Consider the following 62771-nt stretch of genomic DNA (forward strand, 5'->3'; position numbering starts at 1 on the left):
CCAGAATAGATCACATCTTGGGTCACAAATAAAACCTTGCAAAATTAAAAAAATTGAAATCATCTCAAGCATCTTTTCCAACCAAAATGCTATGAGATTAGAAATCAATTACAGGAAAAAGACCGTGAAAAACACAAATACATGGAGGCTAAACAGTGCACTGCTAAATAACCAAGAGATCAGTGAAGAAATCAAAGATGAAATCAAAAACTACCTAGAAACAAATGACAATGAAAACAGAACATTCCAAAACCTATGGGATGCAGCAAAAGCAGTTCTAACAGGAAAGTGAATAGCAATTCAAGCTCACCTCAAGAAACAAGAAAAATCTCAAATAAACAATCTAACCTTACACCTAAAGCAACTAGAAGAAGAACAGAGAAAACCCAAAATTAGTAGAAGGAAAAAAATCATAAAGACCAGAGAAGAAATAAATGAAATAGAAACAAATAAAACAATAGCAAAGATCAATAAAACTAAAAGATGGTTCTTTGAGAAGACAAACAAAATTGATAAACATTTAACCAGACTCATCAAGAAAAAAAGGGAGAGGACTCAATTCAATAAAATTAGAAACGAAAGTGGAGAGATTACAACTGACCACAGAAATACAAAAGATCATAAGATACTACTACAAGCAACTATATGCCAATAAAATGGACAACCTGGAAGAAATGGATAAATTATTAGAAAAGCACAACCTTCTGAGACTGAACCAGGAAGAAACAGAAAATATAAACAGACCAATCACAGGTAATGAAATTAAAACTGTAATTAAAAATCTTCCAACAAACAAAAGTCCAGGACCAGACGGCTTCACAGGTGAATTCTGTCAAACATTTAGAGAAGAGTTAAGACCTATCCTTCTCAAACTCTTCCAAAAAATTGCAGGGGAAGGAACACTCCCAAACTCGTTCTACAAGGCCACCATCACCCTGATACCAAAACCAGACAAAGATATCATAAAAAAGAAAATTATAGACCAATATCACTGATGAACATAGATGCAAAAGTCCTCAACAAAATACTAGCAAACAGAATCCAACAACACATTGAAAGGATCATACACCATGATCAAGTGGGATTTATCCCAGGGATGCAAGGATTCTACAATATACACAAAACAATCAATATGATAAACCATATTAACAAATTGAAGAAGAAAAACCATCTGATTAGCTCAATAGATGCAGAAAAAGCTTTTGACAAAATTCAACACCATTTATGATAAAACTCTCCAGAAAGTGGGCATAGAGGAAACATATCTCAACATAATAAAAGTCATATATGACAAACCCACAGCAAACATCATTCTTAATGGTGAAAAATTGAAAGCATTTCCTCTAAGATCAGGAACAAGACAAGGATGTCCAATTTTGCCACTATTATTCAACATAGTATTGGAAGTCCTAGCCATGGCAATCAGAGAAAAAAAGAAATAAAAGGAATACAGAATGGAAAAGAAGAAGTAAAACTGTCACTGTTTGCGGAAGACATGATACTATACACAGAAAATCCTAAAGGTGCCACCAGAAAACTACTAGAACTAATCAATGAATTTGGCAAGGTTGCAGGTTAAAAAATTAATGCACAGAAATCTCTTGCATTCCTATACACTAACAACAAAAGATCAGAAAGAGAAATTAAGGAAACAATCCCATTCACCACTGCAACAAAAAGAATACAATACCTAGGAATAAACCTACCTGAGGAGACAAAAGACTTGTATTCAGAAAACTATAAAACACTGATGAAAGAAATTAAAGGTAACATAAACAGATGGAGAGATATACCATGCTCCTGGCTTGGAAGAATCAATATTGTGAAAATGACTCTACTACCCAAAGCAATCTACATGTTCAATGCATCCCTATCAAACTACCAATGGCATTTTTCACAGAACTAGAGCAAAAAATTTCACAATTTGTATGGAAACACAAAAGACCCCGAATAGCCAAATCAATCTTGAGAAAGAAATACAGAGCTGGAGGAATCAGATTCCCTGACTTCAGACTATACTAAAAAGCTACAGTAACCAAGACAGTATGGTACTGGCACAAAAACAGAAATATAGATCAATAGAACATGAAAGAAAGCCCAGAGATAAACCCACGCACATATGGTCACCTTATCTTTGACAAAGGAAGCAAGAGAATACAATGGAGAAAAGACAGTCACTCAATAAATGGTGCTGGGAAAACTGGACAGCTACATGTAAAAGCATGAAATTATGGGCTTCCCTGGTGGCGTAGTGGTTGAGAGTCCGCCTGCCGATGCAGGGGACATGGGTTCGTGCCCCGGTCCGGGAAAATCCCACATGTCGCAGAGCGGCTGGGCCCGTGAGCCATGGCTGCTGAGCCTGCATGTCCGGAGCCTGTGCTCCACAACAGGAGAGGCCACAACAGTGAGAGGCCTGCATACCGCAAAAACAAACAAACAAACAAACAAAGAATGAAATTAGAACACTCCCTAACACCATACACAAAAATAAACTCAAAATGGATTAAAGTCCTAAATGTAAGGCCAGACATTATAAAACTCTTAGAGGAAAACACAGGCAGAACACTCTATGACATAAATCACAGCAAGATCCTTTTTGACCCACCTCCTAGAGTAAGGGAAATAAAAACAATAATAAACAAATGGGACCTAATGAAACTTAAAAGCTTTTGCACAGCAAGGAAAACATCAAAAAGACAACCCTCACAATGGGAGAAAATACTTGCTAATGAAGCAACTGACAAAGGATTAATCTCCAAAATATACAAGTAGCTCATGCAGCTCAATATCAAAGAAACAAACAACCCAATCCAAAAATGGGCAAAGACCTAAATAGACATTTCTCCAAAGAAGACATACAGATGGCCAACAAATGCATGAAAAGATGCTCAACATCACTAATCATTAGAGAAATGCAAATCAAAACCACAATGAGGTATCACCTCACACCAGTCAGAATGGCCATCATCAAAAAATCTACAAACAATAAATGCTGGAGAGGGCGTGGTGAAAAGGGAACCCTCTTGCACTGTTGGTGGGAATGTAAATTGATACAGCCACCATGGAGAACAGTATGGAGCTTCCTTAAAGAACTAAAAATAGAACTACCATATGACCCAGCAATCCCACTACTGGTCATATACCCTGCGAAAACCATAATTCAAAAAGAGACATGTACCACAATATTCACTGCAGCCCTATTTACGATAGCCAGGACATGGAAGCAACCTAAATGTCCATCAATAGATGAATGGATAAAGAAGATGTGGCACACATATACAATGGAATATTACTCAGCCATAAAAAGTGCCGAAACTGAGTTATTTGTAGTGAGGTGGATGGACCTAGAATCTGTCATACAGAGTGAAGTAAGTCAGAAAGAGAAAAGCAAACACCGTATGCTAACGCATATATATGGAATTTTAAAAAGTGGTACTGATGAACCTAGTGGCAGGGCAGGAAGAAAGACACAGATGTAGAGAACGGACTTGAGGGCCTGGAGGGGGAAGGGGAAGCTGGGATGAAGTGAGAGAGTAGCATTGACATATATACACTACCAAATGTAAGATGGATAGCTAGTGGGAAGCTGCTGCATAGCACAGGGAGATCAGCTCAGTGCTTTGTGATGACCTAGAGGGATGTTATAGGGAGTGTGGGAGGGAGGCTCAAGAGGGAGGGGATATGGAGATATATGTATACATATAGCTGATTCACTTTGTTGTATAGCAGAAACTAACACAACATTGTAAAGCAATTATACTCCAATAAAGGTGTGAAAATAAAATAAAATACATACGCAAAGGAAAGCTACATTTACACTTGCATACATAGCCACGGACACGTATGAAACATATTAGAATAAGTGTCTGTGAGAAGGAGCGAGAGAGTGAATGGGGAAAAAATGAGAGAGGGGCATCTCATAGACCAACCATAATAGAAAATAATGAATTGAAGACATCTCAAATATCAACACCTGAATTTAGGAAACAAAACATCCTCTGCCCAAACGTGGTAAGGACAATCAAGTAAAACATGTCAGTAATTTTCAAATATTTCCAGTATTTTCAAAATAGTATCTTGCTACAGAAACTTTTATTTCCAAATATTTTTTGTTGGGGTTTAAGAGAATACTGTAAAATGCTCCGTTTTCCCCATTTCCTGGACTTTCCAATGTATTTCAGATCGATCTTATAGATACTTGTCATTCCTCTTTATGTTTGAAGATATGAATGCTGAGTTTAAAAGGGCTGTTTCAAGATTTCATTTTTCTTCAACTGTTAGAACTCAAACACATTTTCCTAGTATAATAATATTATAAATACTGGTGAAAGGAAGTGGCAAGGTATTACGTGTGAAAATAAATGCATGAACATGATGACTGAATGCATGAAGATAGAAGATACTTTATATTATATACTTTATTCCCCATATGTGATATTTAATAATTTACCTCTCTGTTCTCCTCCATAAAATGTTAAGGTTTTCTACAGTTGGAGCCCTGTGGGTTTTTTAAAGTTATATAACCCACCGCGATGCTTAGGAAATTGATTCTGCTCAGAATACGCCCTCAGCAAATGTTTGCTGGGTGCAGAGATGGATGGCTCATGAATGTTGTGCTGCCCACAACATATAAAGTGAATAACTGAGTTAAGTCCTTGTATAGTCTGTCCTCCCATCAAAAGGAAAAAGAAACTAAATCTTAAAAAAAAAAAAACGAATTTCAGTGCCATTCCCCTTTTCTTGTCCACATCTCAAGTCTACTGGGTAACACAGAGGTATTTGACTTCATAGGTAAGAAGGCCATGTTCATTGGTGCAGGTGACAACATTTGTAAGTAAAAAAGGAGAGTGAAGAAAGAAGCTTCTGTATTAATACAACTCTGTAAACCAAAAAAAAAAAAAAAAAGTACCCAAGTTACTGAACAGGCAAATCATTTTAATGTGTTTCAAGCCCTTGGGGTCAGAGGTCACTAAACAAATTCTCCAGTCCATGGAAATGGGGCCACCTAGTGGTCAGCGACCTTTAATTTTGTGGTCTCTGAAAGCATTTCACCGCTTGAAGCACAAGCCTTACTTTCATCCCTGGGAGCAGTATAGATAAATCCTGGAAAGCAACTGGACTACATGTATTAGGATTCCTAAAACTGCTGTTGTCCAAGTTTCTCCAGGCTGTATAGCTGAAGTAACAGAAATGATAGTAATTCAAACTGTCTGGCTTTCCCTGCTGACGTAACAGCTCATCCTTCCATCAGTGTTCCCTCAAGTCTTTTGAGGAGTCTTCAGGGGTATCTAATATTTCTCCAAACAAGTCCTAACCCATCAGTGAGACTGCTGGTTCTCCTGGCACTGTCTCACCCAGCCCCTACGCCGCCTCCCATCATGGACTCTGAAGCTTCTCTCTTCTCTGCCCAGAATAGCCCCTAACAAATCCACTAGAAGCCCCTCTGCCTAAGAACAGTGCTAGGCCACACCTTCCCTGCTGTGTCATACCGTCTCCCCCAGAGCCCTAAGCATTGCTGCTTCCGCCCTCATCCCTCAAACTCTCCACGAGGACAGCTCCTTCATTTTGTACCTATAACTCTTCCTTCCAACCCAGAGGGCCTGGCAGAGGACAGACCACTACGCTGTCCTCTACTTTTCCACTCTTGCCCAAATAGTCAACTCTCCTCCTCTGTATTAGTTTCCTTTGGGTACTGCAATAAACGACTTCAAATTTAGTGCCTGAAAACAATTGACTTATTATCTTACAGTTCTAGAGGTCAGGAGTCCAAAATCAGTTTCACTGGGATAAAGTCAAGGCATCTGGAGGTCTTCAGTCCTTCTGGAAGCTCTAGGGGAGAACCCTTGTCTTGTCTTTTCCAGGTTCAAGAGGCTGTCTGTTTTCCTTGGCTCACGGACCCTTGGTCTTCAAAGACGGCAATGAAGCATCTTTTCTCCTCTCTGACTTCGGCTTCTATCCTTACAACTTCTCACTCTGACTCTGACATGCCTGTCTTCCTCTTGTAAGGACTCTCCTGGTTGCATTGGCACCACCTGAATAATCCAAGATAATCTCCTCACTTCAAAATTCTTAACTTAATTGCACCTGCAAGTCCCCTTTTACCGTGTAGCATGTTCACAGGATCTGGGGAGTAGGATTTGCACATCTTTGCAGAGCAGCCACCTTTACCCTCCTTCAAAAAACATAAAAGATAATTGAGCCCTTTAAGACCCATCTCCATTTTTGCCAACCATTCACCTAGATGATTAAGTTCGGAATCAAACTAGTAATAATTGTAACACGACTATCACTTGCTGCTTCTTGGCCTTTTGGCTGAGATCAAGTGAAGTATCGCTTGTTCACAAGTCTCAAATTCCTTGTACTTCAAGAGTTCAATAAACTTGGCTCATACTCCCATACTGCATAGAGCTGGATAGCAATTATCCCTCTGTGCTTCTCTGCAGGCTCCTGGGAGTCTTCCATTTTTCCTTCTCATCTCTACTTCTTCTTCTTCTTTTTTTTTTTTTTTTGAAGTATAGTTGATTTGCAATGTTATGTTAGTTTCAGGCGTACAGCACAGTGATTCAGATTATATATATATTCCTTTTCAGATTCTCTTCTCTTATAGGTTATTACAAAATATTGAGTATAGTTCCCTGTGCTATACAGTAGGCCCTTGTTTGTTTTCTATTTTATATATAGTAGTGTGTATATGCTAATCCCAACTTCCTAATTTATCCCTCCCCCAGCCCTTTCCCCTTTGGTAACCATAAGTTTGTTGTCTATGTCTGTGGGTCCATTTCTGTTTTGTAAATAATTTCATTTGTATCTGATCATCCCTTCTTCTGATTTCTTGCTTTTGCTGCATTCTCAATCCCACTCTACATCTCATCTCTTGGGCATTCTCTCCTGCTTTAAGGACTGCACTCCCCTAACCTTTACCCTGAGCCTTGACAGAGGCTGTGCGGGAAGCCAACTCAGCTGAAGACAGGAAGGCACAGAATGTGTTTACAGCACAGCATAGCACAGACAACATCTTTAGAATGCTCTAAATCCATCATATCCAGGCCATGCTCTCCACTCTTCCACCCCAAATTTTACCTTTTCTACCCAAAGAGCCTCTCAAGGCATTAAAAAATAAAAGGCTCAGTTATTTTCTGATAAAATATGAAACATTGTGCCCATTCATAAACTAACATTTCTTCCTCTAATACATAAATATTTCAATAACTCCATTTATTGGACCCTTATATGGTATGTATTCACTGTGCTAAACCTGAATGTGTGGTCATTATGAGACAGATGAGAAAATTCAGACTCATAGAGGCTAAGTTATTTTTCAAGGTAAATCAACTAAAATGTGATAAAAGGAAAATCTGAACACATAGACAGTTGAGTACAAGGCATGCGTAGGAGACAAACTTTGTCCTCTTTCAACCCCATGCAAAGATCTTCTTTGCATAACATTGTGGCAGTTGGATAAATGGGCAGCATGTTAACTGGGGTACTCTGGTACTTCTGGCTTCCTGCCCGGGTCACAGACTCCCAAATGCTTAAAAGGAGCAGTGCATGTGATCAGGACACGGGGCAACTTTGTGACATCCTCTGTAGATTACTCACCTCTATCCACAGCCTCCTTTTCCCCACCACAGACTCCTTCAAGAATGGGGCTGGAGCTTCACGCTGGGCCCTGTTTATTTGGCACTGTGTGACCTGGGTCTAGGAACTGTCTTCTGCTCAAGACAATATCTGGGGACAAAGATCTGATCAGATGATCCACCCTTCTTATCCTCTGATCAAGGTGACACCCTTGTGTCTCTACTTGCTAGGTGGCTCTTTTTTGGGATGCCTCCTTCCTACCCTTTAACAGCCTTAAGGCCTCTATACAAGTGAACAGTGGAATTCTCTATTTGCCCCCTTTTGGAGAAGTAGTTTATGAGGCACCTGATGTTATCAGCACTGCTCGCTCCTAAGGTCTCACTGTTTCCATAGCTCTTCCACCATCTTGGCCAAGAACTCCATTTGTACCAGAGGACTGAGCACACTACAGAAACATGTTACCAGATCCTATTTATTCTGAATCTGGGTGTTCTCTCTGTTCTTTCCTCTCCTCATCAAATCAAAACATAACTACTAAATCATTCAAGACGGGTTCTCATAGCCTAAGGGTTCAGAACCCAGATTCTAGAGTTCGAGACTTTGCGTTTGAATCTCACCTTGGTCACTTGCCAGCCATGGGATTTTGAACAGGAGTTAAAGTTCCTTAAAGAGCCAGGTGGGGCTCTTATCTACCATTGGGGATGGTGTTAAGGGTTAGGGTTGTCATGAAAATGAAATGAGATAATACGCGTGAAGACTCAGCAATCTGCACGGCACCAAGTTCTCAGGAAAGGTTAGCTACAATTATGAATACATCCTTCTAGAAAGTGATTATTCTCCATTAACATCAACACAGTGGTGGGCATTTTTCATTCACCACGTTGCAGAGTATTGTTCCAGAAACATTCTCCTTTGAGGGCTAGGCAGAATCTTCTCTGATTTTGTTGACCTTACATCTTGTCTTTGAGGGGTTGCTTCCACAGTTTTATGGAACACAAATTCTTGGTGTCTTCCTGACTCTTCCTTGGCATCCTCAGTAACAGAGGCTGGCTCCCCTGGCAGTTACAGTTTGCCTGCTTCCCTCCACCTTTCAGTCTCCCAAACCTGTCACAGAACAATGGTTGTGTTTGTCTGTAAAGAACTGATATTTCGTCCAGAAGTTCTCTAATTGCAGACAGTCCTTATCAGATGTTTTTAATACCACGAGCAACTCCCCCACCTTCAGGCCTGGCTCTTATCAACACCTCCCATGGAGTTCAAAGTCTGAAATAGCTGGAGGCCAGACTGGCTCTGAGCTCAGTGGTTCTAAGGCACGTCCCTTTCCTTCTCCTTCTAAATAAGGATCCAGGGAGTCCTTCAAGTCTTCCAAATTATCTGAGCTTACACAGTACCATTTCTCTGCAGGTTAACCCTTCCTTCACTTGTTCCATGCAAGTTTTCAAGTTTATTTTCTACAGATTCTTTCCAATCTGCTTTTTGGAATAATTTCCCTATTATTAATATATCCATGTTTTAAAAAACTCATTTATCTTGATATAGATTGAAAAATTCATCTGTTCATCTCAGGTATATTAAATGCCAATTCAAATCTTAATAAATATAAGGTCACAAACACCAAACCATTAGCAACTTTGTGGCAGTGGAAGTCCTCTTAATCAGGAATCTTTCACTCCATTTATCATTTCTGCTTGAGGGATGTGCATCTTGGGTTATGCCCCAGTAATAGGGTATGGCCACATTTGAAATTTCTCCCGCACAGGTGCTGTCATCACACCTTCTGGGAATACCTATGATTTGGCAGCCATGTGGGCTCTGTCATGGGCTGCAAAAAAAAAAAAAAAAATTCTACCTATCTAATGCCCATTTGGGATTATTAATCTAGTCTCCTGGGGATACTTCCCAGGAATCTGGGGTCAGGATAGACCGCCTCCTTCCTTCTAAAGCTGATAAAAAAAGAATGGAAGGGAAGGGAGGAAAGAGGCCCAACTCCTAGGTTATGGTGATTTTTAAAATATGTCCATAAATTCTTTGACACTCTCCCCTTCAAAAGTAAAGCCAATTTCCCTTCCCTTGAGAGTGGGCTGGACTTAGTGACTCACTTGAAACAAATAGAACGAAACAAAAGTGACAGTGTGTGACTTTGGAGACTGGGTCTTTATATTTTGTGTGTTTTGGGGATTTGGGGGTTTTCTAACTTATTTTTCATTTTTAAAAAATTTTAAATTAAAAACAATTTTGGGGAGACTGGGTCTTTAAAAGATACTGTGGCTTCCATCTTGGTTGCTCTTCCATTCTCTCTTGAATCATTGCTCGGGGGATGCAGCTTGCTATATACTGTGAGCTGCCTCGTGGAAAGGCCCATGGGGCAAGGAGCTGAGGGAAGCTTCTGGACACACAAACAGCCAGCAAGGAACTGAGACCTGCCAACAGCCAGGTGGATGAGCCACCTTAGAAGTGGATTCTCTAGCTCGGTCAGGCCCTGAGGTGATCATGGCCCCCACTTGAGAGCTTGACTGAAACCACATGAGAAACCCTGAGCCAGAATCGCTCCTCTAAATGCCTCTCTGCCCCTCAGAAACTGTGAGATGGAAATGTCTGTTGGTTTAAGCTGCTAAGTTTTAGGGTAATTTATTATGTGGCAAGAGATAACTTATACGTGACTAGTAACCGTTGCCAACATAGCCAGATAGCACTGAATCTTAATTTGGATTCAAAGGAAGATAATCACTAAATTTTATTCGGGTAATTTCATTTATAGAAATCTGTTTCAGGAACCATCGCCTTCATCATTACAAATTTATACACAAACTTATTAGGGATTATTACCTTACGTAAAAATGTTCAGTAATAAGGAATTGCTGAATAAAGTATGGTCTACCCATTGAAAGTAATTTTAAACAACTTTTACCAGTAAGTTTAAAGACTTTATAATGATACAAACAACAAAAAAAGAATACAGAATTGTGTGTGTGTGTATATATGTATATATATATATATAAATACACATATACATATACATATATCTAGTACTTATAACTCAGTAAATATGTATATACATATATATATAGTACTTACAAATCAGTAAAAAATGTATGTAGTACTTACAACTCAGTAAAAATCTATGTGTTAAAAAACCAATAAGAAAATCTTAGCTTAGCTCCAGAGAGAGAAATAGGTCTGTGGTGCTCTAGCAACTGCAGCCACTATAAGTTGCAGCCAGGACTTTCATTTTCATGGGCACATGTAAGACACCCTTGAGAACTCCCAGAAATACTCAAGGAAAGGGGGTTTTCTCCAGAGCTGGGATTCTTGCATCACCAGAGACTGACTGATCCTTAGATTCAGATGTTGGTATAGCTTCAATCCTACCCTCTTGTTGGTGAGAGTCACCATCATTAAAAAATTATAATGGTCAGGCCAAAGATTCTGCCACCACTCTATCTCCCTCTTTCTCTCACACCCCTCATCTGGCTTGTCAGCAAATCCTATTAGCTATACTTCTAAGATACATCCAGAAATTGAGCACTTTCTAGCACCTTCGATGTATTTCCAGGGGCCAGCAAAGTACCTAACACACAGTAGTCATGCGATAATGATTTGCTGAAAGAATGAAGTGAATTGTGTCCTATCCCTGCTCTTTATAACTTCCTTGACAAGGCTTGGCTCCTAATACCTTTATGTGCTGTAATCTGGCCCACATGTTCCCCTCTATTCTCATCTTTTGCCAAGAACCCACAAGTATCATATGCTCCAATTATAGTGACCGACTTCGAGTTTCCCAGTTTCTCTTTGGAAAGCTATTTCATTCTTCTGTGCCTTCCCCAAGGTTGTTCCCTCAGCAGAGAAGATTCTTGTACTTGAACAGTATTGCAAGAGTCATCTCAGCCAACAAAAATCTCACTCTAACCTAAATACTTCTCCCCCATTCTTGCCCACCCCAGAACACACATTTCTATCAAAGCACAAACGACACTCTACTGAGGTTTGCCTGTCTCCCCATCAGAATGCTAAGCTCTGGGTCTAGGCCATCTTGCTTCGGCTTTCCTGAAGTGTCACACAAGGCCTGGCTTGTGGAATGCAATAAATGCGAGCAAATCAATGAATGAAAGGACTCCTCTGTGTATTGAGTGTGTTCATATACATAATCATAAAATAAGATGTCATACAAAGATTTATTCTCTCACTATGAATACAAATGAATTATTCTTTGGCAGCAATACTTCACACGCATTTTTAAAGGAAGGATGAGTCCGAATATTTGTGTTGAGAGCAGTTTATTTTTAACTCCTTCAGAGTAACCCAAAGACAAGCTAACATTTCCTCTTCCTGGCACAGTTATTGTCTCTCTCTTTTCTTCAAAATTTTATTTACTGTGATATGAACATGTAACATGAGATCTGCCATCTTAAATTTTAAGTGTGCAATACATTATTGTTGACGATAGGTACAATGTTGTACAGCAAACCTCTAGAGTTTATCCATCTTGTTTACTGGAAACTTTATGCCCATTGACCACACAGAAGAAAAATATATTAAATGAGTATATTCTAATTTCATTGAAAAAAAATTATCAAACTTCCATGTGTCATATATTGAATTAGATGAATCACCTTCCACTTTTTCTAACCTTTCCCCTGCCTCTCTCTCTTTCTTTCTCAGGACTGGGACCAGCCAGTTGTCAGGTCTAACCAAAACTGTACTGTAAAAATACAAAGAATACAAGATGCTTTATTATTGTAAGACTGCAACCATATAAAAAAGTATGCGTGGCAGTATACCACTTCGTGGTTCGTTTGGCGGAGAGAGTTTTCATCAGCTAAAAGTATGATTTTTGGTTTGTTTGTTCTGTTTTTGTGTTCTTATAGTTGCTTTGTATGGAGTTGGTTTAATTTTTTGCTATTCCTGGGCATTTAACACATAATATGAATGCCCAATTCAGCCAGGATATGAACGTACAGTTTCTTTTAAATAAATGAGTTTATGGTAATGTTGGAGAGTAAAAAAAAAAAAAAAAGAAAAAAGTATGTGTGGGCAGAGACTGGAAAAGTAACATCAGACGTAGTTCACTGCCGTTTACTAAGCAGATACTGTGACCCACATATTGTTCTGGGTGTGATTACAAAGAAGGAACAGTTCCTCTCCTGGAGGAGTCCATAGTCTCACAGCTTTTACGCAAATTGCTATAATCTCCTTTGATAAGCAACAGTGGTGCCACTTGCTGTGTCCCCAGCTTGGAGGACACCAGTGCCAGAGAAGTTAAACTATTCAGATGTCAGTGGCCCACTAGGGTTTGTGGGCCCCTAGGGAATTACTGTGGCGAATGGTAACTATCTTATTAGTGGGAACTAAGATTGTTATTGGTGTGGAAAGGAGAAAAGAGGTTTTGGTGTGTAAGAAGCAGTAGATGTCCTCCTTACATGGTTACCAAAAAATCAGTGTTGCTCTCTCTCAAGCAAAATAACTGTGAAGGTCCCAGTCAATGAGCCAGTACATTGGGGGCAAAGTGGTCACTTGGCCTGGAGTGCTGGGATGGTTCTTGGGGTCTGCCCACCTTCCTCAGGCACAGCACTGATGTCTGTTTACAGCCACACTACCCCACATTCAGCACCTTCTCCCAGAACCAGTCCCAGTAAGGGCTGAGCTGCTTCACAGGCAAACAGATGAGACGTGAAGTTTCCAGTGCCTGTCCAGGACCCAAAACACGAAAGGCTTACTCTGTCTCCTTCAGAAAGAGCCAAGACCTGAGAAGCACAATGGCTTTCTGTCACGTCTTGAGAAGAAGAGGCAGTACTACTACCTTTCATTCGTTCTGGATGTACTAGCCTTTACCCAGGACAGACAAGGAGACTCTCTACTTCCAGATACAGGCTTGCAAAAGTGGTAAAAAACAAAATGCATGCTAGGTAGGAGATTCCTTCCTAAAAAACCACCCCAAAACAGAGATATATGTATGCATGTATGTGCGTGTGTGTGTGCGCACGCGCGCACCTTTGAACCTCTTGGCTGGATTAAGAGGTTTCAATGATGCCATCGGGGCTCTTTCTCTCTTCTCCCTGCATGTCTTGGCCCTGTTTTCTTCTGTGTGAACATCAGCCTCCCAGCCAATTTCAGAACAGAAACTCCCACCATCCCCCTTCCCTCATCCTGCCCTCAGGATTCAGGTTTACAGGGTCCTTAGCACCCAAATATTCAGCAAGAAAAAGATCCTTTCTTTCCCAGAGTCTCTGGAAAGGACGCCAAGAGGCTCTGCTTGGTCATATGCCTGCTCCTAGACCACAACTGCGTTCAGGAAGCTGAGGTACTTAGATTGATCAGCTTGGGTCACACACCCACTGCTACACTGCTGAGGATTTGCGTGAAACGCAAACCAGGTAAGAGAGGTGACAATTGCTGAAAGGAAAAGGTTTTCAGAAGTCCCAAAACAAGGAAACTAACAGGTGTCTACTACACTTAGAAGGGAATAGACAAGGTTGACTTCCAAGTTTTTCCACCAGACGGATGGTGATATTTGATAGAAAAGGCAGACAGATATGTTGAAAGGTTAACTAAACCTATTGTGGTGATCATTTCCCAATACATACAAATATTGAATCATTACATTGTACACCTGAAACTAACATGTTATATGTCAGTTACACCTCAATTTAAAAAAAAAAAAAGAAAGAAAGAAAAAGAAAATGCAGAGGTAGAAGCAGTTTGAGCTTCTCCTCACATGGTTACCAAAAATACAGGGTTGCTCTGGGAGGGTTGTTTTTAAAATGTTGAATTTAAGGTGCTTGGAGGACATTCGAATGAGGTCATCTCTTGGAAACAATGAGTCAGAAACATAGCAGAAAGACGGACGTTTAAAATATACATTTTAAAATATAAAATTGATTAGTGTTCGGGTGCACCAGGGTGTGCCGTGGAAAACCCACCACAATTCCTAAATGGAGAAGTTCTTCAGCAGAAGATCGGTAACCTGTGTTGCCTATTTTACTAATCTCCATACAATATCGAGCCCCCTAGAAGCTACACTTCCTTCCAGGCATTTCTGGCCTTTCCGTGCCGGGCTTGGACTTGGGGGTCGTCCGGGCAGAGCCTACCGGCCCTCCGGGACCCTGCGAGCGACCCGCGGACTACAATTCCCGGCGTGCCCCGCGAGGGCGCGGGGACGTGGCGGTGGGCGGGGCCGGGAACAGCCACCCCCGCTAGCGGTCGGGCGGGGAGGTCGGGCGGCGCCGAGCTGAGGTGGCGAGAGAAGAGCTCCCGGATGTGGAGAAGCTGGGGAGAAGGCGTGGGAGGAAGATGGACTCGGTGGAGAAGGGGGCCGCCACCTCCGTCTCCAACCCGCGGGGCCGGCCCTCCCGGGGTCGGCCGCCAAAGCTGCAGCGCAACTCGCGCGGGGGCCAGGGCCGAGGTGTGGAGAAGCCCCCTCACCTGGCGGCCCTAATCCTGGCCCGCGGCGGCAGCAAGGGCATCCCCCTGAAGAACATTAAGCACCTGGCGGGGGTCCCGCTCATTGGCTGGGTCCTGCGTGCGGCCCTGGACTCGGGGGTCTTCCAGAGGTGCGCATGTGCGAGAGTGGGCGGTGCGGCCTGGGCGGGGGTCGTGAGGGGGAGCCGGGCCGCCGGAGGGGCAGGGGCTCCGGGGGGCAATCGCCCCCGGAAGGGGTGTGCAAGATCCGGGGTGTCTGGGCCCCGGCTGGCAGCCGGGGGAGGAGGGGCTCCAGCTTCTTCCTTGTTCCGTAGCTGCTAATAGCCATGAACTTGGGACCGTTCCTGTCTCCGCCCTTGAGAATAACATCCGTAAAGGGGGAGATTTCCTCTTCTCTACTGTCTGCGCTGCCCGGGTTGACCTCGCAGGGTAAAGGAAAGGAGTCCACCCTTGTGAAACGTCTGCGATAATCTGTGAACTCCTTTAGGCAGTGGCCGTTGGCTTTCCCCTGTTGCCCGGCGTCTGATACCCACCTGGTGCTGTTCGATTAAGGAGGCATCGGGTTCATGAATGGAGTGGGCTGTCAAGGCTTTTCTCATTTCAAGCTCAGCTTGGAGATCCTTTCCTGACCTTTGGAAAATACTCTAAGCTATCTGCCTGTGAGTCAGCACAATCTAGACAGCTCCCCACATTTGTATGTAGGTGCGAGAGTGGAAAACCGCACCGCTGGACTGTTTGAGGAAATGCTTATAAATGGTTTGATCATACCTTTGGAACCTCGTTTGTCCTAAGGACAGTTTTAATTGTGCATCTTTTAGAGACATGGCCGTATGCCGTATTGGCCAGGAGTTACAAGCTTATGTCATTCATAAAAGAAGGGAGATAGAATTCTGTGCCAAGAATGAACTTACACATGGTAATTTCAACCTAATTATGCTTGAATTTGTTACCGTGGAAAGTAAATTATTTTCACCTTTTTGATGTTTGGGTTTTGGTTTTTAAAGAGATGGCTGTTTTTGGAGCATATTAATTACCTACATTAATATATGGATAAATGATTTTCACTTAACTGTTCTTGTTTACAAAGGAGGTACCAAAAAAGTATAAATTTACTAATTTTCTTAATGTTTTTATCCAAAGGAAGTCCTGGGTGGTGCAAGGTAAATAAGAGCTGGCACACAGAATATAACAGTAATGTAACAGGAAGTGTGCAAAGGAGTGATAAAGAAAGACTGGGGGATTTGGTTCAGTTCAGTAAACACTGAACCCTAATTTCTGCCATACACATCCAAGGGAACAGCAAGATGTGTGTGACATGGTTCTTTCCGTGTTAAGCTCACAGACTTCTGGACATTTTTACCTCCTTACAAAGGGTACATACACACTGGGGGGGAAAAAAAAAAAAAAAGGACCGAGAGAAGGTGTATCCAGTTAGTAGTGATGTAGTAAAATCCTATTTTTGTGACATAAACTAGAGAGGAATATCACATTCATAATAGATTGAGAACAGAATGCATTTACAACTCCAGTTGCATATGTCTAGAAACCCCTTTCAAACTGGCTAAACAAAAAAAGGTAGGGCTTGTTTGAGATACAGATTCAAGGGCAAAAATGATTCATTCATTCAGCAAACATTTATTGACTACCTACTATGTGACAGGCACTGTTATGTGTCCTTAACCAAGGGTCATAGCAGAAGGGTCCATCCCTAGGCTGGTGGAGCTTGCATTATAATAGGGAGAAGACAGTTAATATATAAACAGTGTATACTGTACCAGGTGATAATACATATTTTTAAGAAAAAGAAAGTAAGGGGATAGTGCACTTGGTCACCATAATCCTCTATTTCTTGATTCCTCTAGATAGGCTCTCCCCTTATGGTATGGGGGTAGTTTTGCTGAGAACGGCAGAACTTTCCACACATAACAAACAACTCCATCCAAACGTCTGTGTTCAACCAAACTCTGTCATGGTTTCTAGCAGCTTAAGGCCTTGTTCTTAGGATGATCCCAGCCCCCGAAAATGCGTGCTCAGTGCTGCCGGGAGAATTTACCTATGTTCTTCTGGCAGATAGCCCCTGGATGCCCTCTTAAAACAGTTAATTTAGAAAGCTTGCAGTTATACATCCCTCTCTGCCCTTTGAGTTCTAATCTACCACCCAGGAGGGGTAGATTTGAATTTAATTGACTTATTCTGAAGCTGCAGTCAGTTTGGAGCAGCCTTCCTGCTTCTCCCCTTCTGCCTCCTTCAACACATATGTACCCTATGAAGGAACTGGGGAAAACCGTAGCTTGCCTGATTTGTGTTTTTCAGGCCTGGAGATTATTTTGTTCAAAATCATTTTGACTTAATTGAGTTTCTGGCCGGCTTAGAATCAAAGCTAACAATACTTTCAAGGTTGCTAACTTTGCACACTAACTTGGAAAATTAACAGTCAAGAAAAATGCTGAGATAATATTTTCATTTAGTAAAAAGCTATTGTTTGAGCTGAGTTTTTAAGAGCTTGGTTTCAACAGTGGTTAAGTGCTGTGTAAGTGAATCTCAGAGTAAATCGATTTTTTAAAATGTTGCCTAACGTGAAAGATAAACATAAGTTTTGGTTTCATTTCTAGGGTGTGGATTTATGATTAATGAAAGGCCATGCTATGTTGTCCTTGAAATGGCAGCTTATGATTTGAAGTTTCTGTCGTAGGGATCATGGTTGATACTCCTGTTCATCCTGTTAGATGTAGTATGACTTCATCTGAGCCTAAAGTCATTGACGTTGAACTCTGACATTTACTTTATACTTGATTTTAAATTTAAAGCCATTGACATTGAACTTTGACATTTACTTTATACTTGATTTTAAATTTAAAGCCATTGACGTTGAACTTTGACATTTACTTTATACTTGATTTTAAATTTAAAGCCATTGGCGTTGAACTTTGACATTTACTTTATACTTGATTTTAAATTTTATTAGCCCTGTTTGTTCATTTGCTCATTCTTTCTCTTTTGCCCTGCCTCATCTGATGCCCCTAAACCAAGGGAGAATGATTGACTGACTTAGTCCTTCTAATAAATGATGATCATTGTATTTTAAGTGTACCTATAAGATGCTGTTTTCATATTCATAATGCCATTGCCTTACATAATACATACAAATTAGACATTTGGACCTTTGAAGGTCTGAAAGCAAAACTTCAGTTTTCCTTCCAACAGAGTCAGTGTGAGGATGAGACTGTGTAGCTGTTCCTTTATTGCCATTCCTATTTTATTATTTTCAATAGCTAACACTTAATAAACGTTTATTCTGTATTGTGGTTTATGTTGAATTCTCATAACAATCATATTAGGTAATTACTACTATTATTACCTCCGTTTTACTGAAAATTGAGGCTTAGGGAGATTTGACCTAGAGTCATAAAGCTAGCTTGTGGTAGAGCCGGGATCTGAAGCCCTTCCTTCAGAGTCCATGCTCTTAACCATCTACTGTTTCATTCATTCAACAAATTGAGCACCTGTTATGTAGCAGGCACTATAAAAATACCTTGTAAAAAGTAAAGCATTGTAGAAAGGTTAGTTATTGCTTCCTTACCTCTCGCTGTCTCTACCAATCCGCTGAGAGTTTCTCAAGAAAATGGATTATATATCCCAGTGTCCAGAGTAGGGCCTGAAACAGAATAGGCAGTCAGGAATCATTTCATGAATGAATGAATAAATGAATAATAAAAGGGAGGAAAGATGAAACACAGGCAAACCTCTTCCCAACCTCTGTTATTTCTTATTTACTGTTTAGCATTTCCAAAAGATCACTGAATCCTGAGGTGTTGAATGTTTATTCCAGTAAAGATCAGGATAATAAAGTAAATGGCTTCAGTAATTTATTTCAATTAGTGATGGAAACCAGATGTCAAAAGACTCATCTCTTCCTTTTACTGTTTACTTTTTTACTGTTACCATCACCACCCTCCTTTTATCCTCTCTTTAAAAAATTCACTACATTTTTGTTGGTACTTCACTTTGTTATATAACTTTGTGACACTTTCCAGTGAAAAACTTATCCCAAAATTATTTCAGATTTTGAGATGGAGGAAAATGAGGGCTCCTATGTTGTGCCTTGCGCAGAATGACATGAGTAGGTATGACACACTTGACTCCTAGCCAATGGCTCATCTTGTTTACTAGGTTTCCTCTGAAAAACAAATTGGGGGCACTATGGGGGTTTATTGACTTTATCTCTATTAAATCATCTGCCAATAGTAAAGGCAATAAATGAAATTAAATTCATAAATGAAAGCCAGAGATGTTAGAAATTTTTCTTTAGTTTCTCTCTTTTCACTCTTGACAATTGAGCATAGACGTTTGAAACATGCAGGTTCTCATTCATTCAGTAGATACTGAATGAAAGGGGTAAAAGAAATAGAGTTGACCCTTGAACAATGTGGGGTCAGGGGTGTCAACTCCCCACCCCGGGCAGTCAAAAATCCCAGATTAGCTTTTGATTCACCAACACTTAACTACTAATAGCCTACTGTTCACTAAAGCCTTACCAGTAACATAAACACATTATGTTTTTAAAATTTAATTGATTTTTTAATTGAAAGATTCTTTAAATTCCTTAGTGCTTTACAATTTTCAAAAGTTTCACACATGATTCTATGTAATCCCATAATAACCCTTTTTTTCCCCTACCCCTATATTGGCCCTCCCCCTTTCCCTCTCCCCATGAGTAACCATGAGTTTTCTATATCTGAAACACATGTTTTATTTAGTTTTATGTTTTATTTTGTTTATGTTTTATTTATTTTTTATTATTAACACATTTTATAATATATATGTATTGTATAGTATATTACAATAAAGTAAGCTAGAGAAAAGAAAATCATAAGGAAGACAAAATACATTTACAGTACTGCACTATATCATAAGTTTACTTTGTTTACAAGATGAATCACCTGTCAGTATCAATATTGTCATATGATACAAAACTGTAGATGTTACACATATTACTAACACTGAACATCAAAGATGAAAAGATAATGTGAAAAAGAAATTCATATTTATTTACAGGTATAATGATTCGGGCATTGATAACAAAGAAGCAACAGTGTGATTGCTTTATGGTAGCCTGTTGTAATCAGTATGATTGCTTCACAGTAGCCTAGCCTATACACTAATGAATGAATCATTATAAAATTTTTATGGCATACAGTATTACAGTCATATTCATAATACAGTGTCAGAAACATTGTTCCATTTTTTAAAAAAACCACTTACCTGTGATGATGGGCAGAGTTAAAAAACAGAAAAGTAAAACATTATTAACTTTATATTAAATATCACTCATATCTATGTAAGGATAGACTGTTATCTACATATGTTTTATGCGTTCATGGCATACCTTTTTTTTTTTTTTTGCGTTTTTGTGGTATTATACTTAGTCATCTTGGCTGGTTTAATTACATCGTTGTTGTTTATTTTTTGGGCATGCCTCGCAGCATGTGCGATCTTAGTTCCCCAAGCAGGGATCGAAACCACACCCCCTGCATTGGAAGCACGGAGTCGTAACCACTGGACCGCCAGGGAAGTCCCACCTAACTTTTTCTTATTTTTTCCAATATTACTAGGCTACACAGTTTGCGATTTTTTTCAAATTTTAGCAGACCTTCTAAAATTTTTCCAGTACATTTACTGAAAAATATTCACACAGTTCAAACCAGTGTTGTTCAAGGGTCAATGCATATACCAAAGAAGTCATTCAGATTTCTTTGTGTAATGTCACTATAAAAACATTGTGGCTAGAGTAATACTCACATCTTCTGTTTCTAGCAGTGGGGATTTGTAAAGGTCAAGGAAACAATTCAGTACAGACTAGTACACGCCCCCAAATAATGTTTTATATTTTACTCTTAGTCGTCGTCTTATAAAGTCCAAATGGTCAACTCTGTAAGCTGTGGTTAATAGAGCTGTTCAACTAAGCTATCCTGAGCCAATCAAGTCATGTTCTCCACATCTTTAATTGTTATTGGTGGCTTTACCCACTTGATTCTATGTTCAGATATTTATATACCCATTGTTAGTTGGCCAAAAAAAAAAAAAAGAGATGGCTTGTCTGATTGTTTTGGGCATTTAGTCTCTACTAAGCTTGAAACTCTTTGAGTGTTGTGCTTTGGCTAAGCCAAATCCATTTTTTTCTTAGCAAGTATATTAAATACACAATATTTTGGATTTTGATGGGGAATGAGAAGCAGTATCTTCTTTATTTTCTTTAGATTTGAACTTCTCGTGTTACTAGTGTCTTTAATATACCAGTAGCTTCAAAAATACCAATTATCATTTTTTTCTAACTTTATAAAACTATATCTAGGGCTATGTAAATAATATGTATATAAATAATGTTATATATAATATAAATATTTATATATGTAAATATAAATATTACATCTAGGACCACATTTTTGATTCAGACATTTTAAAATGTGGTTTACATAGAAAATACTTTATTTTTCTTTAAATTTTATATTAATTTCTATCTGTAACATTATTTTGCTGGTACAAAAACTATTCTAACATTATGTAAGCTGTATTTTTGGGGTTGCAGAGCTCCTTTTTATCTTTAATGATTTTTTTTTTAGTGATTTGGCTTTTTATTTTTTAATATCTGTACAGTGTTTGGGTTTCAACAGACCATGATGAAATTGAGAATGTGGCCAAACAATTTGGTGCACAAGTTCATCGAAGAAGTTCTGAAGCTTCAAAAGACAGTTCTACCTCACTAGATGCCATCATAGAATTTCTTAATTATCACAATGGTATGAGTTTGACTAATAGTTTATTCAAAATTTTACATAATTTCCAACTTGCCTATCATTTCACAAGACTTGTTTTAACATTTGAATTTAGATCTTAGTATTACTTGCTTGCAAAGAACTTTATTTTGATGTTCTTTTCATTTGTTTTGTCTTTTTAAGAGGTTGACATTGTAGGAAATATTCAAGCTACTTCTCCGTGTTTACATCCTACTGATCTTCAAAAAGTTGCAGAAATGATTCGAGAAGAAGGATATGATTCTGTTTTCTCTGTTGTGAGACGCCATCAGTTTCGATGGGGTGAAATTCAGAAAGGAGGTAATCTGTTGTATCAATCTTTATTTTAGCTCATTTTATGGAGAATTAATTTTTCATATGTAAATATTCTTTAGGAGTGGAGAGAGTAAAAAGGGAGCAGTAAAATAGAACATGGGATTCTTAACTCTAGTAGGTAATAACATTTATAATGTGTTCTAAATCTTGTGATTATTGAGGCAAAACAATGAGACCAAATTAATTCTCTACCAAATTACTTTTTACAAAGGATTATTTTAACCCTCTATTTGTATTTTGAGGAAGACATGTCATTTTTCTAGAGCAAATACTTTTATGTTGTTCTAGACTTGTTTGATAAATTCCGTATAAATCACAGAATTGTGGGAATAGAAATCTTCCACCAAAAAGTTTTGGAGAACCTCAAGAATGAATTTGTGGAATTGCTTCCCAAAATTTGTAACTTCTTGTGCAAAAAGAGTTCCATAACGTTTAGCTAGAGCCTGATTTCTAGCCAGATGAAGTAGCAAAATCTGTAATAAAGAATAGAATCACCAACAAATAGGTAAATGTAACATACTTGAAGAAAGGCAGTGTGATTACTCTTCAATGCCCTGACATGTGTTGAATGTAGGAAAGCTGGTCTCTAACCTATGTTTGACTTAAAGGAGAGGGGAAGATGCAGTGAAAATGGAGAAGGTCCACAAAAGAGCAATTAAGATAAGAAGATAAAGTTATAGACAGAAAATGCTGATTTTTCAGCCTCTAAATATGAATGCTGTCAAAATCAATGCAGTATATCAATGACTAAATTTATTGATTTCATTCAATAAGCATTTATTGAGTGTCTTCTCTGTAGCAAGTTCTACGTTAAGTTTTATATATATAATATTTTGAACTTATTCACTAAATATCAGAAATAAGATATAGGAAGGATTAAAGCTTGTAAAACACATTTTTGAACAAATCAAGGAAGCCCAGTGTTAAACTGAATATTGAGCTTTATATGATATGTGATTAAAGTTAAAAAAGTTCAAAAAGTATCCATACACAAACACAAATTTGGCAAAAATTTAGTGGAAAGCCAAGGGAATTCCTATATACCAATACTGAAGGCTTCATTTATTATATCATGTTATAATCATTAATGTTGGTATTGCTCAGCCTTCATTATTACCAATAATAATAATAAGTAAACATTATTTATTTATTGTTATGTATATTTTATATTAGTATTTTTTTAACTACTAGTAAGAATGTATCATACATTATATAAGCAGTTCTATCAATATGAAAGTTTCAATAATTTAGTGGGGAGGTATTCATTTTTCTGTAATAATTCCATGAGAGGAATTTCTCAACCACATTAGATAAATAACACATACATTGTATTTCTATAGAAGCTCATAGTGAGCAGTAGATTTAAAGGGCTCAAATACTGAACTATGGGTACTTTATAACAAATTCAGTTCTTTTGAAACTATTTTAAGGTTGCCTTTATGTCCTCCCAAAGCATTATATTTCTATAAATAGTTTAAAACTTTAATTGCTCAGAATTTCTCTGTAAGATACCTTATTTTTCTCTTATTATTGTTATTGAAAAGCAAAGATAAATCATCAGAATTATTAGAGGTTTTGTTTCTTTAAAAAATCTTTTAAATTGTTTATTTAGATACAGAAGTATTCTACCTTCTGAGTTCATTTTTATTTGCTTTTTAAAAAAATTACTGAATGAACATTTTCAGTGTTCAAAGCACCTGGGACTTACTGTAGCTTTTTGCTTTTAGTTCGTGAAATGACTGAGCCTCTGAATTTGAATCCAGCTAAGCGACCTCGTCGACAAGACTGGGATGGAGAATTATATGAAAATGGCTCGTTTTATTTTGCTAAAAGACATTTGATAGAGATGGGTTACTTACAGGTCTGTGCCCTCATTTTGCAAAAACCTTTCAAACCCTTTTATCTATATACTTTGAGTTCTAAGAAAGAAGTATGGCACATAAAGGAAAGTATTAACCCCTAGGGGAAAAGCAGTAACTGACAAGATTTATCATCTGAGGCATTTATCCTGCACACTTACCCCAAAATGATCTTTGGGGTTCATTCAGTGAATATGGGAAAGACTCTGCTACAGTTGCAACATTAAGATAAGAAATGAAACAAGTATTGAATGTTCTATATGTGTCCTGGTATTCATATTATTTCATTCAAAACTCTGTTTTTAATCCATAGTTGTATTACTGTCAAGTTGTGGTTGTACAGTTGAATAACCTTTATTACTTTGAAAAGAGACAAAAACCACAACAGTATAGTAGAGGTGAAAGAGCACCAACCTGGGCATCAGGAAAACTGGAATATATTGTAGTAAAATCTCTATAACTAATTTAACCTTGAATATATCATTTTATCTGTTCTGAGTCTTAATGCTCTCATTTTACAATAAGGGAGTTGGATGTCTCTCTCATCTTTAGAGCCTGTGTGGTTACGTTACATCATATACTATTTCTTCATTTTGCTTATAGCTATTCTTTATTCAGCATTTACTATGGACCCAGGACTATATGAAATACTACATAGGTTATCTTATATAACGGAATAAAATGGATGTTCCTAGTTCTGTTTCAGAGGAGGAAATAGCAGCTCTGAAAAATGAAGCAATTGGCTCAAAGCAAAAACAAGTTGTGAATGGCACTGCTGGGATTTGGATTCAGGTCCTATGTTACTCAAAAAATAGCACTTAAGAACCCCCGAGCTCCATTCTTTATAGTAAAAATTCTAATGTGACTCATTCTCTAAGGGGAGGGAATTTTTCCAATCTTCTGGTCAGTAGGCGAACTGTAGACTGGCTGTTCAGTTAAGTTTGAGTATTCAGGAAAATTAGATTTGACATCTATAGATACCACCCTCCATAAGCTCTTTGCTAAGGGGGAATGTGATTTGACCCTTTCCTAAAGTGTGGAGAAAAGTAGGTTTCTCATTGTAACAAGATTTGTAAAGAGACTGACAATTCTGAAATATGAAAATTTCTAGTGATTGATATTGACCTTCAAATGATTACAATCAGGAAAGGCCTCACTCCTCTTGCCCCATACCCCAGGATCATGACACTGTTCCTACCTTTGCCCACATGTGACCCAGACAATTATTGTCCACTCCCATCTGTAGCTCAGGGATCTAAGGCAGTTCTGTACAGTAGATACTACAGTTCCTTTTCCTCCCCAATCTTACCCCTATTGCAAATAGGAACAGAAGTTCCAAAAACATTTATACTACTGCTTTTGGATGATGATGGGAGAGACTACCAGAACAAAGGGGATACAATTAGGGATTCCCAGAAAATTCCTTGTGGTCAGAATACTGGAGGATGCATATTATTTCTACTCTGTTTCAGTCTTTAAAATCTATTTAAAGAAAAATGGGAACTTGCACTGTGTAAATAGAATTTGAAAAATGTCAAGGTTGTTTGTTTTATGTGGTTTGAATATATGGAAAACAATAAGCTCTCCCCTCCAAAAAAAAATATTTGTTGTATGTCTGGTATTACTGGCTTATTCATTTTTCTTAGTACTATAGAAGTGGATTCATTGTTCTGTATTGTAATAAACTTTCTGATATGTGTGGATGCATGTTGACAACAGTCCTCATGGCACCTGTGCTATCTTTAGGGTGGGAAAATGGCGTACTACGAGATGCGAGCCGAGCACAGCGTGGACATAGATGTGGACATTGACTGGCCTATTGCAGAACAAAGAGTTTTAAGGTGAAAACAAGATTGTATAGCCTTTGCACTAGACCACAATGAATGATTTTTAGTAGATACATTTAAATTCACTTGTGGACAACTGATTTTTGATCCTCCAATCTTAGGATCTTTTGTAATTATTTTGCTTATGTGAGGAAGACATATACATAAAATATGCCTATAGGTGGCTTATTCAGTAACTTGAGAAGCACATAATCTGGTTAGACCACACTTAAAATCCTTGCACTGTAAGTTGAAGTGTGTATGTGAGGTTACTTGGAAAGGTAATGTTTGAGTAATTAAATGGAAACGGGTTATCAAGTTTACTGGTGTTAGCCAGATGAGAGATTAGTATCACACTAAAATTCAAAAGTCTATTTTGGTTTCTTTTAGATTTGGCTATTTTGGCAAAGAGAAGCTGAAGGAGATAAAACTTTTCGTTTGCAATATTGATGGATGTCTAACCAATGGCCACATTTATGTATCAGGAGACCAAAAAGAAATAATATCTTACGATGTAAAAGATGCTATTGGGATAAGTTTATTAAAGAAAAGTGGTATTGAGGTATGTGCCCCCTGAACATAGCAATGCTTTTTAAGATTGTGATTTAAGGTCAAGGAACACGTGAGGGAAATAACAGATTTATGTTTTTAGTATTATCAATTAAAATACCTGAAATTTAGCTTTCACATGCCTAGAAAATTGTGCTATTTACTTTGAGATGAGCAGAATTAGTAATTTGTCTATCAATAAATAATATTTCTTATTTATTTAATGAGTATGATAGTAGGTGCTATCTAGTATTTCCGATAGGATTTTGCAACCAGAAAGATTTCATAGAAAATAGGTGTCAGCATTTGGAGAAAAGCAAATCTCAGGTGGATTTTTTAAATGTAGCTTATTCTTATGATTGAAAATTTTAATTCAAAATAACAATACTTATGTGTATTTTCAAAAATGAAGTTTAAGATGATTTCTTAGAATTCACTAGAAATCTTAAATACGTGTTTCTGAGCAGCATGAGAGACAAGTTAGACTTTCCTCTGAATAAATTGAATTATTGGAGAATCTTAGATTGTTATCAGACAATGTATATTTTATTTTTTACCTGTAGATAGAATCCTTTCCACTGTAGAAAACAGTCTTTTGCCTTTATTGGACTACTAGCAATCAAATGTGTTAAAGCTTCATCATTTTAAAATAAATTAGTTGATTTTACTTTAATTAGTCCTTCAGACTACTCACTTGTGATTTGTATTATTTAAAAGGTGTTATTATGAGAGATTTCTGTTTTCTCATTTTGCCCTTTTTTTTTTTTCTTAAGGTGAGGTTAATCTCAGAAAGGGCCTGTTCAAAGCAGACTCTCTCTTCCTTAAAACTGGATTGCAAAATGGAAGTCAGTGTACCAGACAAGCTTGCAGTTGTAGATGAATGGAGAAAAGAAATGGGCCTGTGCTGGAAAGAAGTGGCATATCTTGGTTGGTGTCCTCCTATTCAGCCATAATAATGGATTGAAGAGTTCTGATATATAGGAAGTACATTCTGAATATATTTTGCTATTATTAAAATGTACATAGATTTGACTCCCCAGATTCCATTTCCAGGAAAGAAATTGAACAAATATGCCAATAATGGAGGGAAAAAAAGAACCCACCTAAATATCCTGCAAAAATAGATTTATGCAACCATTAAAAACAATGCTGTAATATGTATTCCTTGACATGGTCACATGTCACAAGTTTTTCACTTTAGCATTAAGCAAGTATATGTATCAGGTGTCTCCTCTATGCATGCTTGGAACTGGTTGCTGGGACTTATTGCATACAGGGTTTACAGTCTAATGATGTCAACATTTTTGAATATCAGTAATGAAAAGTTATTAAAATACATAATAACTATAAACCATGTATGAGATAAATATTTACAAGGACAATATGGGCCTCAAAAGAAGCAGCACAGGGATGCTTTGGGAGCACGTGATCCGGGGACTTTAGGAATAGCCTTTGAATCACATGTGAAGATTCAGTGGAGAAAAATACTATAGAACCTTTGATAGAAAATGATCCAATTTTTGTAAGACGAAAACAATTTTAATGGAACATGTAACAACTCCCAGCTGTACTTACTATTACGGGTGCAACCTTAAGCAGCTTCTCTAAGCCTTAGTTTTCCTACTTACAGTATAAACACAAATCAAACTTCATAAGGCTATTGGGAAAGAAATTGAAGATAATATAAAATCCTTAAAATAGTGTATGCATTTAGTAATAAGTGTATATCATTTATATAAGTAAAACTGTAAAATATATATGCCAAAGTACAGTGATTATCCATAAATAATAATAATTAGCCTAATTTTGATTTTTTTGCCTTCGTTTATTTTTTTTTTAAAGTTTCTACCAAGAATATGCATTACTTATATCACATAAGGAAAAAAGTATAAAAAGTAGAGATTAGAAAATCAAGAAAATAGAGAATAAACTCCAAATTTTTATTTTAAAAATCAGAGCAGTATTTTGTGTCAGCTACATAAATGTATAAAAGTGTATTCCTTTAAAATGTTGACACTTTTTTCTTCCAATTTTATTGAGATATAACTGACTTACAGCACTGTATAAGTTTAAGGCCTACAGCACAGTGACTTAACTTACATACATCATGCAGTGATTATCACAGTAAATTTAGTGAATATCCATCATCTCATATAGATACATATGAGATAATAAAAATATGTTTTCCCTGCGACGAGAACTCTTAGGATTAATCTCTTAACATACTGCTTTAATGAGTATAGCTTTTGAAAACAGGGAACATGATTCCTTCAGCTCTGTTCTTCTTTTTCAAGATTGTTTTGTCTATTTGGGGTCTTTTGTTTCCATACAAATTTTAGTTTTTTTCTAGTTCTGCGAAAAATACCTTTGGTATTCTGGTAGAGGGATTGCATTGAATCTGTAGATTGCCTTTGGTGTAGTTATGATCATTTTAACAACATTAATTCTTCTAATCCATGAGCACAGTATATCTTTCCATCTGTTTGTGTCATCTTCAGTTTGTTTTGTCAGTGTCTTAAAGAGTTTTCTGAGTGTAGGTCTTTTACTTCCTTAGATTTATTCCTCAGTATTTTATTCTTTTTGATGAAATACTAAATGGGATTGTTTTCTTAATTTCTCATTCTGAGAGTTCATTATTAGTATATATAGAAACACAATAGACTTCTATGTATTAATTTTGTATGCTGCAACTTTACTGAATTCATTTATTCTAATAAACACTTTTATAAATAAAATTTAATAAAGTTTAGTTTCAGGGGTGGGTTATGCAAAGAAATACTTTAATTTTTATCATCTTTCATTGAAAACAATTCAAATTTCAATACATTTAATAATAAAAGAAAAAATTTCAGTCGATAAATGTAGAACAGATTTAAAACAAACACTCTTAACCAACATTTATTAGTAGTATTTAGTCTATATTATAGTAATAGTTATATGCAGAATGGTGAATGTTAGATCCTGGGAGCTTCTGAAATTCATCCTACCAAAAAAATAAAATAAGAGGGGGAGGTGGAGAAACTAATAAGCAAGGCAGGGAGAGAAAGGATGTAGTTATGTCAATGTGATGGTAATTTTTCAACAAGCAGCATACAAATCAGAGAGAACTGTTAGAGACTTAATATGTATAGCAACAAAATGCACTATGTGGACCTTTTTTGGTTTCTGATTCAAATAAATCAACTTTTTATAGTTGATTTATAGACAATTTTGAGACAGCTGAGGATATTTGAGCATGTACTAGGTTATTAGATGATATTAAGGAATTAGTGTTGATTTTGTTGGTTGGATGATATTATGTCAGTTTCTTAAAAATATATGTATTATAGACAGATGGCAAAGTTTATGGGTAAAGTATGTTTTCTGGGAATTCCTTCTTCTCCCTTTCCTCCAAAAAACTTGGGGGGCAGGGAATGGACAAGAATATTGATAAATAATGCAAAACATTAATAATTACATAAATTTGGGATTCTTGCATGTTTGAAATTTTCCTTAATAAAAAGTTTAAATAATTATATAGTTTATATTAGATTTCTAGTAATTGTAATATGCATGGCAAGCAGAAAGTAAACTCCATTCTCCTCTAATTGATAAGCGTTTATTATGAATTACTTAGGAAAAACCCTAGACCTTAAGTATTTATTATACTTGGAAATGCTTTTATTTTTGTTCCATCTAATCTGTAGTATTCTAATATACAGTGTCTGAAGTTGCCAGAATCACTTACTGATTGCTGTTCGCATTATTTAGGAAGAAAATTCCTTCTCTCTTTAAATATTCAACCAGTGTTTCTTTAACTTGATAGGAAATGAAGTGTCTGATGAGGAGTGCTTGAAGAAAGCGGGCCTCAGTGGCGTTCCTGCTGATGCCTGTGCCGCTGCCCAGAAGGCTGTTGGATATATTTGCAAAAGCTATGGTGGCCGTGGTGCCCTCCGAGAGTTTGCAGAGCACGTTTTCCTACTAATGGAAAAGGTTATTAATTCATGCCAAAAATAGAAATTAGTGTTATGTTGGAAAAGAAAGTATACAGCCTTCTTCAGCCACTTTTCTTTTATTTTTGATTAAGTACAATTCCATGCTGTAATGTTAACAGAGAGTGTGATTTGATTTGTGATATATCTTAATATCTTTTAAAGCAGAGTCTTCTCAAACTGTCACTCCAAAACCTTCTATGAAATAACTGTGCTGTACTTTTCTCTTTATGCAGGATCATTATTTAGAGATTGATCACAGTCTCTCTCAGATTTTTAGTAAATGCAAGTAAGAACATCATCAAAATTGACTTTGTATTGTATCCTGTAAAATTGTGTGTTTGTGTGCTCCTAATGATGCTGAAACTTTATTTATTTTGGGACAGTTTGTCTGGTAAGACATGCCCTTCTATTAATAAAATTACATTTCACAAACTTGATGAAAACTGTCTTGTTGCTATAGAAGAGATTTACCAAACATTGCCTTATTTCCTTTAAACACTGACCATGCAGTCAGCGTGAGAAACAAGCCACTAAATACCAGCTGTAGAGCATCCAATTGTACTTCATATATGGATACATACAGCACATAAATACAAATACAGATGTCTGAAGAAATTCATGTATTGTGAAGGTTGTATATTGGTTTGTAGTAAATCGTTTGCAATTACCTCGGAGATCATGGTAATTTTGTGTACTAAATTTGGCTATTATCACAATTTTACAGCCAGCACAAATCTCTCTCCTACCTGGTTAGATTCCAAGAATGGGACATTAGCTCATAATTGCGGATGCTTACCTAATAAAAACACTAACCATTTCTTGTGGAACATTTTCATCTATTTCCACTATAAAAAGAGTTCATGTAAAACTCTAGCAAGAAGCAAGCCATTCACGCGGCGCTATATAGGAAGCTGTTTTCCAGTCAAGGCTGGGTGGATCTGTACAGTTCAGAGTCTGCCCCTATAGGCCAGACATAAGTTGGAAAAAAAAAAAGGACCATCTTCTACCTTAATTTCCTTTACATCTTGTCCTGGTTTTACTCCCATCTTTCTTGCTTTTCCACTGCTAACTCTATGTTCTCCCATCCCCTTAAATTTACACATTCCCCAAGGTTCTAAACGCAGCTCTTGTTCTTCCCGAAGACCACATCTCTATTCAGTATTTCGGCTATAACCTCCATGCAGATGACTCCAAAATCTAATGACTCCAAAACCTAATCTCTGTTGTGAGATCTGGTTGCGTTTCAAGTTCTTTGTATTATAGGCCAGACTCCTGTACCTCATCTCTCAAATGTCTGATTTTATCATTGGGACATCACAACCTTCCTCAGTTTCTCCTTTTCATTTCTAGTCAGACACTAAATCTTGACCTTGATACTACTAGCCCAGTGTCCCTTCAGTTTATCTAATACTATTGCTAGATTAATTATGTATTTGCTGTTACCATTCACAAAATCTGTAGTGACTCCATGCTGACCACAGAATGTAATCAAACATTTCCCAGTCTGAATGTACTCTGGACACAATATTTCCAGCTTCGGTTCCTACTGATTCTTGTGCGGTTCTCCACCCCAATCAAGCTATTCTGTGTAATTCTCCAACCATGCCTCTATTAGCCTATTCTCAAGTCTTATATTTAATCACCACATGAGTCACTCATTCCTAAAAAAACGTCCTGACAAAATACCTCCTGTAAATACCATGTATAAGTAGAGATTATACTGGAGTCCTTGTTTCATTCCCCTCACCCAAAGCCAAATACAAAGAGACAGTTCAGACCACATTGTGACTCTTAGTTCCTGTGTGCCCAATAGTAGGGAAACTTAGCCAAGAAAATATATCTTCAGCTCTGACATGTAAAGAACTTTGAAGTTGCCAACCCCTTCCCCTTCCAGTTTGTTCAACAAGACAAACTGGCCAAAATCAATGACAATCACATCCAGAGATAGAGCACCTGATATTGGTTTGCCTAGAGCAAAACCTGCTGGATGCCATAAACTGACGGGAACATTTAGTAATTTTGCAAATTGCCAGAAGTTGTGTGGAACTAATGTGAGAGTGAGAAACTCCTAGAAACTGCAGTCATGGGAGGTGGGAGTGGGACACACTTTCCCTCCAGAAATGCCAGCAGGTTATCACAAAACGGGTCTGAGGATTCAAGAAAAATCCCCTTATGGTCCTGATAGGAGAAACCCTATCTCCCTAAGAAAGGACTACTCCAGTAGGAAGGACATCTCCCCAGAGGGCAATACAGAAGACTTACCCCAACAGGGAGAAGGGAACTCTGCTCCACTCCAACCTCTCTGTCTCACCTAAGGTGGGGAAATTCCCTCTTATTCAACAGGGGAGATGACATCAAGGAAATAGAGAATGCTGCAGGCAGGAAAAACAGTAGCAGCAGGAGGAAGAAAGCTCTACGTTGTAGGAGAGACAGAAACCTGTGAAGGCATATTCCCAAGACAAGCCCACTAAGAGACCAAGTCTTAGAAGATTTTAGAATGCTGCCCGTCTTCTACACCCTATGCTACACCAATATGTTGCTAGTATGATAACAGTGGATTACAGCTTAAAAGACTACAAGACACAGACTTTCTCTGAGGAGAAATAAAAAAAGGAAGTCCCAAAATCAAAACCAAGGACATGGAGGAATCTGAAGTCTCCGGTCCCTATAGCTACAGGAAAGAGTAAATACAGCCCAACTCCTAGAAAGATTAACATAAATCTTCATACTAGAGACTTTGTGTCTTGGTACCCATTACCCAATAACATACATGGCTTTCAACAACAAAATTATAAAGCATACAAAAGCAAGAAAAAGCAGAGTCTGAAGAGAAAAAGCAATCATCAGATCCAGACTCAGATATGACACACTTATTAGTATTATCAAATAGGCAATTTAAATAGCTATGATTAATATATAAAAGGATGTAATGAGAAAAGTACCCAACATGAAAGACCAGAAAGGTAATGTCAGTAGAGAGATGGACACTATAAGAAAGAATCAGAAGTAAATGCTAGAAATCAGACACAGGAACAGAAATGAAGAATGCCTTTGAGAGTGGGTGAGTAGACTTGGAACAGCTGAGGAAAGAATGGGCGAACTTAAATATTAGCCGATTTTATTTTGTTTTTCTCTATACATCTGAATTACATGTTTATTACATTTTGTTTTTTTCCAGTTTCATTGAGCTATACTTGACATATAACATTTTGTAAGTTTAAGGTGTACAACGTGATGATTTGAAATATGTATGCACTGCAAATGATTATCGCAATAATGTTAGCACATCCATTACCTCACACAGCTACCATTCCGTGTGTGTGTGTGTGTGTGTGTGTGTGTGGTGAGAACATTTAAGATCTACTCTCTTAGCAGCTTTCAAGTGTACAACACAGTATTGTTAACTACAGTCACCATGCTGGACATTAATTCCCAGAAACTTACATATCTTATAACTGGAACTTTGGACCCTTTGACCAACATCATCTGTTTCCCTTATTCCCCAGCCCCTGGCAACCACCAGTACACTCTCTATTAATTCGTTTGGTTTTTTGGTTGCTTTTTTTTAGATTCTACATATAAGTGAAATCACATGGCATTTGTCTTTCTCTCTCTGGCTTATTTCACTTAGCATAAGTGCCCTTAAGTTTCATTAGTGTTGGGCAAATAGCAGAATTTCCTCCTTTTTATGGCTGAATAATATTCCACTGTATATATCTATATACCACGTTTTCTTCATTCACCATTGATGGACACTTAGGTTGTTTCCATGTGTTATGAACTTGTCAAGTTAACACTTAATAAGTCGATCACATAGATATGTGGTCAACCAAGGTAGTGACACAGGAGACTCCTGAACTCCTCACACCAACACAACAAATGTACAGCTACATATAGAGCAATTTCCTTTAAAAGAAATCCAGAAATTAGCTGAGTGATTCCTAAACATCAGACAAATGAGAAAATACACACATTGAAACTGGTAAAAAAGGCTGAGACACACTCTTGCTATAAACCCTACTCCCAGCACAGTAGGGGACGATCAGGAGGGAACTCCAACTACCAGTTTCTCCCAGAAGAGTGAAGAGTTTGGACATTACATTTAGCACCCAAACTTTTAAGACGCCCACACAATAGATGGGACCCCAAAACACCTAACTCTGAGAGCCAGTGAGGCTTGCATACATAAGACCCAAAAGACTATCGCAAAAGAAGCAGCAATAGTTAATGCGCATATGAGCACTTGACAAAGCTATCCCACCAGGGCTCAGTGCAGAGGAAGCAGACAAAAACACCCATCTCACACTTTTTCCCTGGAAGCACCTTAACTACATTCTTTACCAGCTGCTGCCTGAGAGTCCAGTCTTGGTAAGACATATGTTTCTAGGAATTTATCCACTTCTTCTAGGTTATCCAATTTGTTGGAATATAATTTTTCACAGTAACCTTTATAATCCTTTGTATTTTTGTAGTGTCAGTTGTAATGTCTCCTCTTCCATTTATAATTTTATTTGAGTCCTCTCTTTCTTCTTTTTGGTTAGCTAAAAGTTTGTCAGTTTTGTTTATGTTTTAAAAAAACCAACTCTTAAAGTTTCATTGATTTTTTTTCTATTGTCTTTCTAGTTTCTATTTCATTTATTTCTAATCTTTATTATTTCCTTCTTTCTGTTAACTTAAGGCTTAGTTTTTTCTTTTTCTAATTCCTTGAAATTAGGTGGTTTATTTGAGATCTTTCTTTTAATGTATGTGTTTATCACTATAAACTTCCCTCTCAGAACTGTTTTTGCTGCATTCCATAAGTTTTGATATCTTGTATTTCCATCTTCATTTGTCTTGACATATTCTTTTATTTCCCTTTTGACTTCTTTTTTCACCAACTGGTTGATGAGGAGTGTGTTAATTTCCACATATTTGTGAGTTTTCCAAATTTCCTCCTGTTATTGACTTCTAGTTTTATACCATTGTGGACAGAACAAATGCTTGACATAATTTCAATATTCTTAAATTTGTTAAGGCTTGCTTTATGACCCAATATATGATCGCTCCTGGAGAATGTTCCATGTGTGCTTGAGAAGAATGTTTATTTTGGTGGTATTGGGTGGAATATTCTATATATTTTGTTAGGTGCATTTGGTTTACAGTGTTAATTCAGGTCTACTGTTTTCTTATTGATTTTCTGTCTGGTTGATCTATCCAGGGTGATCATAGCATATGGATAAATGAAATGATTGACAGCAGTGTCTCAAGGGATGGGAAGGATGACTTGGGAATACACTCATGAAGTGGCACAGTATAGTGTTATTTGAAGGTGGACTTAGAATATTTTTAAATGTATATTGTAAACCCTAGGGCAACAACTGAAAATGTTTTTTTTAAATGTCGAGAGGAAGTAAAATGGAATAACACAAAATTCTCAATTAAACACATGGAAGTCAAAAAAAGAGGGGTGGGAGAAAAATGAACAAATGTAATAGAAAATAGAATAGAAAACAGTTACAAAGATGGTAAATTTTAATCCAACTATGTCAATAATCACTTTAAATGTGAATCGTCTAAACACACTAGTTAAAAGACAGAGATCTTCAGATCGGATTAAAAAACTAGACCCAACTTTATGCTGTCTACCACAAACCTATTTTAAATATAATGACTCAGAAAAAATTAAAAGTAATGAGATGGAAAAAGAAACACCATGCTAACACTACAACAAATGATAATATCATACACTGTACAAGTTATCTATTGCTATATAATGAACTACTTCAAAATATGTTTGCTTAAAACCACCACCATTTAATTTTTCACAGTTCTTTGGGTCAGCAACTTGAATAGAACGCAGTAGGGTTGTCCTTCTGGTCTCACCTGGGGTTACTCTTGTGGTCACAGTCACCTAGTGGCTAGAATGACTGAATGATCTGAATTTTACTCACATGCTGGTTGTTGTCTGGGTCTCTCTCTTCTTGTAATCTTTCAACTTTAAGGAGAGCAGCCTAGGCTTCCTAACATGGCAATCTCAGAGCAGCTAGAAGGTGAGATTGGAAGCTGTAACACCTCTTGAGTGCTTCCTTAGAAGTCACCCAATGTCACTTCATTTCTACTGGTCAAAGTGAGGCAAGTTGCTGACTATCCAGCCCAGATCAAGAAGTCAGGAGATAGAGTCTATTTCCTAATGGAAGGAGTTTTATTTTTAATCCACTATCTATGTTGATATGTTCAGCTTTGGGAATTAAAGAAGCTGGGAAAAGAGATATGTTTGAGGGCTTTTATTGGAATTATTATGCATTATGCACTTTGGGCAAGTTAGTCAACTTCTCTGTGCCCTACCTTCCTTACTCTAATTGAAGCTAATAATATTATAGCATCACCTCAGAGGATTGTGAAGGTAAAATGAGATAATATATAAGTAGCATCTTTAGAGGAGTACCTGGTTCATGTAGGGCCTCTAAGCATTGATGGTGATGATGATGATGAGTGATGAATTGATTTAGCAATTACTACTTCTAGATTCTAGCTTCAACTTTGTCACTAATTAGCTAGGTGGCATTTTTCAAATCATTTAACACCCTCAAGTTAGTTTATTTGACTATGAACTGAGGGGCTTATATAATAGACTACCTCTACGATCCCTTCTCATTCTATAGTTGCAACTATACTGATGTTTAACTGAGAAGAAATATTTCACATAGGAGAAATATATGCCAAATTTATGGTAAATATAGGTGTTTAGGGCACTGGGGATGACTGGCCACAGAATTACAGTGCAGAAGTCTTTTAAATTTCTTATTACAAAAATAAACTTGAAAAGGAAATACTCTGGATTAGATTCTGTGGTTCTTTGAGGGAGAGCAGCTATCAACAAAATAATCTGTGAGGACTACTTACTTTTCTTCAATTCAGCAATAAAGCATTAGCATGTTAAAGGTATTATCATAGTCCCTGAAGATAAAAAGATAAATAAGACACCAGTTCTACTGATGTCTGCTCTGATGCAGAAATCAGCAGAGGCAAAATTAGCCTAGGCTGGCCAACAAGTATAGAGGAATGGGATGAGAGATGAGTCTGGAGCGGTAAACAAACAAAGCCAAATCATACAGGGTCTTGTGAGTTACACTAAGGAATTTTTATTTTATTCTAAGACCAAGGGTAGAGAGAGGCCCTCAAAAATCTTGAAGCAGGAAACGTTTTTCAGGTGAAGGTGCAATTCGAAGTGGCCTTAAAGATGACAGAAAATTTACTACCAGCTAGATTGTCTACTTAGTGCTTGCTCCTCTCTTTGTAAAAACTTACAGTGACTCCAAACTGCCCACAGAATAAGGTAAACACTTCTCAGTCCAAGGCAAGTGTTATAGTTCTTTGTATCCTTCCTGCCCTTCTACTCTGATGCAGAAATCAGCTGAGACAAAATTAGCCTTCCTCTCCTTACCCGACCCGTGCCCATTATTCTCTTAAAGTTCAATCTTCCTTCATAGCCTGGAGTATTTATATGGGTGTTCATTTGTTTAAGTTCTAAAAGGTCAGAAGACCGGTCTGTTCTATTGGCATCGTGTGGCTTCAGTGTGGTGATTCAGAGGATGTTGAGATGGGCTAGGCCGATCATCCTTGATACTGGAGGACTTACTCTTCCAACTGCTGCGAGTATTGTCAAGTAGATGAGCCTCAGCTGTCAGCCCTCTTCAGCGCTGCTTCAGCTAAAAGAGAGCTACTTCACCGAAAAGTCACCCCTTCCTGGGGGTAGCCAACATCCAATGACTGGATGGACCCAGAGGATAAAAGTTCTCCCCACTTTCCCCAATAAGAGGCAACACTAAGGGGTCATGCTAGCTTCAGAGCTCCCTCTGGGGTCAGCTGAAGCCGTTGTTGAGACTGCATAGCAGCCCATCTTCTCCCTCTGCCCAATCCTCCCAAGATCACTTTCCTATAAACCTCCTGGACATTAATCTCCCTCTCAGAGTCTGCTTCTCAAATAGGACATTGGGAAATATTTCCTGAATGAGCAAAAGAATGAATATACCGAAGGATAGATCCTATACCAGCTTGGGAGGGGAAATAGATAGGGGAATCACTTTTACCTGAATTGTTAATTATTTCCTCATCATTTAAAGGGCCATATGAGAAGTCTTAATAGTCTCTGTTACAATTCTCCTGTGTCTGGTCTTTCGTTTGTTTTCTACATACTGATACAAATTGTTTTCTCCAAGTGGAAAAGTTTTTATTATGAATGTCACCTTTGATGACCTTGTGCTCTTGTCTGCCTGAACTGGCTGGAAAACTTTTAGTACTAAAAATATACTAAAGAATGTTGGTTTGTCCACATTTCATTGACAATATTCTTTTTTTATACTGGGTAAAATTTTATTTTTTAAAAATTCTTATTGGAGTAGAGTTGATTTACAATGTTGTGTTAGTTTCAGGTGTACTGTAAAGTGAATCAGTTATACATATACATATATCCACTCTTTTTTAGATTCTTTTTCCAAATAGGTCATTACAGAGTATTGAGTAGAGTTCCCTGTGCTATACCATAGGTCCCTATTAGTTATCTGTTTTATATATAGTAGTGTGTATATGTCAATGCCGCCCCACCCCCTGCCCCCCTGGTAACCATAAGATTATTTTCTACATCTGTGACTCTATTTCTGTTTTGTAAATAAGTTCATTTGTACTATTTTTTTAGATTACACATATAAGTGATATCACTGCTGATATTCTTAGTGAAGGACTGTTTCATGCTTTATTATTAAATTGGTCTCAAAATATAAAGATAAAATAGATGCAATATTAAGTATCTGTATGCCAAGGAAAATACATGTATTTAAAAAATCTCAGTGGTTAACATTTTGGCCACTGGGTGTCACCACAGTTCTAGCGTTTCTTTTTTTTTGTTTTTTTTTGTTTTTTTTTATTGGAGCATAGTTGATTAACAACGTTGTGTTAGTTGCAAATGTACAGCAAAGTGATTCAGTTATACATATACATGTATCTATTCTTTTTCAAATTCTTTTCTTATTTAGGTTATTACAGAATACTAAGCAGAGTTCCCTGTGCTATACAGCAGGTCCTTGTTGGTTATGTTTTAAATATAATAGTGTGCATATGTCAATCCCAACCTCCCACTCTCTCCCTCCCCCTTCCCCCCCAGTAACCATAAGTTCGTTCTCTAAGTCTGTGAATCAGTTTCTCTTTTGTAAATAAGTTCATTTGTATCATTTTTTTTTGGATTCTGCATATAAGTGATATCATATGATATTTGTCTTTCTCTGTCTGACATACTTCATTTAGTATGATAATCTCCAGGTCCATCCATGTTGCTGTAAATGGCATTATTTCATTCTTTTTAATGGCTGAGTAATATTCCATTGTGTATATATGTACCACATCTTCTTTATCCATTCATCTGTTGATGGACATTTAGGTTGCTTCCATGTCTTGGCTATTGTAAACAGCGCTGCAATGAACATTGGGACACATATATCCTTTCAAACCATGTTTTTCTCTGGATATATGCCCTATTTTTAGTTTTTTAAGGAACCTCCATACTGTTCTCCATAGTGGCTATAACAATTTACATTCCTACCAACAGTGCAAGAGGGTTCCCTTTTCTCCACACCCTCTTCAGCATTGTTTGTAGATTTTTTGATGATGGTCATTCTGACTGGTGTGAGGTGATATCTCATTGTAGTTTTGATTTGTAGTTCTCTAATAATTAGCGATGTTGAGCATCTTTTCATGTGTTTGTTGGCCATCTGTATGCCTTCTTTGGTGAAATGTCTATTTAAGTCTTCTGCCCATTTTTTGATTGGGTTGTTTGTTTTTCTGATATTGAGACACATGAGCTCTTTGTAAATTTTGGAGACTAATGCCTTGTTGGTTTCTTCATTTGTAAATATTTTCTCCCAATCTGTGGGTTGTCTTTACGTTTTGTCTATGGTTTCGTTTGCTGTGCAAAAGCTGTTGAGTTTAATTAGGTCCCATTTGTTTATTTTTGTTTTCATTTCCATTACTCTAAGAGACAGCTCAAAAAAGATATTGCTGTGATTTATGTCAAAGAGTGTTCTATGTTTTCCTCTAAGAGTTTTATAGTATCCAGTCTTACATTTAGGTCTTTAATCTATTTTGAGTTTATTTTTGTGTATAGTGTTAAAGAATGTTCTAATTTTATTTTTTTACATGTAACTGTCCAGTTTTCCCAGCACTATTTATTGAAGAGAGTGTCCTCCATTGTATAGTCTTGCCTCTTTTGTCATAGATTAATTGACCATAGGTGCATGGGTTTATTTCTGGGCTTTCTATCCTGTTTCATTGATCTATATTTCTGTTATTGTGCTAGTACCATACTGATTTGATGACTGTAGCTTTGTAGCATAGTCTGAAGACAGGGAGCCTGATTCCTCCAGCTCCATTTTTCTTTCTCAAATTTGCTTGGGCTATTTGGGGTCTTTTGTGTTTCCATGCAAATTTTGAGATTTTTTTGTTCTAGTCCCATGAAAAATGCCATTGGTAATTTGACAGGGATTGCATTGAATCTATAGATTGCCTTGGGTAGTATAGTCATTTTGACAATATTGATTCTTCCTATCCAAGAACATGGTATATCTTTCCATCTGTGTCAATTTTGATTTCTTTCATCAGCCTCTTATAGTATTCCATGTACAGCTCTTTTGCTGTCTGGGTAGGTTTATTCCTAGGTATTTTATTCTTTTCAAAGCAATGATAATGGAATTGTTTCCTTAATTTCTCTTTCTGATGTTTCATTTTTAGCGTATAGAAATGCAAGAGATTTACCTGTATTAATTATGTAACCTACAACTTTACCAAATTCATTGATGAGCTCTAGTAGTTTTCTGTTAGCATCTTTAGGATTTTCTATGTATAGTATCATGTCATCTGCAAACAGTGACAGTTTTACTTCTTTTTTTCCAATTTGGATTCCTTTTATTTATTTTTCTTCTCTGATTGCTGTGGCTAGGACTTCCAAAACTGTGTTGAATAAAACTGGCAAGAGTAGACATCCTGTCTTATTCCTGATCTTAGAGGAAATGCTTTCAGCTTTTCACAGTTGAGTGTGATGTTAGCTGTAGGTTTGTCATATATGGTCTTATTATGGTTGAGGTAGGTTCCCTCTATGCCCACTTTCTGGAGAGTTTTTCATTTTTTCAAATGAATGTTGAATTTTGTCAAAAGCTTTTTCTGCATCTATTGGGATGATCATATGGTTATTCATTCTTCAAGTTGTTAATGTGGTGTATCACACTGATTGATTTGTGGATATTGATAAATCCTTGCATCCCTGTGATAAATCTCACTTGATCATGGTGTATGATCTTTTTCATGTTTTTTTTTTAATTTTTATTTTTGGCTGTGTTGGATCTTTGTTGCTGTGCATGGGCTTTCTCTAGTTGTGGCGAGTGAGATCTACTCTTCGTTGCAGTGCATGGGCTTCTCACTGCGGTGGCTTCTCTTGTTGTGGAGCATGGGCTCTAGGCGTGCAGGCTTCAGTAGTTGTTGCAGCACATAGGCTCAGCAGTTGTGCCACATGGGCCCTAGAGTGCACGGGTTTCAGTAGTTGTGGCACACAGGCTCAGTAGCTGTGGCAAATGGGCTTAGTTGCTCCGTAGCATGTGGAATCTTTCCAGACCAGGGATTGAACCTGTGTCCCCTGCATTGGCAGGTGGATTCTTAACCACTGTGCCACCAAGGAAGCCCCCCTTTTCATGTATTGTTGGATTCAGAGTGCTAGTATTTTGTTGAGGATTTTTGCGTCTATGTTCATCAGTGATATTGGCCTGTAATTTCTGTGATATCTTTGTCGAGTTTTGGTATCAGGATGATGGTGGCCTCAGAATGAGTTTGGGAGTATTCCTTTATATGAAATTCTTTGGAATAGTTTCAGAAGGATGGGAGCTAACTCTTCTCTAAATGTTTGATATAATTTGCCTTTGAAGTGATCTGGTCCTGGACTTCTTTTCGTTGGGAGTTTTTTAATCACAGTTTCAATTTCAGTACTTGGGATTGGTCTGTTCATATTTTCTATTTCTTCCTGGTTTAGTCTTAGGAGATTGTACCTTTCTAAGAATTTATCCACATATTCTAGGTTGTCCATTTTATTGGCACATAGTTGCTTGTAGTAGTCTCTTATGATCCTTTGTGGTGTCCATTGTACCTTCTTTTTCATTTCTAATTTTACTGATTTGAGCCCTCTCCCGTTTTTTCTTGATGAGTCTGGCTAAAGGTTTATCAATTTTCTTTATCTTTTCAAAGATATACTGGGTATTATCACAGTTCTAGCTTTTAAAATAAAGTTTTAATCAATTGATTGGAAGTAACTAATAAATTATTAATTAATTAATGTTATTAAATCTCATGATTATTAATCTCATTAGAGATTTAATAACATATTTTCATTGTTCAACCATCATACATTGAACATTAATATCCACTAGAGGAAATTCTTTGTAAAATAGAATTTCAGCATGTTTTGTTTTTCTTCTCAACAAATCATATATAGAGAAAATTTCTTCTAACCATGATTGGAGTATCTCATGTGAGTGGGCAAGTGGAATGGGAAGGCTAAGGCTGAAGGAGGACATGGAAACAGTTGAATTACTGCCTTATCAGAGAACCAGAGCCAACTAAATAGAGAGAGAGAGAGAGATTCCCAAAATAAAAATGACCTCTCTCTGTCTTAACTTCTTTTAATCCTTACAACCTCTGTAAAGTAAGTACTTTTATTTCCTCCATTTTACAGATGGAGAAACTGAGGCACAGAGAGGTTAATAACTACCCAAGATCAGACACAAGTTGGTGGAACCAGAATTCAAGACAGAGAACATTCCCAAGGGTAGCAGATTATACCCTTGGTGAAGGCCTAGACAGTGTTTTCAAAATGTCATGGTACCTCAACCACCCTCATCAAAGTTGAATATAATCATTGGTAAAGTGCTTCCCTGGTGGCGCAGTGGGTAAGAATCTGCCTGCCAACACAGGGGACACGGGTTCGAGCTCTGGTCTGGGAAGATCCCACCTGCCGTGGAGCAACTAAGCCCATGCACAACTACTGAGCCTGCGCTCTAGAGCCTGTGAGCCACAACTACTGAGCCCACGCACAACAACCACTGAAGCCCACGCGCGTAGAGCCCATGCTCCACAACAAAGAGAATCCACTGCAATGAGAATCGCACCACAACAAAGAGTAGCCCCCACTAGCTGCACCTAGAGAAAGCCCATGTGCAGCAACAAAGACCCAACACAGCCAAAAATAAATAAAATAAAAATAAATTTTAAAAAAATCATTGGTAAGTATAATTGTTAAAATATGTATTCCAGTTGCATCCCTGACTACTGAATCAGAACTAACCCAGACCAATCAAATGAGAAGCTCTGGGTATGGGGCCCAGAGAATTGATATTTTAAAAAGGTTTTTTTTCCAGGTGATTCTCTTGTGCAGCCAGAGTTGATGTCATGTTTTTGAGCAATAGTTCTCAAATGAAATCTTGAACAAGTACCTTAGAGGTGATTCTCATGCAAATTCTGCAAAATACACTTTGAGAAACTGTCTTAATAAAAAGACAGGGACTTCCCTGGAGGTCCAGTGATTAAGACTACATTTCCACTGCAGGGGGCACGGGTTCGATCCCTGGTCGGGGAACTAAGATCCCACGTGCCTCATGACCAAAATAAAAAATAAAAAGATGGGGCAGAGAAAAGAATGCCAAAGGGGGAAAAAGTGTAGATGAAGACTCTTCCAGGTGGTATTAAACTATGGCTCATTTTCCAGATCCAGAGACCAGGCTGTCTTGAAGCTCACATCACAGACTGGGCAAGATGAATCTGTCAAGGGGCCAGCAAGTCCACCCGTAGTCTCTCCTCATGCCTGACCCACTTGGCTAGGGGGTTGTGTTTTGCAAAATGTGAGACCTGGTTGGCCATGTGGGCATTCCGGGTCCACCAGCACAGCTACACATTAGGGGTCCATCATGAGTGGGGGACCACTGCCTGCCAATGGCAGTCCACGGGACTCCTTTAAGGACCCCATTCCTGAGCCCACACACAGTGATTCAAGCCTGCAGAACTCTGTCACTGGACTTTTTAGTCATCACCCTCCACTTCTGGCTGTAAGGGCTAAAGAAATAATGCCTTCTGGCTTAATCACCAGTATCTTCACAGTCTAGTACAGCACCTGGAGTCCATTCTAAGGGATTCCCGATCCTTCTTCCATCACCTGTAAAAATAGGAAAGCCTGAAGTACTGGCAGGAAAAGCAACACAGACGGAAATAGGAGTCAAGACAGGACCACTGGATGTGGCTGGGGAAATGACAACACGTCGCTGTCCTCTTCCTTCCACCCTCTACCCGCACTTGGTACCGACATTCTTCATCCTTCTCACTTCTGGGGAGGAGAGTCCCTGAGGGAGGCAATTCAGGGCATGGGAAAGGTGCTGAGCTGGATAGGCCCTCAGGGGTCTTTTTGTACAATCTCATTTTTTTTTTTTTTTTTTTTTTTTGCGGTACGCGGGCCTCTCACTGTTGTGGCCTCTCCCGTTGCGGAGCACAGGCTCCGGACGCGCAGGCTCAGTGGCCATGGCTCACGGGCCCAGCCGCTCCGCGGCATGTGGGATCTTCCCGGACCGGGGCACGAACCCGTGTCCCCTGCATCGGCAGGCGGACTCTCAACAACTGCGCCACCAGGGAAGCCCCAATCTCCTCATTTTACAAAAATAAATATCACTGCCCAAGTTCTCTTTCTTTGAATTTCAGATCTCTCATTTCATAGCAGAGACCCAGGCCTGGGTCAGACTTTAAGAGCCAACAGCTCTGACTGAAAGCAGGGCCTTACTTGAACGAGCAGATGACTGTCCTCAATAGTCTAGGTATGAAACCAGCCCTGGCCAGGGCACTTATTAGCTGTCCTTCCTGCGACCCAGGGCCCTTTTGTTTAATTGGCATCATACAAAGAGTACTGTGACGAGTCCTGTCACTGCAGCCTCATCCCCCTCGGCCTTAGTTTTGTTTGCACTCTACAGTGGCCTCAAGGAATTCCTACTTAGGTTTTATGACCCTCAGGGTGGAAATGTTACTTCACCCCTGGCTACAGAAGCCTTATAATCTTAGTTATAAATCAGAAGCTGCACTCTCACAAAACAGGATATTGTTGACCTTTACTATGCGAGCAAAAGAAGAATGAAATGAGATGTTTATTGGACTGGCTAGAACTACTTTTTGGATCAAAGGTAATACTAACATTATTAATTTGTATATTTACCTGATGACTTTTAAATATTTCTGTCAGGACTGAATAAGCTTCTCTGTCATTTTCCAACTCAGCTGTCTACTACCTGGCGGGATTTAGTTGGTCACATTTATTTATTTTTGTCTTTGAACAATAAAAAAGTTTATGCTTTCAAATTAAAAAACACATATTGCAAACATTATGTAATAATAAAATTATAGCAAACGAAATATTCAGACTGACCCCACAGCATTCACACCCCACCAGAATTTTGCCTGAAACAAAACAGCAAATTTTATCCCCCGAAGTAGGTAAGTCCATGCTGGCTGAAAACTTCAGTCCTAGACCCCACGAATGAGGTACGTAGTTCATGCTTAACAGAGACATACATTAACCATTCTTAGCCGCCCCTCACCAGGGCCCTGAAGGGTAGGAAGGATGAAATGTGGACACAAGCACTCCCATAGACAGAATTCTCCAATTATAAAAATTCATAATGTGACCTTTACCACATCTTGGAAGATAGCTGAGATTTTAATCTGTGAACCCACCCCTGAAAACCACAACAAAAATCAGTAAGAAATGATCTAATGTAAAATATACAAATTTCTCAGTATGAGAACTTCCACAAAACAGGGAGAATGACAACTAAAACAATTTTTCTTAAAAAAGAACACTCCCCTTACCTTGTCCTTGCTACCCAACACTCAAAAACAAATCTGTACAAAACCACAAACATAGAAAAGGACCTTAGAGGATGTTACGACGCAAAGCCTTCAGACCTAATCTAAACTGCTCTCCTCACCGACACCCTCCCCTGATAGAGCTGAGGGTTCCCAGGTCGACTGGGGAAAGTGAGTGGTCTCTGACCATCACTCCTGCTGTGCTACAGATGGTCCACGGTCACTCGCTGTCAAACTTAACAGAATTGACTTGGACAGAGATGGGGCCTCCCCGGTAACTGCCCCGCTTCTTCTTGGTTTTCTCGTGCCGGAAGGATTTGCCTTTGGTGAACTTCAGAACTTGATTGGCTCGCTCCCCCCAGTCTCCGGTTGCACCCCGCTTGGCGTCAAAGGAATTGTCTGCCACTCGAGCATCCACCTCAATCTCCTCCTCCCTGACCCTTCGGAACGGGGAGGATCCCCTTCGTTCTCCTTTCTTCCTTTTAGGAAACGTGTTGGGGGTCTGGGGCTTTATCTTCTTGGCTGGAGGAGTCTCTGCCTCCTTAGCAGACTCATTCTGCTTCCACTTCTTTCCTGAACCTGGCTTAGCAACTGCCACTGCTGCCTTTTTCTTGCCCCCCTCCTCCTCGTTGCGGTCCTTGTCTGCTTTTCCATTCTGGGCAGTCAGTGCAGAGGTGCCATTGGCCTTGGCGGTTTGTGGTCTTGTCGTGCCCTTGGCCTTGGGCTTCTCCTCTTCCTCCTGCTCACCGGAGTCCTCAGAGGAAGAAGTGCTGCTGCCCTCGGCCTTTGCTTTCTTCACAGAGGCTGGTTTGGAAGGGGCTACAGTTCCCCCTGCCTTCTGTGGCTTCTTTTTGGCTGGGGGTTTAGGCGTCTCCTCTTGCTCGTCTTCCTCGCTGCTGGAGCTGTCTGAATCAGAGCTGCTGTCCCCACCACCCTGAGAGGCCTGCCTGGCAGGCAAAGACGGACCTGCTTTGGCCATCACCTTGGACTTAGGGGTGGCTACAGTCCTCTTCGTCTTCTCCTCCTCACTAGCACTGCTCTCCTCCTCGCTGGAGGTGCTATCAGCCTTTCTGGCCAGTGGCTGCAGGCTGCTTGGGCGTTGTAGCTGGCTTAACCGCAGACTGCCTGGGAGCGGCAGCTGGCTTACCCGAGGAATTCTGGGTGGTACAGGCTGGCTTGGCAGGAGCTTCATCCTCAGAACTGTCGGAGTCTGCGCTGTCTGAAGAGCTCTCTGTGCCTTCTTTGCTGGAGCTGGTTTAGTAGTTGCTCTGGAGATGACTGCCTTAGCTGGAGGTCTCTTTTCTTCCTCAGAACTTGAATCAGGCTCGTCGCTGCTGTCCTCACTGCTCTCCACAGGCTGCTGCTTCTCTGCAGCTTTCGTGGGAGCCTGAATTTCCAGGGACTTCTTGGGTGGGGGAACAGAGGGCGGGGGAACTGAACTATAGGGACCTGGTTTTTTCTTCTGCTCTTCCTCCTCCTCCTCCTCACTGGAGGAGTCCTCACTGCTGGAACTCTTTTGGGCAGGAGCGACAGCTGCTTTCACTGGGGCCTTGGCCACAGCTTGCGTTTTAGGTACAGTCTTCTTAGATACGGCTGCTGCCTTCCCCTCCTCTGAGTCATCATCACTGCTGCTGCTGCGGTTACTACCAGCTGCTTTGCCACTGACTACTTAAGGTGCGGGACGAGCTGGTGTACCTGGTTTGGCTAGGGCTTTAGCCTGAGCTTTAGCTGCCACGGGTGCTGTCTTTGGCTTCTGGTTCTTTGGCACCTCATCCTCTGAGCTTAAGTCAGAATCAGGATCAGAGCTCTTGGCCTTCTTAGGAGGAGCTTTGACTGTCTTGGCTTGGGGCTTAACTCCCTTCTGGACAGGCTTTTTTTTTTTGTCCTCCTCCTCATCATCACTGGATTCTTCACTGCTGCTGCTGCTCTCTGATGCCTTGACTGCAGCCTTTCCAGGGTGCTGAAGCAGACCGGCCTGCTTGGCAGGTACAGCAGCTTTCTTAGCGGGGGGCCCTTGGGCTTTTTCCTCCTCACTGCTGTCCTCACTGTTGTCACTGGATGAAGTCTTCTTCTTAGCCTTCTTATAGTCACTGGTCCATTTGCCTGTAACTTCCGCTTTGGGGCCTTGGTGGACTTGAGCCAGAAACTATAGATGTCCAAGAGGGAAGAGGCGTTGGCATCCTGCTGGGTCCATGAAACAAACATCTACACAGGAGGATGTTTGCGGCAACGTGGTTTATAATTCCAAATCACTGGAAACCATCAGCGCCTGTTGCCTTGGCGAACTTGTTGGCCACGTCCGAGAGCTGGTTATCGCACAGAAAGCCGAGCACGAGGGGATACAGGTTGCTGGGAACCACGCAGCGCGAGCCGGCGTCCGCCATCCTCTCGGCAATACGCATCACTACCGTTCGGTCACATTTATTTTAATTAAAATTTCCTTTGTGTCAATTACTTAGAAATATACCCTCTCTCCCTAACCAGGCTGCTTATCACAAGCATGCTCTCTCCCTCCGTGCCTGCCCCTACCTCCCTCAGGTATCCTTTGCACAGATGCTGGTAGACTATGAAACTTTCACAAAATGAAGACATAATCCAAATAACTGAGAGCATCCAAAGACCTATATTTTCTCATTTCTATTAAAGCAAATTTGATAATGTAAATTAATCTCCACAATCAACTTGATGTACCCTGCATCTGTAGAACACCTGAATAGACAACTAATTCATCCCAAATCGAGGCAGTGGACTTTGGGAGCAACGATATATACATTTTTCCTTTTTCTCTTTTTGTGAGTGTGTATGTGTATGCTTCTGTGCATGATTTTGTCTGTATAGCTTTGCTTTTACCATTCGTCCTAGGGTTCAGTCTGTCCATTTTTTGGTTTTTTGTTTTTAGTATAGTTTTTAGTGCTTGTTATCATTGGTGGATTTCTTTTTTGATTTGGTTGCTCTCTTCTTTCTTTCTTTTTTTTATTAACTTAAATTTTTTTAATAATTATTTTTTATTTTATTAACTTTATTTTATTTTATTTTTTCTTTCGTTCTTTCCTTTTTTCTCCCTTTTATTCTGAGCCATGTGGATGACAGGGTCTTGGTCCTCCGGCCGCGTGTCAGGCCTGTGCCTCTGAGGTGGGAGAACCGAGTTCAGGATATTGGTCCACCAGAGACCTCCCAGATCCACGTAATATCAAATGGCAAAAATCTCCCAGAGATCTCCATCTCAATGAGAAGACCCAGCTCCACCCAATGACCAGCAAGCTACAGGGCTGGAAACCCTATGCCAAACAACTGGCAAGACAGGAACATAACCCCACCCATTAGCAGAGAGGCTGCCTAAAATCATAATAAGGTCACAGACACCCCAAAAAACACCATTGGATGTGGACCTGCCCACCAGAAAGAGAAGATCCAGCCTCAACCACCAGAAAACAGGCACTAGTCCACTTCACCAGGAAGCCTACACAACCCACTGAACCAACCTTAGCCACTGGGGACAGACACCAAGACAACGGGAACTACGAACCTGCAGCCTGCAAAAAAGGAGGCCCCAAACACAGTAAGATAAGCAAAATGAGAAGACAGAAAAACACACAGCAGATGAAGGAGCAAAGTACAAACCCACTAGACCAAACAAATGAAGAGGAAATAGGCAGTCTACCTGAAAAAGAATTCAGAAAAATGATAGCAAAGATGATCCAAAATCTTGGAAATAGAATGGAGAAAATACAAGAAATCTTTAACAACGACCTAGAAGAACTAACAAGCAAACAAAGAATGATGAACAACACAATAAATGAAATTTAAAAATCTCTAGAAGGAATCAATAGCAGAATAACTGAGGCAGAAGAATGGATAAGTGACCTGGATGATAAAATACTGGAAATAACTACTGCAGAGCAGAATAAAGAAAAAAGAACGAAAAGAATTGAGGACAGTCTCAGAGACCTCTGGGACAACACTAAATACACCAACATTCGAATTATAGGGGTCCCAGAAGAAGAAGAGAAAAAGAAAGGGACTTAGAAAATTTTTGAAGAGATTATAGTTGAAAATTCCCCTAATATGGGAAACGAAATAGTTAGTCAAGTCCAGGAAGCGCAGAGATTTCCATACAGGATAAATTCAAAGAGAAACACGCCAAGACACATATTAATCAAACTATCAAAAAGTAAATACAAAGAAAAAATATTAAAAGCAGCAAGGGAAAGACAACAAATAACATAAAAGGGAAGCCCCATAAGGTTAACAGCTGATCTTTCAGCAGAAACTCTGCAAGCTACAAGGGAGTGGCAGGATATATTTAAAGTGATGAAAGGGAAAAACCTACAACCAAGATTCTCTATCCAGCAAGGATCTCATTCAGATTTGATGGAGAAATTAAAACCTCTATAGGCAAGCAAAAGCTAAGAGAATTCAGCACCACCAAACCAGCTTTACAACAAATGCTAAAGGAACGCCCCTAGGCAGAAAACACAAGAGAAGGAAAAGACATACAATAACAAACCCAAAACAATTAAGAAAATGGTACTAGGAACATACATATCAATAACTACCTTAAATGTAAATGGATTAAATGCTCCAAGCAGAAGACACAGACTGGCTGAATAGATACAAAAACAAGACCCATATATATGCTGTCTACAAGAGACCCACTTCAGACCTAGGGACACATATAGACTGAAAGTGAGGGGATGGAAAAGATATTCCATGCAAATGGAAATCAAAAGAAAGCTGGAGTAGCAATTCTCATATCAGACAAAATAGACTTTAAAACAAAGACTATTACAAGAGACAAAGAAGGACACTACATAATGATCAAGGATCAATCCAAGAAGAAGATATAACGATTGTAAATATTTATGCACCCAACATAGGAGCACCTCAATATATAAGGCAAATGCTAACAGCCATAAAAGAGGAAATCGACAGTAACACAATCATAGTAGGGGACTTTAACACCCCACTTTCACCAATGGACAGATCACCCAAAATGAAAATAAATAAGGAAACACTAGCTTTAAGTGATACATTAAACAAGATGGACTAAATTGATATTTATAAGACATTCCATCCAAAAACAACAAAATTCACTTTCTTCTCAAGTGCTCATGGAACATTCTCCAGGATAGATCATATCTTGGGTCACAAATCAAGCCTTTGTAAAGTTAAGAAAATTGAAATCATATCAAGTATCTTTTCTTACCATAACGCTACGAGACTAGATATCAATTACAGGAAAAAATCTGTAAAAAATACAACACATGGAAGTTAAACACTACACAACTTATTAACTAAGAGATCACTGAAGAGATCAAAGAGGAAATCAAAAAATACCTAGAAACAAATGACAATGAAAATACAATGACCCAAAATCTATGGGATGGAGCAAAAGCAGTTCTAAGAGGAAAGTTTATAGCAATAAAATCCTACCTCAAGAAACAAGAATCATCTCAAATAAACAACCTAACCTTACACCTAAAGCAATTAGAGAAAGAAGAACAAAAAACCCCCAAAGTTAGCAGAAGGAAAGAAATAATAAAGATCAGATCAGAAATAAATGAAAAAGAAATGAAGGAAACAATAGCAAAGATCAATAAAACTAAAATCTGGCATTCTGAGAAGATAAACAAAATTGATAAACCATTAGCCAGACTTATCAACAAAGAAAGGGAGAAGACTCAATAGAATTAGAAATGAAAAAGGAGAACTAACAACTGGCACTGCAGAAATACAAAGGATCATGAGAGATTACTACAAGAAACTATATGCCATTACAATGGACAACCTGGAAGAACTAGACAAATTCTTAGAAAAGCACAACCTTCTGAGACTGAACCAGGAAGAAATAGAAAATATAAACAGACCAATCACAAGCACTGAAATTGAAACTGTGATTAAAAGCCTTCCAACAGGGCTTCACTGGTGGCGCAGTGTTTGAGAGTCCACCTGCCGATGCACGGGACACAGGTTCGTGCCCTGGTCCGGGAAGATCCCACATGCCGTGGAGCGGCTAGGCCCGTGAGCCATGGCCGCTGAGCCTGCGTGTCCGGAGGCTGTGCTCCGCAACGGGAGAGGCCACAACAGTGAGAGGCCCGTGTATGCAAAAAAACCCAAAAAACCAAACCAAACAAAAAAACCCTTCCAACAAACGAAAGCCCAGGACCAGATGGCTTCACAGGTGAATTCTATCAAACATTTAGGGAAGAACTAACACCTATCCTTCCCAAACTCTTCCAAAATATGGCACAGGGAGGAATACTCCCAAACTCATTTTACAAGGCCACCATCACCCTGATACCAAAACCAGACAAAGATGTAACAAAGAAAGAAAACTACAGGCCAATATCACTGATGAACATAGATGCAAAAATCCTCAACGAAATACTAGCAGACAGAATCCAACAGTACATTAAAAGGATCATACATCATGATCAAGTGGGGTTTATCCCAGGAAAGCAAGGATTCTTCAATATACGCAAATCAATCAATGTGATACACCATATTAAGAAACTGAAAAATGAAAACCATATGATCATCTCAATAGATGCAGAGAAAACTTTCGACAAAATTCAACACCCATTTATGATAAAAACCCTCCAAAAGTAGGCATAGAGGGAACTTACCTCAACATAATAAAGGCCATATATGACAAACCCACAGCCAACATCATCCTCAATGGTGAAAAACTGAAACCATTTCGACTAAGATCAGGAACAAGACAAGGTTGCCCACTCTCACCACTAATATTCAACATTGTTTTGGAAGTTTTAGCCACAGCAATCAAAGAAGAAAAAGAAATAAAAGGAATCCAAATCAGAAAAGAGGAAGTAAAGCTGTCGCTGTTTGCAGATGACATGATACTATACATAGGGAATCCTAAAGATGCTACCAGGAAACTACTAGGGCTAATCAAAGAATTTGGTAAAGTAGGATACAAAACTAATGCACAGAAATCTCTAGCATTCCTATACACTAATGATGAAAAATCTGAAAGAGAAATTAAGGAAACACTCCTATTTACCACTGTAACAAAAAGAATAAAATACATAGGCATAAACCTACCTAAGGAGACAAAACACACGTATGCAGAAAACTCTAAGACAGTGATGAAAGAAATTAAAGATGATACAAACAGATGGAGAGATATACCTTGTTCTTGGATTGGAAGAATCAACATTGCGAAAATGACTCTACTACCCAAAGCAATCTACAGTTTCCATGCAATCCCTATCAAACTACCACTGGCATTTTTCACAGAACTAGAGCAAAAAATTTCACAATTTGTATGGAACACAAAAGACCCTGAATAGCCAAAGCAATCTTGAGAAAGAAAAACGGAACTGGAGGAATCAGGCTCCCTGACTTCAAACTATACTACAAAGCTACAGTAATCAAGACAGTATGGTACTGGCACAAAAACAGATATATAGATCAATGGAACAGGATAGAAAGCCCAGAGATAAGCCCATGCACATGTGGTCACCTTATTTTTGATAAAGGAGGCAAGAATATACAATGGAGAAAAGACAGCCTCTTCAATAAGTGGTGCTGGGAAAACTGGACAGCTACATGTAAAAGAATGAAATTAGAACACTCTAAATTACCACACACAAAAATAAACTCAAAATGGATTAAAGACCTAAATGTAAGGCCAGACACTATCAAACTCTTAGAGGAAAACATAGGTAGAACACTCTATGACATAAGTCACAGCAAGATCCTTTTTGACCCATGACCTAGAGAATGGAAATAAAAACAAAAATAAACAAATGGGACCTAATGAAACTTAAAAGCTTTTGCACAGCAAAGGAAACCATAAACAAGATGAAAAGACCACCCTCAGAATGGGAGAAAATATTTGCAAATGAAGCAACTGATGAAGGATTAATCTCCAAAATTTACAAGCAGCTCAATATCAAAAAACAAAAAACCCAGTCCCAAAATGGGCAGAAGACCTAAACAGACATTTCCCCAAAGAAGATATACAGATTGCCAACAAACACATGAATGAATGCCCAACATCATTAATCGTTAGAGAAATGCAAATCAAAACTACAATGAGGTATCACCTCACACCAGTCAGAATGGCCATCATCAAAAAATCCACAAACAGTAAATGCTGGAGAGGGTGTGGAGAAAGGGAACCCTCTTGCACTGTTGGTGGGAATGTAAATTGATACAGCCACTATGGAGAACAGTATGGAGGTTCTTTAAAAAACTAAAAATAGAACTACCGTACAACCCAGCAACCCCACTTCTGGGCATATACCCTGAGAAAACCACAATTCAAAAAGAGTCATGTACCAAAATGTTCATTGCAGCTCTATTTACAATAGCCAGGACATGGAAGCAACCTAAATGTCCATCGACAGATGAGTGGATAAAGAAGATGTGGCACATATATACAATGGATATTACTCAGCCATAAAAAGAAATGAAACTGAGTTATCTGTAGTGAGGTGGTTGGACCTAGTGTCTGTCATACAGAGTGAAGTAAGTCAGAAAGAGAAAAACTAATACCATATGCTAACACATATATATGGAATCTAAAAAAAAAAAAAAATGGTCATGAAGAACCTAGGGGCAGGATGGGAATGAAGATGCAGACCTACTAGAGAATGGACTTGGGGACACGGGGAGTTGTTTTTTTTTTTCTTTCTACAAAGTAAACTGTGATTTTATTGTGAAAATCTCATAGATGGAACATTAAATTGAATATTCTGTCCATTTCATTTTACAATAATCTTACCACTTATTTTTGTACCGTGTATTTCAATTGCCTGTTTAGTGAAAATAAAGAAACCTATAGTTTTTGGCTTGTTTTAGCTTAAATTTTACCATTGAATTAAAGACCGCACCATGAAATGCGTTGCCAACAGCCACATCCCAGCCCCTAAGTAAAGAATGTTTTGGCTGCTAGTTCAACCCCAAGAAAACAATCTTTGACTTCTATCACCTTAAAATGCCAGTGTTACTAGCAAAAGATTTTTGTTCCCCACAATAAAAACCAACCCTAGGATCTTTAAGGTCCTAGTTAACAAAATTTTCACGTGTGCAAAGTTCGACTGAAATAAATATATTTCTCTCATTTATCCTTCCCACCCAGCATTCCTGTTTTCAGCTAATTTTAAGGGATATAATTTCTAAAATTAGGGCAAAGAGTAAATTTCCTGCTTTCTACTTCAATGCTTTAACTCTCCTCCAACCTACACAGTTGTGGAGGATAAAAGAGCTGACATCTGACGCCAAGCATGAAGAAACAATATTAGCACATGTTAGTCTAACCATCTGCCAATTAGGGAAGGGTAAGCTGGGACAAAGTGAGAGAGTGGCATGGACATATATACACTACCAAATGTAAAACGGAGAGCTAGTGGGAAGCAGCCGCATAGCACAGGGAGATCAGCTCGGTGCTTTGTGACCACCTAGAGGGGTGGGATAGGGAGGGTGGGAGGGAGGGAGACGCAAGAGGGAGGAGATATAGGGATATATGTATATGTATAGCTGATTCACTCTGTTATAAAGCAGAAGCCTACACACCATTGTAAAGCAATTATCCTCCAATAAACTGTTAATAAATAAATAAATAAATAAAAAGAAGAAGTAAAGTGGAATTCTTCCACTTGGGGGAGAAGAAACAGGAAAGAAAATAGTATCAGAGGGAAGATCCCAGAATCAGGAAATGGCATTGCTTCTAAAACACACCAACTGGGGCACAAGGTCAATTTCACGAGGTCAAAATGCCTGGCCCTTAGAAGGGCAATGTTAATGTTATTAATTTACTTAATATTTTCCCATCCTTCTTAGTTCTCCCTTCCAGCCTCTTATATCAATTCGCCTGAACCACTGTTGTCTTCTTCCATTTGACCTGACTTTCGTTTGCTTGGTTTCTGATTTATTCTTTCACTCTTTCTTTTACTTTTTTTAAGAAAAAAATATTTAAAAAATAATAGAGTACTTATATATGTAGGTTACAGAAAATACATACATAGACGCAAAAGAAGATAAAAATCAAGGAAATGTACCCAGCTCACATGGCTAATAAATTGGTTAGCATGCATTCTTCTAGATGTTCTTCTTTGTAAACATATATAAGCATATAAACTGCATTTAAAAGTCACACAATTATAACCTACTTTTTTCACTTTTTATATGTTGATCATCTTTCCATATTACTATTTATACACCTACAGTGAAAAGTACACTAAGTAGAGTAAGATGGTTTGGATTCAAATCTTGACTGTACCAGCTACTAGCTGTGTGATATTAGACAAGTTATTCAGGTGCCTGGAGTCTCAGTAAAACCACATAAATAGCATCCTCAAAAGTCTGTTGCCAAGTTTTAGACAAATCAAGTAATGTGCCTGGCACAGAGTAAGCACTCAGTAAATCCTAGCTATTCTGCATCTATAGTTTTCGTGAGTCCATAGTAAACCCCTGTATGGGTGTAACTTATATGTTTAAATTTCTGATTAGTAGCCATTTAAGTGCATCTGAGGTTTTCACTGTTATAAGCAGTATTGCAACATGCATCCTGTCCATACATCTTTCCATACTCCTGTAATATTCCCCATAAAGTTTAGTTTGTATGGGCCCTTGGACTTCTGACACTTACGTGGACTACTCTGTATCCTCCCTTGTCTCCATGACCACCATAGTCACTTTCTAGAATATCAGCTCCATTTATGACTTTAAAGTAAGGACAACTGCAGGCACAAATTCTCCTCTGAAAAGTGAGGAATAGCTCCGTGTGCCAAGGAGTCTGAATCACCAACTTCAGTCATTTATTTGAAATGATTATTTTCAGAGGATGGATTCCCCACTCCCACTCCATCCAGCCAATGGAAGGAATGAAGTAAGTGGTCTCTATTGACCCTCCTTGTGTATAATTCCTCATACAGTCCTAATTTACCAACTGGCACTCATGGGAACTAGTATCAGAGAGGCTACTTCCACTGTTAACCTGTGTTTTGTTAGATCTAATATAAGGAAATCACTTTTCGGTAGAATTTAAATGCATTAGAATTAAGGTTGCTAGCTACAATTATGTTGACATGATTTCACCTGGTGCTATTTGCTAGGGTCACCAGTCGGCAGGTCAGAGATAAACTCTTCTCATTAGAGTGAAATTTCTCAAGTTTGTAGAATAAGCTGTATGAATACTGAGTATTGCTAATCATATCTCAAAGGGAGGTGGTAAAAGACGTCAACAGAAGTATGGGACTCCACTAAGGATTAGAACTTCCTCATTTCTCAGCATCCTCTTTACCATGGTCCCTCCCAATATCTTCCTATGTCTCTCCTCTTTGCTCATTTCTTTTCTTCATGCATCCTTTTCCACATTCTGTCTTCCCTTTATCATCCCTCCCCCACCCCTTCTAACCTTTCTCTTCACCCTGCCTTTCTCTAGCTCCCACACCGTTTCAATACTGTCCTCCATTCTCACCCTTCTTAAGAGTGGTCCTTCATTTCTACTCCTCTCCTTAGCCTCTTATCTCTTTAAGCCCCTCCTGAATGTGGCTTCCATCCCCAAGACTATAGAAACTGCGTTCCCAGAATTCACAAATGGTAAATAAATGGTCATGTTTGACCCTAGTTTTCTTCCTAATTCTGGCTGATTTTTTTTCTTGGCTTGTCTTGGGCTGTTGATGTCAGGGTCCCTAGGGCTCTCCCTTCTATCCATTTCTTCACTAGCCCTTCCCACTCACCCTGAACAATTTTACCTAATTCCACAGTCTGCTGATGCCTCCTAAGCTGACCTCTCAGCCGAGCTGCACCCAACGGTGGCTTGCTGCCCGTGCCCGAATTATGACCCTCAATGCTTCTTTACTTGTACTATTACAGCAACATTTTAACTGCACTTTTTGCCTCTGTTTTCACCCTCTTCTAGTCAATTTTCCACTCTGACGCTATGATTTTCTAGCACACAGGTCTGACCATTGTCAGGTCCCTTCTTAAAACAGCAAACAGACCTCAGGATGTCCATCAAAGCCTTTGCTCTCTGTCCACAGTCTTTATCTCTCTCATTCTGCTTCACATATCATATACTACTTTAGCACGTGAGACTACCTGCTCCTTCTAGAAAATACCTTCTAATTCCATGGTGGTTCTGAGATTTTCTTCTTGCTGTTAGCTCTTGCTGTAACATATTTCTTCCTTGTCATTTTCCTAGTAAAATCCTGCTCAGGCTTCCAGTCCCAGATCTGATCTCCTCACTTACTTTGCTAGGCAAATATTTTCTCTCCCTTATTCATGTTGCTATTCACATTTGCTCATACTATTAGTATGGTTGTTATGACCTTGTATTACCATCTAGATTATGATCTTCTGAATGACAGGTCTGTATTTTATTAAATTTTTGAAACTTAGTTTTTAGAAAATAGTTTGTTAATAAACATTTGGTAAATTGAATTCTCTCCTCCCTCTTAGCCCTGGGTTTCCAACTATCAGGGAATAAAAAATGAACCACAAAAAAAGATAAAAGTAATTTGCAAAGTTAAGATAATATCTGATTTACATGAGTTGGCCAGCATTTGCTTTGGGAGTAATTATATTCAGTTGAGGCAAAGAATGGAAATAAATGTGTGTTTTTAGTAAGAAACCTGAGTACATAAGTACAAAGAATTTTGTCTTTGTAAGTTATGAAAAATCTGAAAAATGTTAACACATTTTCTCTCCAGATGTGTATTAAAATTCACATGGATTTCAAAACAATTCTATATCCAGATGTACCCAACCTGCTTCTAAAATGTCAGGAATTAGTGGAGAAGATTTATTTTCTTCTCTCTGTGTTTCCATGCAGAGGGACATCCTTAGATAACAATCCCAGCTTCTCTCTCCACCCCTTCCTTACTACTGCAGGGTGAGTTATTTGATTGGTGAGGTTAGGAAAATGCACTGGTCACACTCATCAGCTCTCTTCTCTCTCCTGGAGAAAACATGAGTCATGTACCACTCTGTGCCATGCTCTAAGTGTCCTGCCCCAGCGGGGGTCAGGACTGCACTTGAGCTGCTGTGACTAAATGCGTTTGTAAAATTCAGGGTTAGTTATTAGCAATCACACTAGGCTGCAGACCTGAGGCACATTCTTCACATAGCTTTATCATTTCTATCTGTTTGACACCTGTGTCTATCTTTCAATTGGTTCCTAACTGGGCCTGGGAATGTCAACGTCTGGAAAGAATGTAGTTTAAAAATTTCACTTAATAAACTTAATAAACATTCACTGAGGGATGCCAATGTGCAATCCAGTGTGCAAGGTATGGGGTGTACAAAGGTGAAATGAGAGATTAAAAATGGTGAAATGCAATTACTTCCAGATGGAAGCCCAGACAAAGCATCACATCTCTGACGTACCTTTCCTAAATACCAGGTTCCTATTAGATGTGAGGGCACAGATGGTATGATTTGGATCACAGTTTTCTTTGGCTGTATTATTTTTCATTTCAGTGAATGATGTTTTCCAAGCAATCTGATTAATTTCACCATCACTCATGCTTAAACCAAGGAAAGCAGTTATTTTCTTTATGGTTTTAGAAGGATCCTGAGCAAAAAGCAAATAAATACATATATATATATATATATATATAAAGTATATCTCATCAAAACACTAAATTCATTCTCTGAAACCTGAAAATGGAATTCATTGATTGATTTCCTGTTTTAACTTAATTCTACTTAAATTTTCATCATTGAAATGGTAGAAAGGACTTACTTTCTTCATTTCTTCATAGGATATAATTAGAATGTTCTTAGCATTTTTGTGTTCTTCCCAGCTTAAAACATGATCAAACCAGGATCCATATACGACTAGAAGAAAAGTGAATTGTTGTGCTAATATTAAATGTTATAAAAAAGCTTTCATTGAACATTATCACTTTGCATCCCTGGGTTCTTCGCACTTCAGTGAAGTAGTCAAAGTAAGGCACACACGTATTAGACTCTGGAGGGCAAGAGTTTTCCTTCAGAGAGCTCAATTTCACTACTTCAAATAAATATAATATTGTGAAATGAAGCTGGATGGCCCCCTCTTTTAATTAGGCTGAGGTGTTTTTTTCTTATTTTTAGTAAATATTCTTTTATCATCAGAAGGGACAGCAGAGGGACTTCCCTGGTGGTCCGGTGGTTAGAACTCTGTGCTTCCACCGCAGGGGGCGCGGGTTCCAGCTCTGGTCAGGGAACAAAGATCCCGCAAGCCACGAGGCCAAAAAAAAAAAAAAAAAAAAAAACAGTGACAGCAGGACTACAAAGATACATATTTTCCCAAGAATTGTGTTTTGATATCTACCTTGGATCTTGGGAGAAATAGGGAAACCATAAGAATTTATCATTTTCTTCCTGTAAAATGACATGCTTTTCATAATAATAAGTTCTTAGTACAGAAAGTTTATAAACATCCTCAAAACAAATTCTGTTCACTTACCTTAGCTCAAGGCTGAAAAATACAGTCTTAGAGATTTCTCTGTAGTTGATATTATTCCTTTATCGTTTCATTAAATTGACAGCCTTAAAAATCTCCAGGGTTTAAAAGAAAAATATTACAAATGGGACTTCCCTGGTGGTGCAGTGGTTAGGAATCCACCTGCCAATGCAGAGGACATGCGTTCAACACCTGATCTGGGAAGATCCCACATGCTGCAGAGCAACTAAGCCCGTGCGCCAAGATCCCACATGCTGCAGAGCAACTAAGCCCGTGCGCCACAACTACTGACCCCACGCACTGCAACTACTGAAGCCCAAGCACCTACAGTCTGTGCTCCACAAGAGAAGCCACCACAGTGAGAAACCTGCACACCATAACAGAGTAGTCTCAGCTCGCCACAACTAGAGAAAGCCCACTCACAGCAACGAAGACCCAACACAGCCAAAAAAAAAAAAAAAAATGTTGTATGCCACAGCAATAACCAAGTTTCTTTGTCAATTGCATTGTAATCAGATCTTTAACTGTGGCTTCTTAAATCTTTTGTCATTTGTAGACAGTTATTGTTTGTACTCTGATGCTTTTGCAAAAATGCTTCATCTTCAAGATTCACAGGAGGAACCTTCTGACAAGTACAGGTTTCTGATAGCTTTCAGATTATACTGCTGAACTGAAGAAATTAAAGAAATCTAATGGAAAATCTGATAGCTTAATAAAACTGTTAACAGAAGATTAAGATCAAGGATTAGTCACATAGGACTGAACAAATTGATGAATATGGTTATAATTTTTTAGTTTTTGTCTGAAATATTACTGGTTTTCAATCTGTGTTTTGAGCTATAAGGAAACCCTTCCCTTCAAGCTAATTATGACTTACAGCAATTTGGTAAGTTGTACCTTTGTAAATAGAATTGAAATATTTATCTTTTCTCTCTACATGACCCCTCCAGAAATTGGAAACTCTTAGGTTCCCAGCAGCTTTATCAGGTGAATATGAAAGGCTGCCTCCTGGCAGGTGTAGGAATCTTGGGATATTTGGGGGACTTAAGAGAAGAGAGGAGTCCATCCAAATCTATAGATATCATAGGTGGAATCTGACGTCAAGCCCTTGGTGTGGCTTTCCTGGCCTTGAGAGGCTTTTTTAAAGTTCAATTTGATATTCTTTATAAAAAGTTCCAGCAGAGCCACCTTAAAAGAATCTGTATGATCAATTACACTTATGTAAATAATCAAGCCGAGTTTATTAAAACCAGACTTATTTTGCAAATAAATTAGTCTTAATTTGGCTACATTTGGTAGAAATGAGGGTAATTTTAGTAGACATAGAAAAAAATCATGTTGGGTTTCCTTGGTGGTGCAGTGGTTAAGAATCTGCCTGCCAATGCAGGGGACACAGGTTCGAGCCCTGGTCCGGGAAGATCCCACATACCGTGGAGCAACTAAGCCTGTGCGCTACAACTACTGAGCCTGCGCTCTAGAGACTGCGCACCACAACTACTGAAGCCCGCACGCCTAGGGCCTGTGTTCTGCAACAAGAGAAGCCAGCGCAGTGAGAAGCCCACTCTCTGCAACTAGAGAAAGGCTGTTTGCAACAAACAAGACACAACACAGCCAAAAATAAAATAAATAAAATAAAATAAATTTACCAAAAAAAAATCATGTTTTAGTGGACATTAAGTTCTACGGTTGTTGTCTTTGTGATTTTTTGTATTTACCACCTAAGACTCACTTCTCAGACGGCTCCTTCTTGCTGTGTTACATTACCAGAAAGACTTTTTTCTGAAACTTACTATCACAGTAACCTATCTTTGGAAGAAGAATAGATGCCCCATGACCTGCAACCAGGACACTGTGCACGCTGGAAAAGACGTCAGTTAAAGGAATCTTTACAGCCACGTTGGGAAGAACCCTATCAGGCCTCCTCTCCTGAATGAACTGCAAATCCTGTTTCTAACACCTGACTAAGACCATCACTACCAGACCAGGATGAGAAGACAACATCTGAAGTGGACAGCTGACCCAAGATGCTGGACAAGGCTCATATAGCAATTACTCTGATAGCTGTTCATACTTTTACTGATGAACCAAATGTATTTCTTCCCTGGACTCAA

At 38.6% G+C, this 62771-nt stretch overlaps 2 protein-coding genes across 2 annotated transcripts; one reads left to right on the forward strand and one right to left on the reverse strand.

Annotated features, from left to right (window-relative positions):
- The first annotated feature begins 14769 nt into the window (after nucleotides 1-14769).
- CMAS (cytidine monophosphate N-acetylneuraminic acid synthetase) lies at nucleotides 14770-30761 on the forward strand. Its single transcript, XM_004270925.4, has 8 exons — nucleotides 14770-15125; nucleotides 21649-21791; nucleotides 21951-22106; nucleotides 23849-23982; nucleotides 25727-25821; nucleotides 26197-26368; nucleotides 27129-27282; nucleotides 30161-30761. Exons 1-8 carry the CDS (start codon nucleotides 14866-14868, stop codon nucleotides 30349-30351), a joined length of 1305 nt encoding a protein of 434 aa, XP_004270973.1. The 5' UTR covers nucleotides 14770-14865; the 3' UTR covers nucleotides 30352-30761.
- A 14923-nt stretch (nucleotides 30762-45684) lies between these two features.
- LOC101285941 (nucleolar and coiled-body phosphoprotein 1-like) lies at nucleotides 45685-48644 on the reverse strand. Its single transcript, XM_033430319.2, is given in 5 exon segments — nucleotides 45685-47317; nucleotides 47319-47472; nucleotides 47475-48321; nucleotides 48324-48429; nucleotides 48504-48644. Coding segments are annotated over 5 exon segments (2103 nt in total). The 5' UTR covers nucleotides 48641-48644; the 3' UTR covers nucleotides 45685-46458.
- Between the last annotated feature and the right edge of the window lie 14127 nt (nucleotides 48645-62771).

This window comes from Orcinus orca, chromosome 11, assembly GCF_937001465.1.
Source record: "Orcinus orca chromosome 11, mOrcOrc1.1, whole genome shotgun sequence".
NCBI lineage: Eukaryota > Metazoa > Chordata > Mammalia > Artiodactyla > Delphinidae > Orcinus > Orcinus orca.

Bases quoted from the DNA above. Each gene is read 5' to 3' on its own strand.
- CMAS (XM_004270925.4), top strand. From the start codon at position 14,866: ATGGACTCGGTGGAGAAGGGGGCCGCCACCTCCGTCTCCAACCCGCGG. The intron at 21,792-21,950 runs GTATGAGTTTGA...TGTCTTTTTAAG, and splicing joins ATTTCTTAATTATCACAATG to AGGTTGACATTGTAGGAAAT. The intron at 22,107-23,848 runs GTAATCTGTTGT...TTTTGCTTTTAG, and splicing joins GGGTGAAATTCAGAAAGGAG to TTCGTGAAATGACTGAGCCT.